This window comes from Colletotrichum abscissum (genome assembly GCF_030869225.1).
Source record: "Colletotrichum abscissum strain IMI 504890 chromosome Unknown Scaffold_43.1, whole genome shotgun sequence".
In the NCBI taxonomy this organism is placed as follows: Eukaryota; Fungi; Ascomycota; class Sordariomycetes; order Glomerellales; family Glomerellaceae; genus Colletotrichum; species Colletotrichum abscissum.
The window spans coordinates 1-66,467 of NW_026850354.1; the positions used below are offsets into that span (position 1 = coordinate 1).

The 66,467-nt window shown below is 38.1% G+C and overlaps 16 protein-coding genes across 16 annotated transcripts; 7 read left to right on the forward strand and 9 right to left on the reverse strand.

Moving 5' to 3' along the window:
• Positions 1–111: 111 nt before the first annotated feature.
• Positions 112–1,767, reverse strand: CABS01_13133 (amidohydrolase; the record flags this gene model as incomplete). Its single annotated transcript, XM_060546479.1, has 1 exon — positions 112–1,767. The coding sequence occupies one exon, from the start codon at positions 1,765–1,767 to the stop codon at positions 112–114; it is 1,656 nt and encodes a 551-aa protein (XP_060395100.1).
• Positions 1,768–2,870: 1,103 nt separating this feature from the next.
• CABS01_13134 (uncharacterized protein) lies at positions 2,871–5,986 on the forward strand (the record flags this gene model as incomplete). Its single annotated transcript, XM_060546480.1, has 6 exons — positions 2,871–3,328; positions 3,380–3,875; positions 3,937–4,571; positions 4,626–5,001; positions 5,055–5,607; positions 5,700–5,986. The coding sequence occupies 6 exons, from the start codon at positions 2,871–2,873 to the stop codon at positions 5,984–5,986; spliced, it is 2,805 nt and encodes a 934-aa protein (XP_060395101.1).
• A 1,142-nt stretch (positions 5,987–7,128) lies between these two features.
• On the reverse strand, positions 7,129–8,643 carry CABS01_13135 (zinc carboxypeptidase; the record flags this gene model as incomplete). The annotated part of the gene is made up of 5 exons (XM_060546481.1): positions 7,129–7,633; positions 7,684–7,774; positions 7,833–7,947; positions 8,005–8,261; positions 8,328–8,643. 5 exons carry the CDS (start codon positions 8,641–8,643, stop codon positions 7,129–7,131), a joined length of 1,284 nt encoding a protein of 427 aa, XP_060395102.1.
• Positions 8,644–10,248: 1,605 nt separating this feature from the next.
• CABS01_13136 (uncharacterized protein) lies at positions 10,249–11,463 on the reverse strand (the record flags this gene model as incomplete). The annotated part of the gene is made up of 1 exon (XM_060546482.1): positions 10,249–11,463. One exon carries the CDS (start codon positions 11,461–11,463, stop codon positions 10,249–10,251), a length of 1,215 nt encoding a protein of 404 aa, XP_060395103.1.
• Positions 11,464–12,586: 1,123 nt separating this feature from the next.
• Positions 12,587–13,317, reverse strand: CABS01_13137 (uncharacterized protein; the record flags this gene model as incomplete). The annotated part of the gene is made up of 2 exons (XM_060546483.1): positions 12,587–12,686; positions 12,809–13,317. The coding sequence occupies 2 exons, from the start codon at positions 13,315–13,317 to the stop codon at positions 12,587–12,589; spliced, it is 609 nt and encodes a 202-aa protein (XP_060395104.1).
• An 896-nt stretch (positions 13,318–14,213) lies between these two features.
• CABS01_13138 (uncharacterized protein) lies at positions 14,214–15,683 on the reverse strand (the record flags this gene model as incomplete). The annotated part of the gene is made up of 1 exon (XM_060546484.1): positions 14,214–15,683. One exon carries the CDS (start codon positions 15,681–15,683, stop codon positions 14,214–14,216), a length of 1,470 nt encoding a protein of 489 aa, XP_060395105.1.
• Positions 15,684–17,524: 1,841 nt separating this feature from the next.
• Positions 17,525–19,181, reverse strand: CABS01_13139 (uncharacterized protein; the record flags this gene model as incomplete). The annotated part of the gene is made up of 4 exons (XM_060546485.1): positions 17,525–18,270; positions 18,330–18,405; positions 18,478–18,640; positions 18,700–19,181. 4 exons carry the CDS (start codon positions 19,179–19,181, stop codon positions 17,525–17,527), a joined length of 1,467 nt encoding a protein of 488 aa, XP_060395106.1.
• Positions 19,182–21,286: 2,105 nt separating this feature from the next.
• On the forward strand, positions 21,287–22,978 carry CABS01_13140 (RIO1 family protein; the record flags this gene model as incomplete). The annotated part of the gene is made up of 2 exons (XM_060546486.1): positions 21,287–22,823; positions 22,884–22,978. 2 exons carry the CDS (start codon positions 21,287–21,289, stop codon positions 22,976–22,978), a joined length of 1,632 nt encoding a protein of 543 aa, XP_060395107.1.
• Positions 22,979–23,783: 805 nt separating this feature from the next.
• Positions 23,784–24,900, forward strand: CABS01_13141 (uncharacterized protein; the record flags this gene model as incomplete). The annotated part of the gene is made up of 2 exons (XM_060546487.1): positions 23,784–23,986; positions 24,081–24,900. The coding sequence occupies 2 exons, from the start codon at positions 23,784–23,786 to the stop codon at positions 24,898–24,900; spliced, it is 1,023 nt and encodes a 340-aa protein (XP_060395108.1).
• A 777-nt stretch (positions 24,901–25,677) lies between these two features.
• Positions 25,678–27,020, forward strand: CABS01_13142 (uncharacterized protein; the record flags this gene model as incomplete). Its single annotated transcript, XM_060546488.1, has 2 exons — positions 25,678–26,285; positions 26,387–27,020. 2 exons carry the CDS (start codon positions 25,678–25,680, stop codon positions 27,018–27,020), a joined length of 1,242 nt encoding a protein of 413 aa, XP_060395109.1.
• An 893-nt stretch (positions 27,021–27,913) lies between these two features.
• CABS01_13143 (uncharacterized protein) lies at positions 27,914–29,112 on the forward strand (the record flags this gene model as incomplete). The annotated part of the gene is made up of 2 exons (XM_060546489.1): positions 27,914–28,592; positions 28,841–29,112. The coding sequence occupies 2 exons, from the start codon at positions 27,914–27,916 to the stop codon at positions 29,110–29,112; spliced, it is 951 nt and encodes a 316-aa protein (XP_060395110.1).
• A 1,569-nt stretch (positions 29,113–30,681) lies between these two features.
• On the forward strand, positions 30,682–32,103 carry CABS01_13144 (uncharacterized protein; the record flags this gene model as incomplete). The annotated part of the gene is made up of 1 exon (XM_060546490.1): positions 30,682–32,103. The coding sequence occupies one exon, from the start codon at positions 30,682–30,684 to the stop codon at positions 32,101–32,103; it is 1,422 nt and encodes a 473-aa protein (XP_060395111.1).
• A 264-nt stretch (positions 32,104–32,367) lies between these two features.
• CABS01_13145 (uncharacterized protein) lies at positions 32,368–33,489 on the reverse strand (the record flags this gene model as incomplete). Its single annotated transcript, XM_060546491.1, has 1 exon — positions 32,368–33,489. The coding sequence occupies one exon, from the start codon at positions 33,487–33,489 to the stop codon at positions 32,368–32,370; it is 1,122 nt and encodes a 373-aa protein (XP_060395112.1).
• A 1,365-nt stretch (positions 33,490–34,854) lies between these two features.
• On the forward strand, positions 34,855–35,946 carry CABS01_13146 (sugar transporter; the record flags this gene model as incomplete). Its single annotated transcript, XM_060546492.1, has 3 exons — positions 34,855–34,903; positions 34,955–35,203; positions 35,261–35,946. The coding sequence occupies 3 exons, from the start codon at positions 34,855–34,857 to the stop codon at positions 35,944–35,946; spliced, it is 984 nt and encodes a 327-aa protein (XP_060395113.1).
• Positions 35,947–36,200: 254 nt separating this feature from the next.
• Positions 36,201–36,881, reverse strand: CABS01_13147 (metalloprotease; the record flags this gene model as incomplete). Its single annotated transcript, XM_060546493.1, has 3 exons — positions 36,201–36,282; positions 36,332–36,494; positions 36,554–36,881. 3 exons carry the CDS (start codon positions 36,879–36,881, stop codon positions 36,201–36,203), a joined length of 573 nt encoding a protein of 190 aa, XP_060395114.1.
• A 1,173-nt stretch (positions 36,882–38,054) lies between these two features.
• On the reverse strand, positions 38,055–38,704 carry CABS01_13148 (cytochrome P450; the record flags this gene model as incomplete). Its single annotated transcript, XM_060546494.1, has 3 exons — positions 38,055–38,240; positions 38,300–38,434; positions 38,558–38,704. The coding sequence occupies 3 exons, from the start codon at positions 38,702–38,704 to the stop codon at positions 38,055–38,057; spliced, it is 468 nt and encodes a 155-aa protein (XP_060395115.1).
• Positions 38,705–66,467: the final 27,763 nt, after the last annotated feature.

The window sequence follows — 66,467 nt, forward strand, 5'->3', positions numbered from 1 at the left end:
CGTATGTACTGAAATGCAGCAGTCAGTAGCAGCGACCGCGGCACAACAAAAAGTCTGATTCTCAACATGAACGGCAGGAGAAGAGCAAGTCCCCATCTCCCAGATAACACCCTACGCATCAGGAGACGGCCACACCTTCCGCCCGTCAAACCAGGTGGCCTTGATCTCGCCCTTGAGCAGACCTTGCGGCGTCCAATCCATCTCCGCCACCACGAAGTCCGCGCGCTTGCCAATCTGCAAAGAACCCGTCTGATCCTCCGCAAACACGCTCTTTGCAGTTCCGAATGCGCCCGCCGTGATGGCCTCGCACACACCCAACTTGAAGTGCTCGTTGACGACCACATCGTATCCCGGCTCCCTGGCGGACCGCCGCGTCGTCGCGACGTAGGCGTTTTGCAGCGGCGCCCAGGGGGCCGTGGGGCTGTCGCTGCCGAGTGCGAGCAGCGCGCCGTGGTCTGCGAACTCGCGGTAGGCAAAGGCGCGCTCGCAGCGGTGGGCGCCAATGAGGCGCGGCCAGGCGCGGAGGATGGCCGGGTCAGCGTGGACGGGCTGGATCGAGGCCGTGAGACCCAGCTCGCCCAGGTGTTTTGCGTCCTCGGGGGATGCCATCTCGATGTGCTCGAGGCGGTGGCGGCGGCCAGGCGTGGCGTGGTTGGCGAGGGCGTTGACTGCGTTCTTGATGGCTGCGTCGCCTATCGCGTGCAGGGCGATTTGCAATCCGGCGGCGTCTGCCCTCGCGACCACGGGACAGAGCCACTCGGCGCTCCAGAAGGGCGGGGGGGAACCCACCTCGGCATAGGGCTCTGACAGGTGGGCGGTACAGGCGTCGATGATGCCGTCGGTGATGATCTTGATGCCTACGATGCGCAGGTCAGGGGAGGTGGCCTTGTTCAGCTCGTTGTGGAGTTCAATGGCCCGATCGACCTGCTTGAAGCGCTCCTCCTCGGATTCGGATGGTTTGATGAGCCAGTAGGCGTGGATGCGCATGGGCAAGTTGGGCTCCTCGGCGCGGAGCGAGCACGCTGCGTCCCATGCCGGCTCGTCCATGGCCATCTCAATCAGCCCTGTGTAGCCTGATGCGTTGTAGGTCTGCACGGCATCCTTCATGGCGTCCATCCGATCTCTCTTGGGGGCCACCTGGGCGAGATGAGGCCACACGATGGTGAGCACGGCGGCCTCGCTGAGGAGACCCGTCGCTTTGCCCTCGGCGTCGCGGTGGATCTTGCCTCCTGACGGGTCCGGCATGTTTTCGATGCCGAGCTCCTTGATGGCGGCTGTGTTGCACCAGGTCGAGTGGAGGTCCTTTGTGTCGATGAAGATTGGTCGGGGGTCAATGTCGTCAAGCATGGTCTTGTCGACGCCGTCGGGAGTCATGGAGTGCATCCACAGCTTGCACATGATGCGCGGGACGTCCGGGTTGGCGACGGCGTATGCCTTGATGGCGGCGCGTATCTCTTCCAGTGACGTGCAATTTTCGAGGCTCACTTTGCGCAGCGACTGGCCGAGGAGGAGGAGATGCACGTGGCCGTCGATGAAGCCCGGCAGGACTGTTCTGCCTTCCAAGTCATGCGTGGTGACCTCTCCCGATGTGTGTTTTGCCTTGAGGTCCTCTGTTGTGCCAATGTTCTCAATAATGCCGTTGGCGACGAACATGCTCTCGGCAAAGGTGGGCTGTGTCTCAAGGCCGGCTTCGGCGTTGTGCAGAAAGATGCGCCCGTTGACGAAGAGCTCCCCTCCGCCTGCTACTTGATTTGCAGTTTGCGCCATGATTGTGATGTTTCTATCCTTGCGTTTGCGCCCAATTCCGTATGCTCAAGATGCTTTACTAAAGAGGAAATCCGTTTGCGCCTATGTGTGTCGTTGCAATGTGTCGTTATTGACTCGGGTGGTGTGAGGGAGGGATATGGTCGGCTTTGCTGGTGAGGGGCAGCCCGCCTCGGCCTGCGTCGCTGCGGATTGCGGACCGCGGGGTTCGCATGGTGGGGTTGCGCTGGGAAGGATCTGATAAGATCTGATATGAGTTCTTCTCCACACCGCCCCTGGTCACTTATCTTATCTCGGTGGACTCGGTCAAGGGACGGTGAAGGATTCGCTTCACCGTGGTGAATGTGTTGATGCCTTCTTCATCCAGCACCGCGAAATAGGAAGGACTCGAGAAGGGAAAGAACCACCGGTAGCAAAACTAGACTGTACAGTGAGCCGATCCAGAGCCAGTCGCGGCAACCTTCCTCATGGTCCATATAAGAATTGAGGCTATTCCCACTTGAGCCCTGGATATCTTGGAAAATCGACCTGACACTTGAGCCCCGACTTCTACCTTACCGAAAGACGGTCTTGCAACTTTTAACATCATCTTTCAGATACCTCTTGGTATTTCTTCGAACGTCGGTCGAACCTTCCATGTCTCTCTCGAAACCTTTGAGATTCCTTGTCTCTTCGGGGTAAGGTACTTGCTGCCCACACTTGCTTAGGTTCCATTGCTCCTTCGTTCACATCCTGCCAGACTTCGAAGGCAATTCCCAGTTACAACAGGTATTTAACCACACCGATACTCTCAGCCTCACTTCCCCCAGACAACTTCAACCCAACCACAACTTAAGTACCTTTCCCCAAATTCCTCCAAATTCAACATTCTCTTCTTCTTCTTACTCTTCATTCAACCATACTACCTTCCAATTTCTTCATCATCGTCAACATCTGGCATCGCACCTTGGGGTCTTAGGCAAGCCAATTCTACATCATCTTTCTGATTTGGCGCCTATCTTCATTTGGACAAGCAACTTTCTTTTTCTTCTTTGCGAGTCTTCAGGAATCACGAGGCGTTACTACAGGCTCGATCTAGCTGAGATATCTTCCTTCCCAGTTGCGCAATGGACCCCAGTCAAACAGTTGTTGGAGTGAAGAAAGAGCAGCATGATGACATCAAACCAGATGCTCCCTTCAAAGAAGAAATCAAAGTGAAGGGCGAGCAGCATGAGGAGGTTACGACAGATGCCCTTCTCAACGCAAGATCAAGATCTACTGAGCAGTGTGCTCTACTGACATTCTCATACATGGAAAAGATGAGAAGAGTTAAAGACCCAGATCTTTGGCAGCTGTTTTACCAAAAGGTTCTTCCGCTTTTGGACGGGCTCCAGCCAGCTTGCGAGACCATTTCTTCCTCTCGCAAGCTTCAACCTGCTCTGAAGAAGGCAGCGGCTCATTGGCTTGACCAAATTTCTGATCTTCGTGATCAGGCGAAGCGGTCCCACCGAACTGTCATTGGTGTCCTTGGCAACACGGGAGATGGCAAAAGCTCAACCATCAATGCTCTACTAGATGAAGAGAGGTATGATCGAACACTCATCTCGCAGGATGGAACCCAGCTGATTATTCTTAGCTTACTTCCCACGAACTGTATGCGCGCGTGCACCGCTGTCGCCACCGAGGTGTCTTACAACAATGATGAAGACGAAGAGAACCCATACCGCGCGGAAGTCGAGTTCATCTCTCGAGAGGAATGGTCCAAGGAAGTCAACATACTGCTCATGGAATTCTTCGCTGAAGAGACTGATGAGAGAAATGATTTGGACCCGGAAAGCGATGCAGCCAAAGCTTTAGCGAAAGTTCAAGCGGTCTATCCTTCATTGAGCCTGGAAGACCTGACTAGCAGCACTTCGGCCCAGCTGGCTACCCATCCAAGCGTGAACCACCTTCTAGGTACCACCATGACGGTGAAAAGCGGTAATGCGCAGGATATCCGCGAGCAACTCGAGCCCTACGTCGACTCGAACGACAAGGATGATGAGACGGCGGCATACTGGCCTTTGGTGAAGGTTGTCAGAATCTTTACCAAAGCCAGAGTGCTCGCTAACGGTGTCACAATCGTAGACTTGGTATGTTATTCTTTTGGTGGAACTCGATTTTATGGAAGGTAGCTGACATCAGGTCTGGTAGCCCGGCCACCAGGATTGGGATGCAGCCAGAGCTGCAGTAGCAAGCGAGTACATCAAGTGCTGTTCGGGAGTCTGGGTAGTGGCTCCAATCAACAGAGCTGTTGATAACAAAACAGCCAAGGACATCATGAGCAACTCTATCAAGCGTCAGCTCAAGCTTGATGGAGCATTCTCGGCTTTGACCATCATTTGCTCAAAGACTGACGACATGACGCTCAGCTCCGGAATAGAAAGCATGAAGTCGAAGTTGGACAAGGATACTAAGGCAGCATGGGGCCGGGTCCAAGCCCTAGGCCGCCGCACCGCGGCTCTGGAAAAGGAGCTCATGGTTGTCCGAGGTCGACGCAAGACATCCCGGGCCTCAACCAGCAGCCTCGACACGGGCCGCACAGCGAAGAGAGCACGAACCGAGCCGTCCGGTAAGCAAGTGGAGAGAGCCATGTTTGATAGTTCCTCTGAACTAGTCAATGATGGTGTCGTTGACTACTATCCGAATGCTGAGAAGCACGAAGAGCTTGCAGAGTTGAAAGAAGAAAAGCGAGAGCTGATGGACGAGGTTCATGCACGTCTGATTCGGAGACGCAACCAGCTTTGCCGAGATGCTGTCAGGAAGCACCTCGCTAAGGGTTTCAAAGAGTAAGTGAGATACCACGCCAGAAAGTCATTGGGACTAATCGATAACCAATTTAGTCTTGATCGGCAAGATTCAGCCAACGCCAACGGACATGGGCAAGCTGATGAGGAGCCCCGAGACTACGACGAAATGTCCGCTTTGACTCCTATCTTTTGCACCAGCAGCCTCGTTTACCAAAAGATGCAAGGTCTTGTGGCCGATAACGATGATGAGACTCCTGGCTTTGACACCGAGCAGGACACAGAAATTCCTCAGCTTCAAGCTCATGCTCAGAAGTTGACCGAAGAGCTTCGAATCGCGAAGTACCAAGAAATACTTAACAGTATATGTCAAATCCTCAACTCCATCGCAATATGGGCGCAGGACACGGCAGAGACTACAGCCACGATTGACGGGGAGCGTCTAAAGTGGATGTTGGCACGCTTCAATGCCGTGAGTACTGCTTCCATCTTGCTTTAATGAAACAAGGAATTGACACTCGGCAGGATTTGAATGGTGAGGTCGAGGATTGCCGAGACAAGTTGCACGTGGCAGCAGAGACTGGTCTGTATGAGGAGATGAAGCGCTTGAGCTCTGCTGCCAGTCGCGCGGCAGTTCCTACGGCAATTGGCTGGGGCAACATGAACTTCTCTACGCTAAAGGCAACTTTTCGCCGCGGCGGCATATGGAAGATGAACAATTTCAACGAAGACTTGTTGCGACCTATCACTGATAACCTGACAGAGACCTGGGCAAACTTCTTTCGGTTCAGTATCCCAGGCGTGCTCGACAACTTCTCTGTCTCCGCGACTCACCGACTAGGCGTGTTTCACGAGGATGTCATGAAGCAACTTGGGATCCAAGACTACGATCACGATGAATCACCCGCAATCGTGCAGCTTAGTAGGCAACTCGATCTTCACAAGTCAAAAGTTGTTAGACTTGCCGCTCAAAGTCGAATGGGAGTCGATGAGGCTCAGAAGGACGCCAACAGAGCGTTGACCACGCCAGTTGCCGAAGCGATGGCTCTTGGCTATGAGGAGTGTTCTCAGATGCGTGGTAAGTATGATTCCGTTGATCTACATGTCTTCCGGAGGTCTCTGGGAGAACCTTTTGGGTACCCATACTAATCACGTTGCAAACCAATATAGGAAAAGGATCAGTGAAGAAGGCCAAAGCCAAAATTGAGGAATATGTCCTCAACCGGAAGGTCAAGATGTTCCGCGACGCAATCGGAAACGTCAAAGACGTTCTTGGTGACGGCTTGAAGATGGTTGGTGAAGACATGGCGGCCGATATCAAAAATATTGGAGTTACTATGGAAGGTGACTATATGCTTGCGCTGGCAGAGAAGCAAGAGTCGGCACGCCTTAGAGAGCAGGCGTCTAAGCGGGAAATGCTCAAGTTCTTGGAGCATGCCGCGGAGCAATTCAGATAGATTGGCAAACGGCATTCCCGGACCTGGGGAGATGTTGGGATCGGGAGACGTCAGCGGGGAACTTCATTGATACATTAGAATTAGGCTTCATATTTATTTCAGATCGCTTCATTCACTTCGATTCAGAGGCCGATGATATTGAAAAGTGATTGCTGGATCGGCCGCCAGAATCTTCTACTAAACACATTTTCCAAGGGCGAAGACGTTGGGATCGCTAATAATATGAAATGGCGACATATAAAGGCAAAGAACAAAGGGACGATGGGAAAGAACCCGGAAACCTTTGCGGTCACGACGATACAAGGCCTGAAATGGGGAAAGCACGAATACTCTTTGAATGCAAAAAGACAACGCAGAAACAACACTTTTTTCATCATAATATTACTCAGCCGTGATATTCAGATTACCCAAGGCGGTGTAGGGCCCTGAGCGTCGCAAGGTTGTCAAAGCCCGGAAGCGGCGATTAGTAGGAGTGAAGACGAGCGAAAGGGTAGAGCATGTTGATGGCATCAAAATTTTGGGTGCCTTAACGGGTTTCCCAAACTACCTGTGCCTTGAATTTGACAAATAAACACAACAGATGGCGATACGGCATGAGGGGCAAAGGACTCTGGCTGGACGAATTACTTGAGTCGAGAGGTAGGCATTTCCTAGTTGTGGGTTAGTGATGTGATCCAGCTTCCGCTTGACCTTAACGCAGCGATTCCGCAAACAATTTTCTCTGGTAGTGTATCTTGTCAACTGCTAGATGGCGCGGTTTCATATGAAAGTACTTTCCTAACGAGTGATGCAGGATTCTGTATCTGTCATGCCATTTTTTCCCTTTATATCCGCTTACGAATTAATTTGGGGGGCAAATTGAAGTTGGAGAGAGGCTAGAGACGGACGTACTAGCGCCTGAGGGCAGAAGATGGGATAGAACCATGGCGAAAATAAAAACAATGTAGCGCCTCCTTACTTCCACCCGTCGTTGCTGTTCATATGGACTGGACTCAAATCTTTGTCATTCTTCTCTTCCCGAAGCTTTGTTAGGTGTCAAAAATGGGTGAGTGCCATTGTGATTTCTCATTCAGCTCCAAAAGAGATTCTAGCCATCACTAATCTTGAATCAAGAGCCTGACTCAACGTCTTGATGTCATCAATTATACATTTGCTAGCAGGTACTTCATGCCGTTCCACTGCTCAATCGCACTGGGAAGGATTTGAGCAGCAGGAAGAACAAACCCACCACCAGCAGATCCAGAGGGTCTCAGCTCAATAGTCCAAGCGACTTCAGCGCCAGCAGCGCCAGTGAGGTAGTCCGGAGCGCTACCAGTGGTGGCATATAGAGTCGAGCAGCTAGGTCCGTAGGTGAAGCGAGTGCCGTAGGCCTGGGCAATGGTGTTGGCAGTGTTTGTTGCGAGAGTCATCTGGCGGGCGTGGTTGGAGGCTCGGGCAGAGCAGTCGTAGCCGTAGGGCAGGAGGATGTACTGGCCGTAGCTGTGCCAGTCGATGAAGAGCTTGATTCCGTTGCCGGCGGCGAGGCGGTCGGTGTAAGCCTTCAGGGCGACCATCTCAGGGGTGTCGCCGGCGGCCTGGCCCTTGTATGTCTCGGAGCAGTAGTTAGTCGAGGCTCCGCCGGGGAGTTGCCAGTTGAAAGGCCAGTTGCTACTGGGCGTCAGTTCTGATTCTCGTAATCAATGAAGTGATGGACGCACCGGTTGATGTCAGTACCGACGCAAGTGCTGCCGGATCTGACTTGACGGTTCTTGCGCCAAAGGCGGTCGTTTGTCTGAGTGTAAGCAAAGCCTTGGTGAAATCAGCTATTTGGTCAAAGGGCGACGGTTCATTGATCGATGCGTCTTACCGTCAGGGTTGACAATGGGCAGAATGTAAAAGTCGTACTTGTCAAGGAGAGCCTTGACAGCGGCATCATTCTTCTGGTAGCCATCGATGAGCTGGTAGGTGAGGTATTCGACAACCTGTCGCATATCAATTAGCAACATGAATCATGTCTACATCAAATTTCGACAACGTACCATGGTGGTGATCCACTCGCGAGCGTGGACGGTGCCGTGCCAGTAGATGGCAGGCTTGGAGCCCTTACCACCGCTACCCCACAGGTGGATACCGAGGAGGGAGCGTCCGCCGTAAGAGTTACCAGCGTTGATCAACTCGGAGTTGGATGGGAAGTTGGATTGCAGATCGCGGATGAACTGCTGGTGGTCGGCAAAAGTGTGGTACGAGTCAAACCACGTCAGGCTGGGGAGAGCCTGAAGAGAGATATCGTCGTTGCCTGTTCAATGTCAGACCAAGTCTTCTTGACCGAATCTTCTTTAAAGTTCGGCATGGAGAGACGTACTCTTGTAGGGAGCAAACGTGCCCTCTTCGGCGATGTCAGCACCAAGGTCCTCGTGAAGGATGGATGTCTCGAGACCAAGCTCCTCAAACTTGGAGACATCGCCAGCGGGGATTGCAACGTCAAGGTGCTCGCTGTTGTCGAGATTGAATGGGATCGCCGCAATGTTGGCAATCTTCTTCTTGATCGACGCGGGGTCGTTATGCGTGGAAATACGGAAGGCCTTGAAGCCATCGTAGGTGATCTTCTTCTCGAGAGGGACCACAGCCGCGGCGGATGCCAGCGGCAGGACGAGGGACAGACCAGCGAGGAACTTCATTGTCAACGGCAGACTCCAAAAACGGCTTGGCGGTGCAGTGAGCTGAAGACTGGAGTGCTAGAGAAAAGCTGGGATAGCGGGAGCGATCACCCGTCTCTATTTATGGAGATCAGATGGTAAAGCAAATTGCTGATGTCACCAGTTGAAGTCTTTCGGTAAGCTATTTCGACGCAGTGTCACCAACGGCCTTTTGCAGAAAGTGGTAGGTGTGATTGCTGCTGTCTTGGTAGTACCCTGATAAGCTCTGGGGTTGCGGTCTAATCCCAGCATCCCCGCGAGACTATGGCCCCGGTCACTCGGCTTACAATTCCATAGTCAATTCTACCAGATTCGGTTGTAGCCATACAGGTTCGAAATATCAGGGCTTTGCCATACGTCGCTAGCCTTCCCGAGGACATGGCCTGACCAGTTCGGGTGCAACAAACCAGTCGTCAAGGGTCCGACCAGCCACTGCCGTGACAATAACTCCACCTCGGAGTAGGGATGAACACTCTGGGGCTTGCATGCCTAGCTCGGGCAGCTGCTATTCCAGTGAGGAGCTATGAGTTGGTCAGGCGTCGGGCTGTCAGTCGAGGACCTTTGCTAGCTTAGTGCAAACCTTGAATAACATCTGAGTTTGACTGTAAATGTTATCTGATCACCTTCCTTACCTGGATATGGAGAGAGATTAGCGAGCCTCACTCAAGGGCAAAGCCTACATAAGTCTTTTCCCCAAGACATCCGGCTGATGATTTGCAGACAAGTCAGAATAGAATGAGGAAGGCGGGTAGTTGACATGCTCGCCTTTGCCAAGCGACTTGGGCACGCAACTCGCACGCAACCCTTCGAAATCCTTCTCACCTGCCCTTAAGGTTTAAGCTTAAAGCTCCCTCAACGGCGACGATTGGTGGCCAGCGTGCTAGTGGAACGAGCCGATCTGCATGGCCCGGGGTAGGCCATGCTAGACCCCCGAATGTCACCCCGCGCGGCGGTTAGGACCCAATTCAGTCCGAATAGTGGCCTGCAGCTTACTGGCGATGGTTCTGATTTACCCAGGGCCATCGGGTTCTAGAACAAACGTCTGTATTTGGGAGGCCGCAGGGACTTTTGAAGCTATTCCTGAGTCCAAAGAAGTCGCCTGGCTTCTTGGGCGTCAACGTTCGGGTTGATGTATATGGCTTTGGTCGACCACTCTATCAAGAGGCAAGTAAAGGTTGGGGCGGAAGCAACTCCGCAGAGAGGGGGGATTTCACAAAAGGCAGCTCGATAAGATGGTGATTAATTGCCAAGGCTCTAAAATGCAGGCCAAGGACAAAAGCGAGTTTTCAGTCCAATTATCCCAGCTGCCAAGAATCGCTGACTTGTGGTCATGATTATCCAGTCTCAGTGTCAAAAGAGTCAAAGTCGATGCGGATATTCCTTCATCGCTCGAGCGCAATCATCGCAGCAGCACAATAGACACCCAGTGATTCCACCTCGCTCCCTTCACGGTACATCAAAAGCTTCCTAGTTCCATTGCCGGTCTAAATTTAGACAGACGGGAAGTGATTTTGTGAGCCTTTGGGTTAATTGAGAGTAATTTCGGTCCAGATTGGCAAGTATGTAAGTAGGTCAAGCCCAAGTTATCTAACTGTCCTCATCGTCGCTCGAATGAATATTTGCCGAGTCTTGAAAATTGACTCCCTGGGCCGTGAAGCGTTCCGTCAGGTACCGCAACTTATCCTGTGGCATCTTCTTTCCATGTCGCAGTCCACACTCCAGCACTCTCAGCTCCGGCAGGATTTCCGATACCCTCTCCGGCAATGCTTCCAAATCTTCATAAAATGGGCCATTCTTCAAATTCGTCAGTGTTAGCTTTTTGAGGCTACAAGGAAGAAGCCCTGCGAGGGCCTGAACTTTCACAGGATCATAAGTCGGTGATCCATGTAAGAAATAGCCTCTACCCCAGAAGCACATCCCGTCAAAATCCAGATCCTCCAGTTTGTCGAGCCCCTGAATCGAGGTAAGAAGACCAGGCAGAGGGATATCAGAGTCCTGGCTCGGCTCATGGCAGTCCCAAGAATTGAAGTGCAGCGTCAGCTCTGTGATCCCCAGGTTAAGACCGCAGAGGGCATCTACCACCTCTTGGGGTCGGCACAGCTGGGACGTGCCCCCCATTCGCATCGGGCGGTAGCTTGATGTGAACCAAAACTTCTTGAGGCCAGGAAAACCGCTCAGGAGTTTCTTGAGCTCGGCAGGACTCAAATCTACTTGGGTTAAGATTAAGACTCTGACGCTGTTGAATTGCATGCCGGATTGAAGTCCGCAAACGGAACTCAGCCAGAGGCTGTCTAAAGCCGGAGCAGCCTCTGCCAAAGAGTTGACCTGATCCGCTGGACCGTTCAACTCGATGTAAGCATCTATCAGATTAGGCAGCAGCGGAACCCTGAAGTGAGTTCTGACCGCCTCTTCAAGTGTTTTAAATGCGTTCGAGCAGCCGTGGACATTGTACTCTAAACTTCGGAGGTTGGGTGTATGAGCAACAAGCATTTCTGTCATGAAACAGCTCAAGTGCTTGCAAACTCCATGATTGATACCAAACTGGATATCTGGCACCGTTTCTAAAGGCCTCAACTGTTCGTAAAGCCGAGTAAGAGCTTTTGGTGGTGTGATTCCGAAGTCGTTGGTTGCCCGAATGATAATACCGAGGTCTTCTTTAGCCATTTGCCCTTTTCCACCGAATAAGCCCTCAATATCTTTGACCTCAAAGGCAATTTTAGAATTCGTGACAACCGTTCTAAGGAGGCCTATCCGGCTATCTGTAGTGTTCTTGTCGAAGATGTTTGAGTAAGGAGGCGTCATAAAGAACAGTCGCTCGAATATGTGTGGGACCGTGATAACCCGAAATCTTCTCGAGGTCAATGATAGTCTCAATATGTGCGAACCTCCATTTTCATTCAATTGAATACAGATTTGGGAAAGAATCTCTGTCGGAAGGTGCTCTAGGCTTGTCGATGTAGCCATTGGGGGCTTGGTGTGCGATTGACGGCCCCTTGCGGCTAGGATCTTGAGCTGAGAAGTTTGAGACTACCTTATTGAGAAAAGCTGCAGAGTCACGAAAGTGATTCAACGTCTTTCCTGAAATTCAAGTGATTTTGAGCCTTAAATGCCAGATTTCATCATGTCCTCCAGAAAACTCGGTAACTTTCCAGGAGTTCTAGTGAGCCTACGGCTGCCTATTCGACCCCGCTGTGACCGTGTGACGCCTACGTACTAAGAGCCACTCAGCCAATAACAAGCTTTCATATCACATGGTCTTTTGGTGAGTCATCCGAACAGATACTGGTCTTTGTTCTTAATAGGTGATTGCAAATTTCAAGGGTCTTGCCCGAGTAAAAGCTGGTGCAGATGACTCTTGGATGCGACTTGGTCACCAGTACGCTTCTTTCATCATTGAACCTGTTTCGATGACAAGAATTGGTTTCTTCGATGTTTCGTAGAGAAGTACTGATACTGAAGACAAATTTATCTTTTAGTCTTCAATTATCAAACGATTCAATGTTTTCCATATCAGCCTAATTCAGAAAGAATCCATTCTTCTTCAGTCATCGTCTCAATGGAAACCGGCAGACCTCCATCATCCAAGTTGACATACACACATCCATTTAGCCTCGAAACATCGAATTTAAAAGTGAGACCAAGTAAAACAAACTGTTTTCTAACCTGCCGCAGTTGGTCCAAGAGACCTTGAGACAACGGACCACCAAAAAGCAGTTTGTTGTGAACTAGTTGCAACTCAGGGCAGCAATCCCCAAGATTGCGCGCAAAAACGGGCAGGGCATCATGGAACGGTCTAGGGCTCTTGTATGTGACGCGCAAACTCCTTACGGCTCTTGGTAGAAGATTGACGAATATTTGTTCCGTCCCATTTCCTTGATCCTTGCCAGCCGATCCCTCAACTGCGTCTTCCCACAAGCACACACTGTCAAGCTGTAAATTCATCAAGGCTGTGAAATGCTTTAGAGAGGTGATGAGCCCCGAATTGGGCTGATTCTGATCCGTAGTCGATGGCTCTCTTCTCCGGCCTGCCCACGTGTTGGAATGGAACTTTAGAGAAAGTCCTTCCAATTGTGGTTCAAAGCTCTCCAAAGCGTCAACCACATCTTGCGGAGCACATCTCTCGTCTCTGAGAGAATAGTAATCGTACTCAAAGTTAGTTAAAGCGGGACACCCTGTCAAGATGCCCCTGAGCTCTGAGCCCGTGAAGTTTGATGAGCTTAGTCGGAGATCCTTGACCTTTTCAAAGTGCCAGCCTTCCATCGGTGCCGTTACGCCCTGTATACGGAGGGTTTGAAGATTGGGAGCCATCTCACTCAGTGGCCGTAGAAAGGTGCCGGGCCCGAATAGCCGCAGGTGGACGTTTTTCAACAAAGGGAACATGGGCTGGCGGTGGAACGAGGACGAGTCTTGAATCGTCATTAACACTTGGAAGGCATTCCGATAGCGGCCTATACTATAGTCGAGTGTGAGGATGTTGGGCGTATGTGCGATGATGAGTTCTGCGAAGAACGCACGCACAGTGACGAGCCGCTGCATATCGTCGTCACTAAGGGCCCAGCCCCGCCTACCCTCGAGAGAAGGATGAGCACCGCCGAGGCGGAGTAGTTCCGGAACCGGGACGTCAAATTTGGAGGCTGTCTGAAGGATGAAATCCATGTCTTCCTCGTTGATGGCAGGCACGGCGCCCCGTGATGATGGACAATGGACACTAGAGACATGCGCGGCGATTGTTGGTTTGGTGACTATGGTGCGCAGTAAGTTCGCTCGGGTATCGCGAGTTGGACGAGGGCTAGATCTTCGAGGTCGACGTCTCCCCGTACTTGTCGTGACGGTGATATGTTTGAATATGATGGGGACTGAAATAGCCCGCAGATATTTTGAAGCCTGAGAGATCGACAAGAGTCCCGCTTGGTCGTCTCCGAGTGATGTACAGATCGCAGTCAACACCTCTGGAGGAAGATTTTCGAGCTTGGTAGCTAGCATACTGCGTAAGCACAGTGTATCTATTCAGGCAAATGTATGTAGCAGAAATTAAATGGCTCAAGACCGTTGAATGAGAACGGTTGTTGTCAGCTAGAAGTTCATGAGAATGAGGAATAAGCTTCCAGCCTGCTGAAGATTGCTGCCTGTCTACCCCACTTCAGTAAGCAGCTAGCCGTGCCTGGACACAGTTAGCTCCCCTGTGCAACTCGAAGATGTGATGCAACGCTGATTCCCTGTCGTCTTCTGAGTGAGTAGGTAAGGTACCTAGCCCTCTCCGACTGGCTATTACACTGGAGGCCTTTGCGTCAAGATATTGGAATTGACATCCTTGATTGGAACCTGCGCTAGCTTCAAAGGTCTCTGAGTCTTGACCTCTCCACGACGGATGGATTCCCTAAGTTCGGACGGAGTCAACAGCTGATTGAATCGAACGAAACAAGAAAGTGGTATTTATTTGAAGATCCGACTACCATTTCGTAAAGTGAAACAAATATGAATTCATTAGAACACTGTTCCCTGACGCCGATTCCGTGTATGTCCGTACTCCTCTTCCCTGCCTCCAAATTCCATTATTCCCAATCCTTTTCTACTTTCCACGCATCGCTGGGCCTCAATCCAGCAGCACCGAAATCGCAACCTCTATGGCCCCATTTCCGACGAAAGGTTTCCCGTCCGGCCTCCGTCATGACGTCTATCCCAATCTGGAATCCAAGGGCATCATATGAATAAGGCTCCCGTGCATCTCCTCCCCTCTGACCCAACTGCCAAGTATTCCTCTCGCGATCCGCATGCTTATGGTTGAACATATCCTGGCTGATTCTGTGCAGCCTTCTGAAAGATGTCAAAGGATCGACAGCCGTCGTTGAATCCTCCTCCACGCCATCAGCCGCATCGTCCACCGGCGCTCCCGTCTCATCCAATTCCGGAACAGCGTCAGGTACCGGCAGGCTCCGCTTGTCGTCTTCCAGGGGGACCTCGCCTAAAACCTTGCTCTGTGGTGGGTTCGGATCCGTGAAGCCAAACCCCTCGGGAACCTCCCCCTCGCGGTACAGGACGCGTAAGTCATCCAGCACTGACGCAACATCCTGGACGATACCCGCCTGCGCCTCTTTGATGCTCCATCCCGCCTCCTCGAGCCGCCAATGCATGTCGCAGTCAGTCATGTAGTACGGGATGAACGTGTCGAAGCCACCGACGTCTTCGTAAGCGCGCGGGTTCACCAGGGCGAGGTGGTCGTATGCGAAGAAGCGTGCGCCCCACTTGTGATCTGATCGCATCGTCTCATTCAGCTCCTTGACGGCCAGCTCGTAGATGGTCTGGTACTCGGGCGTGCCGACCGCACCAGAGACTCCTGGGATTCCTTCCTCGCTGGAGAGGACGAAAGCGTCCATGTGGCTCCAGAAGTAGTACGACCACGGCTTCTCCTTTGCCACTGTGATGAAGAAATTCTGGAGCTGCGCAAAGTTGAGCAGGACCGGCGTGCGCATGACGTGAACGCCGAGCATGTGGAGCTGCGTGTAATTGAGATAGAACGGGTTTTGCAGCGATAACCGGCCCCGAGCATTCGAATCGTGAACGCCGGTATTCTCCACGACATAGATCTGCTCGGCTGGCCACCCAGCGGTGATGTATCCGACAACTGTCTGCAGCAGCATCGGCCAACTCCGCGTGAAGCCGATCATCAGGGGCGGCGCGGTCGTCAAGGAGTATTTGTGGTAGACGTTGGGCTTTTCGGGTCTATTCCACGATGGAACCGGCGGCGGCATGCCCGAAGAGAGGAGCGGGAAAGGATCTTTGACGGGTGGTGGTGTCCATGTCGGTTGCGGCTTGTATTTGGGTTTCGGTGTCGGTGTCGATGTGAGGCTGTTGATCTTTGGTGGTTTCGCATCGGCCACCTTTTCAATGACTGTGTATCCGAACTCGGTTTGGACGAAGAAGAGTAAGAGGCAGATTGCCAACAAGACGTAGATGATGGGGACGTTCCGACTGGATCTTGAACCCGTCATTGAGAGCATCCGAGGTGCTGGCATCGACAACATCGTGAGTCTATGGTTGATGAATTCGATGTGAAGAAAGGGTGAAATCCGAATCGCCGTGGCGAAATCTAACGACCGTTGGGCGTTTGGTGGGAAGCGGTCGCGACGGGTCGAACTTGCAGCTAGTTGCTCTAGTGTCTTGTAAGACACGAAGGGTGACGTGTTCGCGTTGTCCAAGATAAGTGATACGAAATGGACGGATATACGGCAACAAAGGCGTTGCGCCTCATTCGCTGGTTGAAAACAAGAAGCAGAGACGTTCCCGTTTGTGGTTGGTGACGTCGGTCTGAGAGCCGGTCTGTTTGACGTCGTGATACTCTTGTGTAAGGAAGCAATGCTGTTTTCCTCCCCAGCTTCTTACACGTCCGTTCCACAATGCCTTGTTTGCGTTACACGCTGATTCGGGTCTCTCATGAACAAGTTGATAAGGAATTCGCTTGCGTTGAAATCGAATTGAATGCTGCTATCCGCTACATTCGGAGGGTTGAATACATATGGTGATAAACCTGACGTAGAATGCCGTTATGCACAGAGTTGGGACAGTATGGTTGAGGGCGGCGTCTTTGAGAAGTATGGGACGAAGGAAACCAGAAACGAATTAGATAATAACACCTGACATTATCCAACAGAAAATGACAAAAGAGTTCCTTCGTTTGACGAGCGGACGGAAAACGGAAACCAACAGAATCACCCCCTTCGGCAAAGATTGCAAAAGAAACGCTCCGGGCGATAAGCAAACAGACTTTTGAGTGAAGGAGAGCATGTGTTGAACGGGGTTTGGGAGAATGTTTGTAGACGTCACCGCCACACAAACAATCCATACCCACACCAACACTCACCACTTCCAACGCCAACGCTAAGCTCCAACACCAAAACCAGACTGCTAGCGAAGAGCTAACATCAGATGTTTCAAAACACCAGAGCCACGCGTTTCCCTTCCCCCCCAAAGCCCCGGGGTTGGACCTTGGCGGGTGACGCTTTGACGGGCCCGATTGACCGACGACGGGGCACGTCCCCCCCAAGCTACAGGCTACGAGGATGAAAGGGGCTCTCGGCGGGGACCCGAAGTGGGAGGACGTACGGCTCTTGTGGGCGCTACCGTCTAATCTTAGAAAAGCTTGTTTTCGATCGTCACTAGGTTGTTCCTCGTCGCGAGGAGCGGACGGGGTGAATGTCGGGCCACGAACGGTAGTCCTAGGTTTCGCTGGATGACTGGGAAGCTCAGTCGGTCGGAGTGAACTTGTGCACCCTTTTTTCCTTCCCTTTTACTAGAGTTCTACAATGTAACGAGCAGCTTCCTTTTCGAGAAGGCTTCTCGTCCGGTCTATCGCACTCACTGGACTTACGAGAACGAGGCGATTTTGAGGCGGAGGAGAGTTAACTGAGAGTTGTATGAGTTGAGGCATCAGCTCCATGTAGATCATTGCGAACCCTGACTCGGGACAGAGTATCTCTATACAGTGGACCAGTAACAGCGGAATGCAAATGCAAACCCAGTCACAAAGTATATTGGTCGCTCTTTACAAGACTCCCGTGGACCCGTCTAATGATCAGCCGCTGCGGCGCTCGCCACCCCACCTCAACGCTTAAAGTCATGGTTCCAACTTCAGTAGGATATGCCGATGGTGATTGAGGCGGCTTTCTGTTACGGCTGAAAATGTAAACGATCCTATACGTCACTGAAAGAAGAAACGTTACGTTGGGTGTTTATAGAGAGGCAAGACATCTGAATACCTTACTTAGGTCCAACGCTGAGACGGTGTCATCGGTGTTAAGCCATATGAGAAGAGAAGTCGAGGGGTATCAAATCTATTGAGAGTCAAACAGTCGCTAACAGGATTCTACTATTCGTACATGTAGCAAAGCGGCGCCCCAGAAACCGTGTTCATGAGGTCCTTGATCTTTACTGGCGAGTTGAGAGGCGTGAGGTCAATATCATCCTCGACACTGCCCTCAGGGCTTTTTGGGTTATCCTGAAGAGTCATCGTACCAAACACTCCCTGGCGATTCTTCAAATCAAGGTTCTGCCAGATCCAGTACACACGATCGACCTGGGCTTGATGGACCCAGAATGCCGGGTCGCCGGGTGCGATGACACCATCCGCCCCGGGATCGCCACCAATAATGAAATGACCACCGCCGTGGATTCCCAGGGTATTGGGGAAGAAGCGGTCGTCTCCTTGTAATAGCGAAGAGAAGTTCTTAATGTTGGTCTGCTCGAGAATGAGAGTCGTCGTGTTCCTGAATGAGTTGAACCGCTGGGCCACATCCTTGTTCAGGTCTCGCTTCAGACATCTAGGCAGGTCTTGTAGGGGATCTGTGACGTTGAAGGGCTTCGTGGTGCCGTATTGCGCGAGTGCGGCGGGACCAATGTGGACGGTCATGTTCTGGAAGGGGCCTGACTTGATGCAACCTCCTCCGGTCCCGGGTTTGAGTTTGATGGTGTTGTTTGAGAAGGGCTGACGTAGTTGCAGGCCATCGTGGGGGATGAACTCGCCATCACTTCCTAGTGAGAGCTCGGTGCCGTCAAAGAGGGGTGAGGCGGCTGGGTTGTTTACGTCGAGTCCCCATTCCCAGTATGGAAGAGCACCTATTGAAATTAGCTTCGCGAAAGTTGCCATGGCAAAAACCATACACCGAAGTGCGAACCTTTGTATCTACATTGAGTGCGCAGTCTTTGCTCGAAGCTAGCCAAGTAATAACGATGCCATGCAAAGAATGAGGCCTAGAGTAATCGTTAGCATACAAATCACGAGGTAGGTATTATGATGTATGTCGTATCATGGCAAAGACTTACTGTAAGATGTGTGTTGCGGAAGCTAGTGTAGTGAACAGCTACAAAATCGTCATACAGAGACTTTGCCATCGGCACTCTCTTGGGATCCGATATGACCGGCTCGTTCATAATGCATTGCACGGCGGTTATGAAGGACTTTCTTTCCGTGACAGTCAACTTCCGCCTATCAAGAGATTAGTAATCGCCCCTGGGAACCCAAGAGGACGGAGTTCATCTACTCACCATTCTTTCCTCATCAACACGCCTTCTCCCTGGCACAACCTCGTACCATTGGTCGTAATGTTGGATATTGGATGTTTCTGTGGCACATTGATCCTCCGCACATTCTCGAGTGCCCTCTTGTTGAGTTTTGCCAGAGCCGTTCCATTATTAATCTCCTCCTCTGTGAACTTGGGCTTCGCCTTTGGTGGATTCGGCTTCGGCTTAGGCGCCGGCGGTGCGATGGGCACCGGCGCAGGAGGTGCTTTTGGTATTGAAGTTGGAGTTACCGTTGGCTTTGGCTTGGGACCTGGCGGTGCTATCGGAACAGGCGCTGGGGGAGGCTTTGGTCTTGGCCCTTGAGATACGGATGGTCTCGGTATTGGGGCCGGCGGCGGGGCTAACGTGTCTGGTTTCTTCTTGTGATGAGCATTACCGGGCGTAGTGAGTGTGAGAAGCACGACGATTGCTCCAAACAGCCAGGCCCAACGCTTGCAGGAAGTCATCACGCCTGGCGACTAAGCTAGGAGGATACTGACTGATGCTGAGCAATATTCACCGCAAACGAAAGATTATAGAATCAGAAAGACATCCAGCATCAGTCCCTAAGAGGCAGGAGACAGGAAATTGGGGCAGGGAAGATTGACGATATAAGAAGACAAGAGCGCAGATCCTAGCCATCGGCTAGTTTCAAGCAGCAAAGACTAGGCAAAGTATAGGGAACTACCATATTGCGATGAGACAGAGGTTATTTGTGCATGGATGGGTAGGCTGACCCTGTCTTAGCCTGAGAACTATTGCCTATGATCTGGTGAACGGGTGTCATTGGCTGTGCGTAGCGTTGAGAGTCTTGGTTGGCAAACGTTATAATAACCTTTTGCTCCCCGCTCAAGGGCCGTGCCTGAAGATGGTCGCTTCGGCGGCGGCACCACCGCCCTGGTACATCTCGCTTGCCCGTTGACAGCTGCCGGTAGTGCATAGTGACTTTCGGCAAAGGGGAACGGCGTGGGTTCGATCGGCACACTTCTCGGCCGCGCTGGTTCCCGAAGGGAGGAATGGTGAAGGGGCTGAAGGCTAAGCTACGAAGCCAAATATGAGCTTGATGTCTGCGGTGTTCGTCGTAGCTTTGAATTCATGATACCAGCTTGAACTGAGTTCTCAGACAGTTGCAGTAGCTGAAATGAACCTAACAGGTGAAGCGTAGGAGTAGAGCTTGTTTAGTCGCCTGCCTTGGGTAAACCAAGTTGAGGCCAGAGACTGTCCTGGGTTTGCGCGCAACGTATTTCGGCAACGCGAGACAACATGCCCAATACTGGTAGAGCGCCGTTTCCCGCGAGACTTGACATCTTGGCGAGAGTTTGTGCCTAAGCAATTGAAAGGTTCGGGCGGCAAATCTAAATGCCTCTCAGACTGCTTGAGCGAGCTCATGATCTTGCGGAATTCAGCGGAAGAACAAAGTTGTTGTGACTAGAACAATAACCCGTATCAGTCGATGACGGCAGGACGGCAGTGCCATGTGTAAAGTGGGATGATGAAGACCCAAGCGCAAACAGATGCCCAGAGCGTTGAAATGATGGGCGAACCCCGACGAAGTCGCGAGAGATCATGCCCGGCTAAGGCATAGAACACGGGGTGTCTTGGATAGTTCATCAGTTTTAGCTTAACAGAACGTGAAGACAGAGAGTTGGGGAGGGTTCGGTAGAGTTTCTAAGATCATGATGTCTATTCCGAACTAGCCTGGATTGTACCCTGGAACGCCCGTCTCGGTCTCTGTTGTTAAAGCGGACGCCTTCGTGTCCTAGAATGAGACGTAATCGGTGAAGCAAAAATGGGAAATATAACCGTCCAGGACTTTCACAACAGCTTGTCTAGACTAAAACGTCCGGCCGAGACTTAAGGAACCACACCCGAGGCGACATCTCGGAACCCCGTTGGCTTGTTCGTGGACCGAGGCGGTCACATTCGCATGCCGCGGCAGACGCAACCTTGAGACGATCCATGATGAGATGCGTTGTATGCATGTTGCGTGCTGCATAGGTAGTCAGACACCTTGCCGCATCGAGGCGATGTCGGGGTGGAGTTGGAGCGTCCATTTCTCAGCTCGCGGTGTGTTGTCTTGTCACGAGTTGAAGTTGGCGGTCAGCTCCTGAGGTTGTCTCATTACTCCTGGGGAATTAACGGGAGGTGCAGGTACTCCGTACCTCTTTGTACCTGACTTGGAACGCACGTCAATTGGACCCGCTTGTCGGATGCGGCGCGAGCTTCGCCTATTTCTTTAGCGAGCGCATTTCTAGTGCTCACCTTTCCAAATTTCCAGCGGTGATTCACCTTGATTCACTGAGAAACCGCAGTCACTCGCCGTGATGTTGACTCATCATTGGGCACGGACCCCAAATCTCCCCCCCAAATGAGTCCAACGACCCCGCCACGTCCGCCACCGCTGATAAGATAAAAAATTCGAAAATCCCGGGCGACGATGGAGGGGCAGAGGGGTACTCAACATCCACGCTCTAAGCAACCACTGTTTCTACCTTGAAAAGCCTCGAGCCAGCACCAAGCCTCAGACAAGCTACATCACGAGCACCGCCAATCCAAAGGAGAAGTGCTCAACATGACTTCCAACGAGTCTCCCGCTGCTCCCCATGAGCCCCCCTATACATACCGCCCCAACCAGGGCTACGAACAGACCGAAGACATCCCCGCCGAGCTGAGAACCGTGCCCCACGATGCCACAGGCCAGGAAGAAGACGACGACGACTTGGAGGACGTCTTTGGCGAGGATGAAGAGATTGATGACGAGGACTGGACTGCCGACTCTGGCGATCTGACAAAGTCCTACAACCGCCAGCGCATGTTCAACAACAACGACAACGCCGTCCCGCGTTCCAACGTCCAGAGACCGACCGCCAATACCAAGTCGAGCGTCGACGACCAGATCACAGCACTTTCCAAGCATGCTGCCAAGATCAGATTGGATAGCGTCAAGGATACCGATGAGAAGAGCAAGGACAAGGCGGACCGCGCGACAAGTGAGCAGGTTCTGGATCAGCGTACGCGCATGATCCTGCTGCAGATGATCAACCGCGGCATCGTCAGTGAAATCCACGGTGCCATCAGCACTGGAAAAGAGGCCAACGTCTACCACGCCATTCTGCACCCCGAGGGAGATGGTCCTAATGTTCAGCGCGCCATTAAGGTGTACAAGACTTCGATTCTCGTCTTCAAGGATCGCGAAAGATACATCGCTGGCGAGCATCGTTTCCAGAAGGGTTTCGACAAGAGCAGCAACAGAAAGATGGTTAAGCTGTGGGCTGAGAAGGAGTTCCGTAACTTAAGGAGAATACACGCTGCGGGTATCCCGTGCCCAGAACCCATCAGCCTGAAGCTGCACGTTCTGGCCATGGGTTTCCTTGGCGACAAGAAGGGATGGGCGTATCCCCGCCTGAGAGACGCAAATCTGACTGGAGACGACGTCGAAGAGCAGTGGAGGGCACTGTATGTTCAGCTGCTGGGCCTCATGCGCCGGATATACCAGATTTGCAGGCTCGTCCACGCCGATCTGAGCGAGTACAACATCCTGTACAACGCTGGAAAGCTGTATATCATTGATGTATCCCAGAGTGTAGAGCCCGATCACCCGCGGGCGTTGGAGTTCCTGCGCATGGATATCAAGAATGTCGGCGACTTCTTCAGGAGAAAGGGCGTCGATACGCTCAGCGACCGCAGCATCTTTGACTTCATCTCTGCGACAGACGGCCCTGTCGAAGAGCCCGCCCTGGGCGAGGCTATCGAGCAGTTGTACACCAACAGACCTGCGGACGACGAGGAAGCTGCTGCCGAGCAAGAGGTTGACAACGAAGTCTTCCGGAAACAGTACATTCCCCAGACCCTCGAACAGGTCTACGACATTGAGAAGGATGCCGCCAAGATCGGGCAGGGTGATGGTGATCAGCTTGTCTACAAGAACCTTTTGGCCGACACTGTCGTCAAGGACGAAGAGAAGAAAGAAGAGGAGGAGGAGGAAGAGACATCAGAGGACGAGTCAGGCAGCGGAGCTTCTCTGGCCAGTGGCGAGGAGGACGATTCCAAGTTTGACAAGGGCCGGCCTAGGGGGCGCAAGCACGAAGACAAGGAGGAGAAGAAGGCAAGTCTAAATGCGTGATCTTTGAGGAGTAGCGTTACTAACACAACACAGCAACACAAGCAAGCGGTCAAGGAGGCCAAGCGCGAGAAGCGCAAGGAGAAGATTCCCAAGAGCGTCAAGAAGAAGCTCGTCTCTGCGTCGTCAAGAAAGAAGCACTAAACTGCTGACTCGGGGACTTGAGCAAGCGAGCCGCATGGGCTCCAGCGAGGATAGGTCTGGCGGCGGAGGACATATTCATGTGTATGCAATCGGGTGATGAAGACTCGATCGGCCACGGACGGGAGGGATGCCGTGTTTTGGCTCTTGCGCCGTAACCGCTCCTTGCCCGTCATAACTGGCTCTAGAATGCTCTAGAGGTTTCACACGCCTCGAGGGTATCGTGATGATCAAGGAGAGCTCTGACGATTGCTACCATCCTGCGGCGGTGTTAGAACCTGGGCATGGAAGAGTGTGGGCTATTCAGGTCGAGCCCATCCATCTGTGACGACATAGACCGAGCAGATAATCAAAGGCATCTTCGCCATTTCTTCCTTTGGACTTCGTGATGTGACACCCTGCCCTTTCCTCAATATGACTCTTTCCCTCTGCCCAAGGTGGGACGGGTGCCTACCTGCCTCGTATGGTACCAGAGTACTTAGCTGCGAAGGTGAGCGACGTTCGAAGGTGAGGAAGGCACGTATTCCCGCCTTCCTGCACCTTACTCCTGCCTTCCGCAATTTCACGTTGACGGCGGAAGGTATCGAGGCATCCCGTTCTTACCTCTTCTCACGGATCCTTAGGTCTCGCCTCTTTTTCTTCCACAAATTCCTTCAAACCTCCACAGGATCACACTTCGGACACTCTTTCATCGTCAACTCTGAGTCCATCATCACTCGTTTCTTCCACCTTCACTAAGACGTTGCCGATTTCCGACCTCTTTCAAGGCAAAACTATCTCCACTCGTTACTCCCGACGACCGCTCAACATGTTGAAGCCTCTCGTCATCTTGCTGGTGGCTGTCATGGTCGCGGCTCAGGCCAACCATGTCATCTCCGGCTTCGAGTATCTCGGATGCGTCAGTGTCACCTCGGACAAGTTCGACGCTTTTGTCGACTTTGGTAAAGGCTACACCCCTGAGCAGTGCCAATCGGCTTGCACCGGTCGCAACTACGCTGCTACTTTCCCCGAGTAAGTCATCTTCCAGGGCATATGCATGGCCATTCTCTACATTATCATCCCAGCTGAACATTGATACTGATGATGGATTGTTCCGCCGCAATAGTGGTTGTCGTTGTGGGAGCAGCATCCAGAGCTTCCCATTCGTGAACGAGGCTCTCTGTAGCTACCCGTGCAACCGCAACACCGCGCTTGGCCAGTGTGGATTTTTCAACCCACCGACCTGCAGCTATGCCAATGTGTACAAGGCTTGTAAAGAGATGCCGCTCCCCTCTGATCCGTCTCCCGCTGGCCCGGCCTCGACTGGTCCAATTGGCAATGATCCAGGTTCAGATATCACGTACTCCACCATCCGATTCCCTCCCATCACCCGTACCGTGAAACTGGCTACGAGATCTACCGTCATCATCCAGAGCGTCACGCCTGGTAGTGATGGTCTGACAACTTCCTGCACCGTGCTGTCGGGCACTCCCACTACTCTGGCGCCAGCGTCTCCTTCAGCTCCCACAGTTGTCGTTCAGACGGTCATCGTTCATGTCCCGCCGAAGAGCACCCCTGGATTGCAGAGTTACGGCAGTGTCCAGTCGGATCCTCCCGTGGCTACCGCACCACCGGCTGCGCCGATGACTGAGACATACACCAACCCGTCCTCGCCATCTCAGACGACTCCCAGCGACCCCGACGTCACCAGTCTGACCTCGTACGACGACCCTCCCGTTGCCGTACCTCCTCCCGGCAATGTCACTGTTCCCGTTGCTACATCGACCCCCGATGGACCAATGTTCCAGACTCTCATTCTGACGGACGACCCTCCTGCTGCCACCGCGACATCCACGCCAGCCGTCGTGACTCAGAGCCCAGCCCAGCGGCTCACAGTCTCGGGCATTGGCATCGTCGTTGGGGTTCTGATCGCGATGGGTTTCTAGTTACTTACCGCTCATGTATGAGCATATACGAGAAAGAAACAAAGAGAAACAAGGGTGGACGGTGAGAATGTTACTTGCTTGGAAGATTTTTGGAGGCTCTGAGGCCTGATAATCACCGACAGCCATTAGTTCAGGGGCGTGATGCTGGGGAAAGTTGCTAGCATAGTCTCAGGCTCTTGTCAAGACGCGAACATTAAGAGAATCATCTGTCTTATTCCCGAGACTGACTTGCCAGTGATATTTTGACAAACGTGAGGTTGAGTCCTCACAGATGCGCCGCCAATCCGGGTTGCCTTAGTGATTGATTTCTTCTAGAGTTGCCTTCATGGCTGAATCCTCCCAGACGCATCTGCATTCTTGACCTAAGGCCGCTTGCGGTTGCTTCAGTGGCAGGATTCAGGGGTACAGTCTAGGCACTGTAACATGGCCGTTCGTCAACCCGCTGGCTGCTCTTCCCTGCCAAATTTCGTACTGTGTGGAGGACCTTCCTGGAACTGGGACCTGATGAAGAGTACGTACCGAATACCGCCTTATCGCCAAATTCAGGGCAGTCGCACCGATCCGGGACCTTCTCGGAGTCATGCCCGGCGTCCAGATGGTTCATTTAGGCGGTACTTCAAGTCTGCAAGACCATCTGCTGCCTGACCTCACTGGGTTTCCTTACTCCTGCAACATCTCCTGCTCTCTTATATTCAACAAGAACAGCAGATAGTCGGGCAAACTGATCAAGATCTGCGCCGCCATCTGCTCTGCCGTTAGGTACGACGCCCAGCAGCCATGTCGGAACTACCCCTCCAAATACCAACCCTGGGTCGCGACACATTACCGCGGGCCATGCCGCGCGACGCGCCTCTCACCGCTCCGGATGCGGACGCAGTCCCGGCCACGTCGATCAAGGGAGACGACCGAGCCGAAGTAACCCCCGACGCCGAGGCCGTCGCCTCTTACCAGATTTCTCTGCCCATTCGGACACGGCAGCCGTCCAGGGAAGCGAAGAAGCGTGCGGGTGGCTCTGCGGGGCCGTTCTTCGAGGTCCTCTCATCCGACCTCCGCTACCAGATTTACCAGCTGGCTTTTGGCCGCAAGATCCTACACCTGTACTTACTGTATCGCCGCAGCCTCCAGCCAGATGTGAGATGGAGGAAAGGCCATCAACCTGTGCCGGCTTGGTACCCCCATTCACCGAGCGTGTCGCCTATGGATCCGCCTTTTGCCGATGCGAGTATGACGCCGCAGTGGTACTGGTGGAGCTGCGTGTGCGGCCCCGAGGACCGCAAGCTCGAGACCAAACTGTCTGATCAGTGTCCTAGAGGGTTCTACCAGACGTGTGGTCCTAAGGAGACATATCTGGGTATACTCCCGTGGCTGCTGACATGCCGAAGAGCGTGAGTTTGCTCTCCGCACCTGGGCGAGTTCATCGTGACGCATGAGACTAAGCCAACAGCGGTTGTGTCACATCAGATGACCAGTACTGACTGAATTACAGCTACGAAGAGACGATACAGGTCTTGTACGCGAGCAACACATTCAAGTTCGAGCAGAGGCTTGAGGCTATGTATTTTCCGTACGCCATCGCTACGCCGCACCTCACTTGGATCACATCTCTAGAAATACGCATACCGGATCGTGATGAGTCCCTTGTCGACAAATCGTTAGACAAGTCCCCGCGGCCATCACCTGGAGCACCCACGATCACTGAGCTTCGCGCACTGAGCCCCCGAGATCAGTATCTGAACATTATCAAAAGCATCGCGCCAAACTTCCCTGCCCTCCGTCGGTTACATATTTCGTTTGAGGGCTCCGTTCGTAGGGTCCCGGTTCCTCGACCAAATGTGACAACGCTCCTCATCTCCACTCTCGGTGAGGTGGACACAGACGAGCTGGAGTCTCTCATCCTAGGTCCCATTGACACGATGCCAGTGGAGATTGAGAAGCAGGTTCTGTTTTATCAATCACTCTACACAGCACTTCTCACAGCAGAGAGCCAGAAGAGCGAAGGCGAGGTCAAGGAGGTGGAGTACCTGCGGAGCGACGGTCGCCCTGGATGGACCAAGTTCTGGCGGTCGTTAGACTCAGCAGAGGGGAGCAAGACTGGATACTGGGTTTGCAAGCATGGCTGAGAAGCCGAGACCGAAGGTTGACAGCCTAAAAGGCAGGCTTGTCTCGGTTCATGTATAGGCCCCGTCACACGTCACGGTTCGTCTGAGGCTCGCCTCGTTCGGCCAGCGCATCACACTATACCAAGGCATTTCAAGTTCCAAACAGACGTCTGTCAAGTTGGTTCACTTCTCTGATTACGCAGAGCTGTCCTGGAAGCAAGCTTTCTAGTTCTCGAGTGCTGACGCTTTGCGGAGGTATCGGATGTGGGGAAGGCGAGAGCACCGCGGCCGAGCCGTGCGCCGTGCGGAGGCTGTCCTTCATGCTTCTGTGCCTCTGCCCCTCATCCGATACCCATGTTCTCCCCTTCCGCGCCAGCGTTTTGTAAAGTAACCCTCCTTCGTTCTCGGAATTTGTAGGGATGGATCATGCAATCTTCCTGCCGCTTGCTTGCTACTTATTGTAACAGGAGAAGAAACGAAAAAGTCAGCTCTCCAAACGCTATGGCAGCACGACGGTCTCCAACAAAACGTTTCCATTGTCTGTGAGCACATGTCTCCTGTTTCCTCTCGGTGGAGTGACCTGACTGGGGGTAGAGAGCTCTCTGCTGTTATATAATACGAGAGCTGTCGCACGTTTTGATGTCTGCGGCACGAACATATGCACGCTCGGTTGTGGCTTCTTTTCATCTTCAGCTCAGCTCATCTTCGGTCTTTGGGAATCTTGAGATCACCGGCGCTCAAAGACACTCGCAATTCATAGCGAAGTACTAACGGAACGAGACGAAATACCCGCGAGAAACATCGGGTCGAGCTACGGGAACAACCGACAGACGCGGGACTAAAGTAGCGACCGCGGGAGACGAATTTGCCGCCAACGAAACGAAACGGAACGAAACAAAACGTACCGTGCCGCCATGCATTCGCCAATGTCAAGCCTCGACCATTGGTGGTGGCGCTTCCTAGAGAACCACGTCTACCGCATCCCACCACCGCCGAAGCGCAAGCGCACGAAGCCGATGCAAGTTCTCTGCGTCGGTCCGCCGCGCAGCGCTACCGAGTCCCTGCAGCAGGCTCTACTTGCGCTCGGGTACGATCATACCTATCACGGCTGGGATATCGTCTACGACGACCCGCCGATTCCTGCTACGGGATGGGTGAAGCTTGCTCGGAAGAAGTGGTACGGCGGTGGCGGGTCATCCTCGCCGAAACGCAAAGGAGGCAAAGAGATTGATGACACATCATCAGAAGGCGACTGCCAGATCACAGCCGAGGAATTTGACGAGCTGCTGGGCCACTGTGTCGCGGTGACGGACGCAGCGGCGAGTTGCTTTGCGGCGGAGATGATCCGAGCGTACCCCGAGGCCAAAGTTGTGCTCAATGTGCGGCGGGACCTTGACTCGTGGCATAAGAGCGCGGTCAAAACGCTGGTTCACGTGAACGAGAGCTGGAGCTTCTGGGTGTCGAGTCTGTTGGATCGAGAGGCGTTTTGGGCGTGGCACGTGTATGAGAGGTTCTTGTGGGCCTTGTTCTTCCGCGCGCCGGATGGCGATATGGCGAGAGCGATTAGGAGGAACGGCAAGTGGGTTTATCGTGGTAAGTATTTTTCTTTTTCTTGTCCTGACTACTGTTTTAGTGTCGGCTCAATGTTGCTTTTGGGGGGGTCAAGCCTTTTCTATTGCTTCTTTCAAGCACAAGCCTTTTCTGCACGCGCGTCACAAGAGTCTTGCCTGGCCTTGAGTGGATGCTCGTGGTCTGATCTACGAGACCTCCGCCGACAAAACGGACCCACGTCTCGTGGCAGGAAAACCTCGTGGGATGACGGGACTAACGGCACGTATTAGAACACTGCGACATGATCCGAGGCATGGTGCCCGCTGACCGATTGCTCGAGTGGTCCGCTGATGAAGGATGGGAGCCCCTGTGCAAGTTTCTGGGTAAGGAGGTGCCCGATGTGCCGTTCCCGCACGCGAATGCCGCTGGGCCTGGGGGCGGGTGGAAGGCGAGGGAGGAGATGGCGATTAAGAGGTGGGTTGAGGGGGTATTGACGAATTTGATACTGTTAGGGATTTTCTTTGTGGGAGGGTGTGCTGTCTGGATCAAGTATGGGAGGTGAAGACAACATCTTGTGTGAAGATTGGTGTTAGAGTAAGCTGAATCGGAGGGTGTATTATGGTGCGTTCCTATAATGTGGATGATGCGGAACATGTTACGAGACGCTGTAGGCGGTTGCGGAATAGTTACTCTTGAAGTCCTCACGGGCCGGCGACATCCATCGTAGTACGAGAGACCAGGTCGTACCCAGATGCGATGCTATAATGACTTGCCTTGCTACCTTCAAGTTCTCAACCACAAATACTTGTCCCTTGTCTGAATAGGATCACTCACTGGTCAACATCATTGCCGCGATATTGCGTTACTCAGTGTTCGGAACGCTTATTCTGCTGCGGGTTGAGTGCTCGCGACCGCCCTCCCTAAGGTACTCAGTCGTACTATCAGAGCTTGACCAGATGACGATTTTCAATTCGTTCCTGGGCCCAATGAGACGGCCTTTCAGTCAAAACGTTGCTCTATCCGTATAGGTTGCTTTGTCAATCGTGCGATGGCATGGTAACGGAGATGGCTGTGGTATCAGTCATCTGCGTTGAGAACCTAGTCGGAGATAGATTTGGTGATAGTTTTGTTGGGACAGACATTCTCCAGACGACATATTATGCCGTGAAGGTTATTGTGATTCTGTTCTGAGAATAAATTTGGTTCTGGCGAAGAACATCATGTGCATTGTGGCGGCTCCCATTCTGTGCCATACACATACACATTATCTCCATAGCAATCCATTGACCTTGAAGGATATCGTGATGTAAGTAAATGCCAAGTTTACTACAGCTCGCATGGTCCAATTTGTTTCGTTCATTGACGATAGTCTTTATCACTCAGCTGAGGTGGTTGATCTCTCCTAGCTATGTTGTTTGAAGGTGGCCGCGGTTTATTTCTTGCTTGCTCCCATAGTTGATGATAATCTAGGAAGCGATGACGGCAACCTCAACGGTCTGATTGACTGGAAATGTTTGTGATTTGAACGTATCGACGATACCGTAGCCATCTCCGAAACGCCACCATGGAGTTCCTCAAACACCTGCAAACCAACTTCTTCAAGGTATTGACACCATAAGTATCTCCGAAGTGTCAAAATCAAGCTTTTATTAGACCTTTCAGTCCCCGCGGCAGCTAGCCCATCTTCAACTTCATGATCAAGCTATTCGATCTGAAAACTAAATGTCGCCTGTTTTTATCAAATGTAAGAGATTACATTCCCGCAAGCCGCCTTTTAGAAGTTGGAACCTGGAGCTTCACATCCACCTTATAACTTTCAGCAACATACTGGGTACCGCATCAACACATCCAAACAAGAGAAAGAATGAGAGCAGAGCATCTTAGTGATGCTCCCACTCAAGTTGAGACAGCGTCGTCGGCCTCGGCCCCGACGTCAATATTCACTCTTCCAATGGAAATCATCGAGAGGATTGCTCAATGCGTCGACGTTCGAGTAGTAGATGACATATACGCACTATCTCGAACGTGCAAAGGCTTTTATCATTGCTGCATCCCCATCTATCACAAAAGGGTGGTTGACAGACACCCCTATCTACTCCGCTGGGCCACCGTACTCGGCAGGATTGATCTCATGAAGAGATTCCTCAAGGCGGGAGCAAGCCAGAATGCAAAGATTCGCGATATGGAAGTTGCCAGTCGACTACTGTCCTATCCGCCGTTTCTTGTTAGTCCGACGAACATCTTTCGGCGGTTCTTTTACCAAGAATTTGACGAGATTTTCGTGACGCGTTGTCACACAAAAACGGCTGTCAAAATACACCGCCTCCGACGAGCAATGCCCGACGAACTTTGTCTGACGCCGCTCAGTATCGCTGTCCATCAAGCCAACTACGAAGCCTTCACCTTGCTGTGCAACCACAAACCCAATTGGAAAATACTACTCAATCCTGAACTTCTCGACGCAGAAGGAAAGACACGCGGGGTATATTGGCGTCTCTGCGACATGGCTCTTGACCACGACGACGAAGAGATGCTGCTGAGAGTTTTGCCAACAGTGCTAGCAATGGACTTGGGTTATCTCGTTCGATTCTACACGAGACTGACACTGGCAAGCCTCATGAATCATGATTTCTTGAGGGTGGCGGCGTTCTTCCTTCGACATTTATCCTTCAACAACTACTACATAGTCATTGGCAATTATTTTTTCTTTGGCGCCGACGTCAATGTAAGATGGACGTACATGGATGGCAGAACCGCTCTGATGCATGCTTTCTATCTGTCAATCAACAAGAAAAGACGGCCAGACTTCTTTGCGGATTGGGCTGCCTTACTGGCTCTTCACGGGGCCAATGTTGACGACGACCGCGGCTTGGGACACACGCTTCTCATAGAGGCCTGCTACATGGGCATTTTTGATCAGGCGCGTGTCCTCCTCTCGATCGGAGCTTCGCCCACTACGGCATTCATTCGCGCCGGCTGTCCTGTATTGGTTCAACGGCCTCTCTCGCAGGGCGGCGTGTTCCACATGAGGTGCAACGGCAACGGTCTTCAGGTCCAGGACTTCACGCCCCTTGAGATTGCGTGTCTGCCGAGTATGCACGCCTTTTCATATGGGTTGTTACGTTATTCCGCGAGAGGCGACGCCCAAGCAGAGGCGAGATACCAGATCTGGCACGCGTCGCGGTTGGCATTCGTAAAGTCCATAGCACCAACTTTGACTGGGGCTTTTGGTCAAATGATCCTACGGACGGCCTTGTCTATCGCAGCTGAGGGTCGGGAGGCAGACGTTGTCCGCGCCCTGCTGGAGGCTGGTGCAGGCCTTACCGGTGGACGTTGGCTGTCCTTGGGTAGGATCGGACACTTGCCTCCACTTGTTGTTGCTCTGCGTACATCGGAGGTCTTTAGGTACGAGCGAGGTCACGCTGGGAAGACGGCCAGACTGCTACTTGAAAGCGGGGCGGATGTCAGGGATTTGGACGAGTTTCCGGACGCTCTGTGGAAATTTGATCAAATCTTCGGGATTCCTGCCTCTGATTACAAACGGCCGGAATGATAGCCAGATTTCTTGAAGTCTGGACTCCAGGAAAGTTACCTGTAGCTCACCATATTTTATATAGGAGGTGCGGAGGCTTGCCCAGGTAGGCAATTCGCTCATTCACACAACGGTGTTGTGAGGTGTCTGTACGGCAAAGCATGAACTATGTATTAGTACCAGATAGCTACATGGCCAGAAGTTTCAAAGAAGACTTGGCCAAATGATACTATCCAGTTGAGGTCCCGCGCATAGTCCATAAACTACCTTGTAGAACATGGTTCACTATCCAACCTTGGGAATTTGGCCCTGTCTAATGACTTTGAAATGGCTGCCCCCCACCTTTCGAAACTTGAGAATCTCTCTCTCGGCCTGGAGAGGAGTCGGGAGTTCCGGTGTGATGATAAAGCGCCTTAAGCTCTGGAACGGCACCCGCCCATCTCCAGAAATTTCTTCCAGCTCGTCCAAAAGATCCAGCTGATCAATCCTATAAAGCTCCTGACCAACCGGATCGTACGTCCCCTCGAACCTCTTATCGTCCAAGTCCGACAGCTTCACCTCCAACATCGTAATGTTAGGGAAGTGCTCTTTGAGCAGCCCAAAAACAAGCCGCCAAGGCACCTTGTCTCCCTTGTCTGTATTCTCGGAAGAGGCGTGGCGCGCGTCAACCTTGATGTGGCAGATTCTATCACACAGTTCCCTCGGCATAGCCCACTCCTCGGCTGCGTTCCATCGGGGAGTCATCAGTACGGGCCCTGGGCTTCTATGGTTGCCCGTCCAGCGACGCTCAGCCTGCTTGGAATCATCCCAGTCCAAGAGAATGGCGTCTTGAGACGGGTTGAACGGTACAGAGAGCGGATCCGGTTTGCCGAAGAAGGTGGTGGCCAGCGCTCTCGTCTCGCGGCTCACGGCGTAAAGAGGTATTCGAGCCCAGGACCTGTACGAGCGGAAGTGTACTTGCGGGCCCCCTCTCCATTCCTCGTCCATCACTGCGAAACCCTCCATGATGATCGGGGTCTGTGACGAGAGCAAGATCTTGTCTCTGAGCTCTTTTGGAAGGTCCGTGAATAGGAAGAACGTAGACGGTTCGGATATATCAACTTCCTTCTTTGACCTCTCGCCTTCGTCTTCTGGAGAGTCCACGATCATTTGGAAAGGGCGATAGCTTTTGGGCAGGCGTTTTGGGTGATAGGGGTGGCATCTCATATGCCTTCGGGCCTGCAAGATGAGGCTGGGCCATCTATCGCGGTTGGTTGCATCTATAGGTATATCCAAGTCGTTCTTGATCCATGGTTCAATTAAGTCATACGCATGCTCAGGAGTTCCGTTGCTGAGAGATTGTGACCCTTGTGAAGTCGTGTTGGACCAAGGCGGTCGAAAGATTCTCGCAAAGAACGATTTCGCCATGTCTTGCTGGACAAGTAATGATGAGGTTGAGTTGCTAGCGTAGATGTGAATTAAAATTTTGGAAAACGGGCGTTACGGTGCATGAGCTTGCTTTCACGTTTCTACCGGTTAAAAGGACACCATTACCATGCAAAGAAACAGGAGGCATCTGAGTACTTGCCTTCGTATGATGTGTCTCGACACGTATGGTTTCCGAGTCATTCCTAGGCGGTCGTTGAAGTCAAGGGGTAGATTACTAATCGGCCGGCTCCCACTTGAGTTTCAACGGTTATGGGCCATATGACCATACGACAGGGATTCAAAACTTAAGAATATGTAGCATGACCAAGTCATAACGCTTGCCGTCGCAAAAGGGGCGTTGTAGTCATGCCGGTTTTGCGGATATGACATAAAAAGTCCTGAAGACACTTTACGTGAGGTCGTGGCTCGAAAGAATTTGAAAACCCAAATATTTTGGCTAAGTCGATTCTAGGACTTTCCATTTCACGGCATCGGAAACTTATTGAAGCCTTACTTGTACACTTCTTGTCGGAACTGTGAGCGTAGCCGATTTTGATTATCACTCCTCTTGGTCCTCTTGGTGAAGGCTGAAGTGGATCCCAACGTTATCTTTCGGAACGCCTCAAATGATTGCAGCTTGTGGCACTTCTCCACGTGGTACTGTGTCGATAGAGACCATGCCCGTTTCTAGCCATGCAGGTGCTTTTGCAATAGTGATCGATCTGGGCAATTCGTGTCCGAAAGTGGACTGGGGCTTAATGGAAAGAAGACCCATCAATATAGGATGTCTCCCATTCTTCTACAAAACACCAACACAAAACGACCTGGCATTCGGCCTTAGGCTACAAAAACCAATACTTTATCCATTGGACCGACATACATCACATGGCAGAGCTCATCGGCGTCGCAGTGAAGTCCACGCTAAGCATCTCATCCAACCCACTTCACATTTCTATCGCAATTGCCTGGTTTCAACTTAATCTCCTGGAACTCTTGCTTTCCTAAGGTTTTCCTATCATCACTCTAGCCACTTTCGGCGGAAGCCTGGTATTCTTCGCTGTCGATTTATAGGCAAACAGGTGCGAAAAGAACCCGTACGACCGATTTTATATAGCTCTCGTATATAGAGACGGAATCGTGGTTCAAGATCGAAAGCTATATTAGGTATACCTACGCGTCTATGGGTGCAAGGCATATGTAATGATTTTAGAAGCCTAGCTATAATAAAAGAAGAAATAAAGGTTAAACTTTAGAGTATGGGTTGGATTTCTGGTCGGATACTAGTTAATAAATATATATTGTATCTAGAATTTATAGATAGGCCGGATTATTACGATAAGAGATATTATTTTTGATAAAGATGCAATGATACCGGCAGTGCCGCTCATCTTCATGATTTATCTTTGCCTGGAAAGTGAGTAAGCTTTGGCTGCTGAGATACCACGACTAATCAACCGCGCCACAGGTCCACGTTGGTACATGAAGATGAACAGGCCGGCTGATGCATTTGCGTCGCTGCAGAGGTTGCGGTTCACCAAGCTACAGGCTGCTCGCGATCTGCTACTCATGCACATTGCTCTCGAGACAGAGAAGAGCCTATTTGCTCACAGGGGAAGTGCATTGAAGCGCTTCCAGGAGTTGTTCACAATTCCCCGGATACGGAGGGCCAATCTGGCCGCGGCGACGATTATGCTGGCCCAACAAATGTGTGGCAGTAAGTAATTGCATGTTGGGGTTCTTCTGCAAATAACGGAACTTAGCATGACAGCAGTCAATATTATATCGTTCTACTCGTCACCGATCTTCGTCGAATCAGAATTCTCTGAGCAGAGGGCACTGTGGGCATCATGGGGCTTTGGACTGGTGAACTTCACTTTCGCTATCCCCGCCCTGTGGCTCATCGACAGCTACGGTCGTCGAAACCTTCTGCTCACCACGTTCCCGCACATGGCATGGACCTTGCTTGCAGCGGGGTTCTGTTTCCTCAATGGAGGCGACGGAACGGCTCGACTTGCCCTCATCGCGCTCTTCATCTTCTCATCCACGGCCTTCTACAGCATTGGCCTCGGTCCCGTTTGCTTCGTCTACGCGACAGAGGTTTTCCCTTTGTCCCACCGAGAACTTGGTATGGCCTGGAGCGTCGTTATCAACGCTGTCGGGGCTTCCATCTTGGGACTGACTTTTCCCTACATGCTGTCTGCGCTCACTCCGACGGGGGCGTTCGGCTTCTACTGTGGCTTGAACATATTAGCTCTACTTATGATCTTTGCCTTCTTGCCTGAGACCAAGCAGTTGACGTTGGAGGAGTTGGATGTAGTGTTTGCTGTCAGGAGTTGGAAGTTTATCCGGTATCAGTTCACCGTTGTGATTCCGTACTGGTACAGGCGATGGATCTTGTGGCAGCGGGAAGTTGTGTTTGAGTCAATTTCTCACGGATCCTCGTCACAGGATGTGTAAATTACCACGACGCAGAAGCAAGGATAGTTGTTATCATTCACGGAAGCGATACGCTTACAACTTGGATGCAATCAGAATTCTATAAGCCGACAAGCTTCATTTCATATGCATCTCGTGACTTATGGGGGGTATTAGACAATAAGCCCACTACTTCCACTAATCGACTTAATCACAACTCTCTTCGCTTCCTCTCTAGTACCTTGTCTTAAAGCATGGTCCCTCAAAATTATATCCTCTGACAGGTAATCAATGATTTACTGATACTGGGCACGGTATTTATCCCAGAACGAATGCATCCGAACCCCTTGGCCGGAGGTAAAGTGTGTGAAGCAGGCGCTAACTGAGGTTAGTCATATGTCCTTCACGTATCAGAAGATTCGCTCACTCATCGGAGTAATCCATGTAGTTGGTAACAGGATCAGCCCCGGGAAGATCGGGGCACGTATCGCGGCCGATAGGACACCCAAAGGCCTCTTCCGCCTCAAATGGTGTGTCGTCGACGAAGTCACCATCTCCACCGCATTCATCGCCCTGAAACGTGTGGTATACTACACCCAGAATTAGTAAAATCGTCTCTTCAGATGTGGGAGACTGCTAGATAGCTTACGTCCAAGCCAATGGCCGGTTTCGTGGGTCGCCGTGTGGCCGCCGTTATACGGACTGAGGGAGCCTCCAGGAACAGATGCAGCTCGAATGACGACACCATCCATGTAGAACTCGTCTGAGCCGACTACCACGGCGTCTGGCCAGGAAGCGAAACCAAGGAGCGGCGTATCGGGTATGAAGTAGATGTTCAAGTCCGCGTAAGTGCCCTTTCTAAGCGCTTTCTTCATGGTGATGGACACTGGTGACTCGGCAGCCCACGATGCGTTGATCGTCCAGTCGGCACCGACCTGAGTGAACTGCACATCATGGGGCGCAAAGGCTCCATTCATGACGGCCAATTGTCTGTCCAAGGTGCTTTGAGGATGAAACCCGCCGTCGACGGTTTCGTTTGCCGCAACGACGTGCCAGTAGATGTTGATTTTAATTGGAACCGGTTTCGCCAAGCCGTTCGCATTTTCTGTTAGCCGAAAAACGCGGGACACTTCTTCATGTTCCTGGAGGGGGGCCGGGGTGCCGCAGGTACGCTGGCTTGTGACGCCCAAGGCGGTCACGAGGCATGATAGAAGCGAAGCTTTCAGCCGCATCTCGTCGGTGATTGAAACTGAACCTTACAAACGAATGAAAGAGAGCTTCGTTTTACGAGGCAGCGATGAAAGTCAAAAGAAAGCAAAGCTTGAAGATTCTCTGAACTTGAACAGACAAGTCACCAAGTACATATATAAACATGAGCCGTTCACAGAATCGACATGTAAGCAGTGAAACTTCGTATAGACGTATGATGTTGTCATCGAGATAGTCTAATGCAACGGGCTCAGTAGCAGATGCCAACATAAGAACACGAGGCGGAATCGAAGGCTTGAAAAGGCAGGAGGTCTCAATCCTAGGCTCGCATACGAGGCCATTTAGCTGAGAGAAGCAAGAATTATCTCAACTTCTTAGCTGTGAAATGCTTCCTTTTTTCTTTTTATCTTTCCATTCGCGCGCAAGTGCAGGCATCTGAACGTTGGTTGCTACCTTCCTTGTTCTATGGCCTTGGCCTTCCGGTGGGATGGAAACATCTATCGTGGATATGTTTCCACTGTAAGGGTAGGATGGAGACCGGTCCTATTGGACTAAATGGGCAGAATAGACGAACATCTCGCGTTCCGTAAGCTCCGATTCCCGGTTAACGTTACTGCTTAACACTCAATTTGGTCGTTCTAACATAGCCACAATTGTATTGATGTCTATCAATCTTACTGATATTATTCTGGTCTTTGGGGAAGGGGGATAAGTGTTTGCTCCCTGAAGTATCGACAATGGTGCTCCATTGACTCTTTTATTCCACAGCTACCTAAGCTTATAATTAGACTAGAGCAACCAGCACACAGCCGAAAATAACATTGATATACGATCGACTATTTTCGTGCATCGTAACACATGGTCTACCTTATTGAGAACTTTTGGAGAGATATAGATAACAGTAGATGTCTTCTAGAAGACCCTTAGATTCAAGGACTGGATTAAACTCTCTGGACTGGGCTCAGGTGAACCTCCAGAGGACCTTTTTCCCAAAGGATGTAAACCTTCTGTTTCTCCGCCCATCCACGGCTTTCTTCCGCCAGCTCCATGTCAAAGTTCCAAGTCAGATGCGCCAAAATAAGTTGCATTTTGACATAAGCCAAGTTGTTCGGGTCAGCAAAATCTTCCTAAGGCCCATAGAACAAGTAAACTGTGCAAGAGGAGGGGGGTAATCGTACTTTCGTCCCAAACAATTTCGAGCCCCGATGTGAAATGGCTGGAATACATCGCGCTTATCTGTGGCAAACTCTGGATCTCCGAGGAATCTCTCGGGGCGGAAGCTAAAGGGATCCTTGAAGTAGGTTTCGTTATGATGGATCGCCCATTGGTGGATAGCAACGGTGGTCTGCGCGATGTCAGTCATCGGCCGACTCCCGGAGAGTAGTAAACCAACATTTCTAGGGACGAAACGTCCGCAGACAGTGGCGCCTTCTCGGGGGGTAACCCAGGGCAAGCCCATTACCACCAGCAGATATATCCAAAGGGCCTCGTCCAAGCATACAAGCATATAGCTAAGCTTATTTACAAACGTAATATTAATCTTATCCTCGGTCTTGAAAGTTAATCGGACTTTAGATACTAGCTTACTCATTGCGTACTTACTAATTAAGAGGTAGTAAATAACCCCGGATAGTAGCGTTATTATAGTCTCCGACCCTCCGATAACGAGGGTATTACTATTAGTAATAAGCTACTCAAAGGAGAGGTTTTTTAGTCTGCTATTAGTATAAAAACATCTTATCTAAAAACTCATTAAGTCTTAAGAAAGGAATTAAAAGTACTTATTAGCTCGTTTTTCTTTTTTAAAAGACCCTCGATAAGATCTAGCCTCCTATCCTTCTTACCTAATTCGATACGTCTCTAGAGCTTCTCCTTAGTATTATTTAGGTTCTAATATTAGCTCGCCCTAGCCGACTTAGTCGCAAGAAGATTAAATATAATCTTTTTTAAAACTAGGTAATAGTTCGTAGTTTAAATAATAGTACTAAGTCGAACTAAGATAAAAATAGTATAATATTACGACTTAATATATATAACTAAGACTAGGGCCCGCCCCGTAGGCTTATAACGGCTATAGTATATTATATATATAAGAGTATAAAATATAAAATAGCTTTTATAAAATAAAAGAACTATAAATAAATTATATATAAATAAGAAGTAGTAATTATATAGTAAAATAATTATTATAATTACTCTAAATAAGCACTTATTAATATTTACTAAGCGATTACTTAAATAAATAAGAGTAATTATAATAAAGGATATATTTATAAATAGACTTAAATATAATATAAACTTAAGCTAAGCTTAAGGATAAACTTTTATAGCTCTTTAATAATTAACTTAATATTAGATCTTACCATTATTTTTAGCTATTTTTATTAAAAACCCTTTTTAATAAAATTATAATTAATTATTAAAGCCTTATTTATTTTATAATTTATAAATATAGTTTTAAAAAAGCTATTTATAACTATAATACTATTTACTTAGTATTTATAACTTTAATTTTTATTAATATACTTATTATAACTAACTAGCTATAATATTTTAATTATTCTTATTTAATAAGTTTATTTTATAAAAAACTAACTAAGTAATACGAATATATTAATTATTAGTAATAATAATATAGCGTAGCTTATTAAAATAGCTATACTTACTATTTAATAACTATATAATATAATATTTAAATTTAAAAACGAGAATAAATAACTTTATACTTAACTAATAATACCCTAACTTTTTTTAATATTTAGAACTAAGTATTCTAAATTAGAACTTTATAACGGGTCCCTAAATACTCTCTAAGAATTCCTTATTTAAATTAGGGCCTATTTATATTATTATAAAACCTTTTTTATTACTAAAACTAATAAGGTTTATTATATAGTTTTATTTTTTAAAAAGAAATACCCTTATTTAGTTCGAACTTTTTATAAAAGACTATTTTAAAAATAAACGTAATATTTAGGATAAAAATATTAAAAAGATTTTTAATAATTATAATAAGTTTGAAAAAAGATTTAAAAATTTTTTTAGTAACCCTAATAAAGAACGAATTACTAAATAAAAGCTTATAACCCTTATATAAAAAGGATTAGTTAATAAATATATATTTAAATTTAGATAGATTATTTCTAAGCTCGATTAGGGTAATAAAGTATTTATAATAGCTTTTTATTATAATTTAAAAAAAGAAGTTAAGAACGACCTTTTTTAATAAAACCGGCTTAATAAACTCTATAATTATATTAATATAACTATTAAAATTAATAATTAACTTTACGAATAACGCTTTAAATAAAAAGGGTAAAACGCTTAGAATAACCGATCTAAGCTTAATAATAAACGTAAATATAAATTAACGATTATTATAATTAAGTATTATAGTAGACTTATAAATCTTAACGTTACTAAAAAAAAATAACTTTATTAAAAAAAGGACTTTAAGTATTATAATTACGATAAGCTAGGATATATAACTAAATATTATTAATAACTTAAGCGTATTTAATACTAACTTATTTTAAAAAAGCGAGCTAATATTATAAATAAAGAAGTTCTTTATAAATAACTCTTATAAATAACTTATTATAATAATAACTACTTCGTTGATTAAAATAATAAAGAATAAATAGGATAGTACCTTAAATAATTTAAAAATATAGGACGATCTAGATACGATATTACACTATTTATTAAGACCTTAGTAATAATAACTAAAAAAAAAATAATACTTATTTACTAACCCTATACTCTTAAAACAAATAATATTAAGTATATTATTATACTCTTTTAAATTTATAAAAATATAAAAAAGAAAGCTAAAATAGACCCCGTTATAAAAGATATATTTTATTTTTTTAAAAAACGAATTAAATAAAGATATTTAGTTAATATAAAAAAGTAGCTTTTTAAAATTAAAAAAAGAGGACTTAATATTAAAAAAATTATAAGTAGCCTCGTTTATATAATATAACGAAATTATATAAACTAAAAATAATTTACTAAGTCTAAAAAAGGACTCGATTTAAATAAAAACCTAACTAAGTCTATTTATATAATATAAAAAATAAATAATAATATAAAGTTTATTTATAAAGTTAAAGAGTAGCTTAAAAACCTCTTATATAAAAATAAGATCGAAATAATTAAGAAACTAATTCTTAACTTCGGAATTATAAAAAAAAGAAAAATTAATTTTAATTTTAAAAAAAGAATATTAAAATAAGAACTAGCTCTTTTTATTTTATTAAAATAGAATTATCCTATAACTCGGACGAACCTCGTAATATTACTTAATAACGTATTTAAATAGAGATTAATTATAAAATACTACTTAGCGTTAATAATACTAATTTTAAAAAGGATAATAACGAATTATAGTATAAATATATTTATCTATTTAAAAATAACTAAACTATTTAGTTCTATAAAACTAGAGAACGTAAAAAGGTTATAATAACCCCCTATATAAATAAAGATTACTCTTTACTTAACTTCGAAAACCCTTTTTATAAAGAATTATTTTAAGTAAAATACTTAAATAATAAATATTTTTATTACTTTATATATAAATAAAATAATCGTTTCTATTTATAAAAACGTAATAATAAACTTATTAAAAATATTTATATAAAAGACTAACTACTTAATTAAACGTTACTAAGCTTTAATAATAATAATAAAGTAATATTTAGCCTAGACCCTAACTTCTTTATAAAATACTTTAATAGCGAATATATAAATTAAAAAAACTATAAATATAACTAATATTAAATTTATTATATTAAAAAAGCTAAAATATAGAGGGAATATTAAGAGAGATCTAAATAAAAAAACCGTTTAAAAAAATAAATAATAAAAACTAAAAAAGCTAATTATAAAAAAATAATAAAAAGTAAAAATATAAAAAAAGTTCTTATATATAACTAAATAACGTAATAACGTATATTTATAAGTTAATTTTAATATTTATAAACGAGGACTAAATATTATTATTAATAATAATATATAAAAAACTTATATTTTATTAAGAATAGTAAATAAACTTAATTTATTATAAATATAAAAAAATAACTTATATTAATTATAAACGGTAGAAAGAGAACGAGTTAATTATAATTATAGATATATTAATTAAGAGACCGTATACTTCTCGATATATATTAATAATTAATAAGAATAACTATAATATAATATTATAAAGATTAAAAATATCGACGTTATCCTAGGAATTCTATAGTTACGAAAATATAACTTATAAATAAATTAAATTATTAGCTAGGTCCTCTAAGAAAATCTAGTTACTAAATAATTTTTTAAAAAAAAAAGTTTAAATAGATTTTTAAGAACTCCTAAAGAACGAAAATAAATATAATATATAGCTTTTATTAAAATAATAAAAAGCTTTAAGAAGTTTATAACTAGTATTAATAATTAGGGATCGTAATAACTTTAAATTATATTTAAAAAGTACTAAATATATATAAAACTATTTATAAAACTTAAAAAAATAGGATTATAAAAATATAGTAATTAGGATATAAAAATCGAATTTAAAAAAGGAACGTAACTTAGGTTCTTTTTAATATACTTAATAAATTAAGAAAAATAAGAATATTTTAATAAATATATTAATAAAAAACTTAAAAAGGGATATATTTAATTATTAAATTCTTTCATAGAATTACCCCTATTCTTCGTATTAAAAAAAGGAGTAAAAAAATAAAAACTTATTATTAATTATAAAAGACTTAATAAAATTATAAAGAAGAATTACTATTTTTTATTATTTATTACTAAGCTTAGAAATCTATTTTACGGAGCTAATTAGTTTATTATTATAAATTTTAAAAAAGTATTTAACTAAATTCGGATTAAAAAAAAACGAATAGAAAATAGTATTTTAAACTTATAGAGGACTCTTTAAGTACTTTATTATACCCTTTAGACTTATTAATACTCCGGTAACTTTTTAAATAATAATTAACTACGTACTCTAGGAATACGTTAATATTTTTATTATTATTTATATTAATAATATTCTTATTTTCTCTCTTAATTTTAAAATATATAAGAAGTATGTTTATATAGTATTTTAAAAGCTCTAAGATATTAAGCTATATACCGAACCCTTTAAGTACGAGTTCTATATATAAAAAGTAGACTTTTTTAAATATACTATTATATTAAAATAAATTTATATATAAGTATTAAAAGTAGAAGTAATTAGGGAATAGCCTATATTATAAAACGTTAAAAATATATAAGGATTCTTAGGATTTATTAACTTATATATAGTATAAACTTAAGCTAAGCTTAAGGATAAACTTTTATAGCTCTTTAGTAATTAATTTAGTATTAGATCTTACGATCGCTTTTAGCTATTTTTATTAAGAACCTTTTTTAATAAGATTATAATTAATTACTAAAGCTTTATTTATTTTATAATTTATAAATATAGTTTTAAAAAAGCTATTTACGATTATAATACTATTTATTTAGTACTTATAGCCTTAACTTTTATTAATATACTTATTATAACTAGCTAGCCGTAATATATAAATCTATAAGTAATAATCTAACTTCTCAAAGTATCTAAATAGTTCGCTAAATACTAAATTACTAATAATATTAAAAATAGTAAAGTTAAACTAAGCTATTAAGTTAACTAGTCCGTTATTAGTATAGTTCTAATATAATCGCTAAATAAAGAGATTAATATACTTTATAATAAGTAGTTACTACTCCCTTAGACTACGTTTACTAAAGCTATAGGATATTTATCGTCTTAGTACTGCATACTCCTTACTACTAGAGCTAATAATAATTAAAAGTATCGTAAGAATAGGTTAATAAAATATTAAGTATTTTTTAAATTCTGGCGTGCCCTAAGATCGATAGGTTATAGTATCCTTCTAGGCCGCGATATTATTATAAGCGAGCTCGTTCGGGGCTATGCGTACTACGTTACTATATTAATTATAGAGCTCTTAAATATCGAAAGGTAATATGCCTCTATTAAGCTTGTAGCCGAAACCTAATCTTATAGCTCGTAGGAAGAGAGGACTAGGGTATTTACGTTAAGGATAGAAATAGAGGTTATAAAAAACCGACGATAAGATATATAAGATAGTCTTCCCGATAATATTAGATATACGAATTAATAGTGTTAATACGAGATACTTACCCGGCCGATATAGGTAATAATTATCGTTAGAAGATCGAATCGAAAAACTACTACGATTAACGTCGATAATTGTAAATAGATTTAGATACGAGCGTTTTTTATAGTACGTTAAGTAGATTTTAGTAGTATAAAGGGGATTTAAAACGACTATTTGGCCTCTTCTATATATATAATTAGGTAACGGAAAATGTCGAGACTTTAGAAATGCGAGTAAAAGTAGTATTTACGAAAAATCCGAAAGATACGACTTTTTCTAATTATAAAACTCTAATTAATAGTGCTTATCTAAACTCTACTAGCTAGCCTCGGGCGGCTACCGTATGATGTCTTACTAAGAGGAGATACGTATTAGTAGTTACTTTTTAGAGGGTAGTTAGTAAAGTCGGATTAGGTAATAGGCTAGCTATAGTTTATACGGATACTTATCCCTATTAGAATAACGCGGTTAGAAGGTCTTTGTTGCGTCGTAAGGATAAATTATTACGAGTTATAATATATAGTAATAGGTATACGGAGTATAATAAAAGTAGCTTAATTTATTAAAGTAAAAATAGATAGAAAAAAAAGGTTTATATATACGATATTTAAAATAGATATATAATTTAGTATATAATAAGTACTTTGTAAAATACGGTTACTATCCTTATTATATAATATACTCCTTAATTATTATTATTAAAGAGCTATTATATTTAAAATAGAACTTTTAAATACCTTTATAAAGGCCCGATTTAGTTAAATATAAATAAAAAAAATAAGTATAAGGAATATACGTTTTTTAAACTACGCTTATTATAAATATATTTGTTTTATTTAAAATAAATAGAATTTTAATTTAAAATAGTACGTATTTTATTACTTTTAGTATATAAATTATTAAGGGTAAGGCTACTTAGTTACTTTATATATATCTAAATTTTTATAGCGTCGTTTAGTTATTTTTTTTTAAACTTTTTATAGTTATTATAAGTACCCCTATCTATTACGCGCGCGCACTTATGTTATTAGATTATTTATTAATTTTATTTTAAATATAAATATTTAATATATTTAGAAATAATAATAAGTTTTATATAAATTTTATAATACTTTTTATATACGGATTATATAATTTATTAAGAATTTAAATAAGTAATAATATTAACAAGCCCTTTATAATTATTATCCCCCTCTATACCCTCTTATTTACTTATTAAGGCCCGGTTACTAAGCTCTTCTTTTTTAATTAAGAGGATATTAAAATTACTAATTAAAATATTAAGGATTTTATTAAATTCGAGGCTTTTATTAATAATAATAATAAAAATAATAATAAAATAAATAGTAATAATAAAGGTTTTAATAAGCTTTTACTTATTCTCTTTTTAAAGCTTAAAAATAAAAATAAGTTTAGTTTAAATATTAAGCTTTTTAAAAAGAGTATATTATATACTATTATTTTAGGAGTTTATATTTAATATTATTTTAAATTTTAAAAAACGTAAGGCTAGCCTTTTTTAAAAAAGTAATAAAAAGTAAAAGAGAACGCTAAGAAATAAAAGTACCCCCAATAATAAATATAATTCTTTTTATTATTTTATATTTATTTAATATATACTTGGTCCTTAAAAAGCTTAAAAAAGAGGTTTTTAAAAAATAGGATATTTAATATATACCCTATTTTTAAATAGCCCTTTAATATACTAACTATGAAAATAGTAGTTATTATTTTATAAGAAGTAATAGCTAGTATATGCACTATTTTAATAGCTATTTAGTTACGTAATATATTAATATATTAATTATTTTATAACTAATAGCCTAGGCCTTTACTAAGGCTATTATAAATAGTGCTCTTTTTTTTATAAATATATTATTTTTATTATTATTAAAAAGCGTACTTTTAACTATAGTTTTAATAAAATATTACTAAGCTTTATAGTATTATTTACTAAATAAATAATAATGTTAAGATATATAAAGATTATGTTTATTTTTATATAAATAGTTTTCTTTTTAAACGCCCCCGGCCCCCTTTTTTAAGTATACTTATATTATTAATTATACTTATTATAATTATTTATAATTAACTTTTTATTACGCTACTCGCTTTTATATTTTAAGTTATTAACTTAATAATTATTTTACTTTTTATACCCCCCGCTACCCTTACTACTCTTAGTTTTATAAATTTTAAAGTATATAAGGCGTAGTTTTTAATACGTATACTTATTTTTTTTATTAATAATACTATACTCTTAGTAATTACGTACTTTATAAACTTAGAGTTTAAATAGTAAGTATAAGCCTAATCTTTATTTTTATATATATATACCTTATAGAGTAAGGTTATTTTAAAGGTTTAGGCTTTTAAACTAAAAAAAGTTTTTATTTTATTTATTTTAAGCCTCTAGGCCGTACTTTAGGTTTTATTTATTATTTATTTTTAAATATTAAGTTTTTTTAGGCATAGCCTAAATTAATTATTTTTAATTATTTTAGCTATTTATAATAACTTTTTATATATTATAAAGGTTAAGAAATATATAAAAATATTTAAACTTAGTTTATAAAAGGTTTTTAATAAGTCTATTTATTAATATATTTTTTATTAATATATAAATAACTTTGAAGCTACTTTTAATATACTTTTATCTTAATTATATATTTTATATATTAATATAACGAAGTTAAGTAGCTATTCTCCTTTATAATAAGTTAAATTACTTACTAATTATTATAATTAATTAATTATACTTTTTTTAGGTTAAGAGTAATATTTTTAAAAAGGCGTTTTAGAGCTATAGCTTTTTTTATAGTTTTTTTAAAATAAAAAAGCTTAGTTTTAGTAGTTAACGTCGTAATTATTATTTAGTATACTAATTTTTATTAAATTAGGTTATTAAAAAGGAATATTATATATTTTTAAAATAATCGTTATATTATTTTATTATTTATAAAACTAGTATTTTTAGTTAGAAATAATAATTATATACTTAGTATATTATTATAATAAAGTATAAAATATTTTATTATATAGAGATATTAAATATAATAGTTAATCGTTTTAATATAGGTTGCGCTTAGGTTAGTTAAGAACTATAATAATTATAAATAAATAAAAGCGACGTCTAGTTTAATTATTATAACTATATAAAGTATATTTTTAACTTTTTTTAATAGCTTTTTATTTTATTCTTTATTACTTATCTTTTATTTAGTTTAAACTTATTTTAAAAAAGAGGGGTAGCTAAATATAGTAAATTTATAAAGTCGAAGCGTTTAATAACTCGCTCGATATATACGTTATAAATAAAATAAACTTTACGAGCTATATCATTTTATAAAATCTATATTCTAAAAAAGTAATTAATTAGTTTATTTTTTTTAAAATTAATATACTTTTTTATATTATTAACGATCCCCTAAGCTACGTTTTAGTTATTTTAATAGTATAGAATAATAAAGTTATTAATATAAAATATTAGTATTATTTTTTTATTTATAGTTTAGTAAATATAGATCTCTTCGTAGTTATATATTATATTTATATTATAAAGTATAAAAGTAAAAGTTTAGAACTAAAGAATTAATAAGTTTTAGAGGTTATATAAAGTGCGTTAAAGTTTACTTATTTTATTACTAACTGTTTATTTTTAAAAGGCGCGTTAAGAAATATATTAATAGTATTATATTAATTAGCTTTAAGGTTGAATTAGGTAGTTATTATTATTATAAGCCTAAAAGCTTTTATAACGAGTATTAAAATATACGTATTATATAAAGAGTTAAGTAGTTATATATCTCTTTTTATATACATACGTACTTTTATTTTATAAATGTTATTATTAATATTATACTTATAAGTATATATTTATTTTAATAAAAATAAGACTTTTTATTTAAAATTATAGTCGACGTCTTGTTATATATTAATATCCTTTAGCTTTTTTATTTTTATATTTATAATATTTTTAAAAAGCTTTTATAGTTATTATAGGAAATATTTAATATTACTAAACTTTTTTAGTAAGTTTTAAAAGTTAATTTTAATAAGTTATAGTTTTTAAACTTTTTTAGAGCGCTCTAAATAGGTCTTATAAACTAATTTTTTTATTACTTAATAGAGTATTATATATCCTATATTACTTTTTTTTATAGCTTTTTATTAATTAAATATAAAAATAAAAAAAACGTAGTCTTAATAACGGTTATAATAATTACTATTTTTTATATTTAAATATAAGAGTATTATAAAAATACTATTATTAAAGCGTTATAGAGGTCTATGGGCCCGGTTTAAACGTTTAAAATTTAATAAAGCTTTATTTAATATTTAATAAAATAGTTTTTATAAGCTCTATTCTTATATAATAATAGAGGTTTATTATAAAGGTTTTTTATTAATATCGATTTTAGTATTAAGAATTACTTTTTTATAATTAGTATTTTATTTATTACGTATTTTAGCGTTTTATTAAGAGTTATTAAGAATTAAAAGCTTAAGAACTTTTATAATATATATAAATACTTATAAAGAGAACTATAAACTACGTAGAGCTATTTATAACTTAGTTACTATATTCCTTTTTTTACCCCTACCCCCGAGCTTATATAAAGGGGTTATTTTAGGGATTAATAATAATAATAAAACTATATTAGTTTTTTTAGTTTTATTAACTATACTCTAGAGTACGTTTACTAGTTACTTAGTATTTTAAATAGTTATAAATTTAATAATAATACTATTTTTAATTATAGAGTTATTTTAAATATTATTATTTTTAAAGTTTAGATTTATTTTCTTAAGTACTCGAACTAACTTATTATTAATATTAAAGAGTTCTTATATTTTTTAGATTATTAGATTTACTTACTTACTTATAATAGTTTACTCTTTATATATAGGATTATAAAAGACTTTTTTATTAAACTTAATATTTTTTATAATAAATACCTACTTGAGCATAGGTACTTAGACTTTATATAGGTTATACGTTTTTAATATATATTTAATTAAGTATTTTATATACTTATAGGGAAGTATTAAAAACGTATAGAGTATAAAGGACTCTCGTAATACGGTACTTTAAAAGAATTACTAATACTTATAAAAGTAATATAAAATACCTCTTTTAATTAAGTTAATACGGCCTTAATTAATAGAATTATAGCTAAAGAAAGAGGATAGTATTAGCTAGATTAAAAAAGTAAACTTCTTAATTATTTTATATTATTATATTTAAAAATAAATTATTAAAAAGGCTCTAGTTTGATCTTAAAAAGTATATATATAATTAAAATAAAATTTTATATTACTAAGCTTATTATTTCTAATTAGGGCCCTTTTTTTATATTTTATTTTAATTAGCCCTTTTATAAATCCTTATACTTAATTAGTTTTAAAAAAGAACTACTAAGATTAATCGCCCTACCCTATTTTAATTATTCCCTAATTTCTTTTTTCTTAATCTTTTATAAAAAGAAATTATTTTAAATTGGTCTTTATTATTATATATAGTTAATCGTATTAAGCTTTTTACTTACCCTTCTTTTTTATAATTACCTTTTTTATCTCTTTTACTTTTCTTACTTTTTTTATCAACTTTACTTAGTTCTTATCTTATTCTTCTTTAATAGTTTCTTAATTTTAATTTTTACTACCCTAGTTCTTCTTAGCTTTTTTTATTAATAATAATATTTAAAAAGTATAAGCTAGAGTTATATATAGTTTTTAAAATTAAGTTATTATATTAATTAACTTATTATTCCTTTATACTCTTATTAATATTAGTTTTATCCTTATATATACTACGATATTATAAAAAGTTATAATAAAACTTAGCTAGTTCTTAATATTAATATTTACTATTCTCTTATATAGCTTAATTATACTTAAAGAGTATACGTTTAATAACTTTTTATTTTAACTAAACCCTTAGTACTTTAATTAAAGTTTTTATAATAGGGCTATTCCCGCCCCTAATTAAAATATTTAAAAAACTACTTTTTTAACTACTTAAACTAGCTTTATTAAGAGCCGGGCTAAGGTATAATAATAGTTTAAATAATAATATATTTAATAAAAACTACGTAACTTAATAAATCTTAAAAATATTAATTAAGTATATAAGTTAATTATTAATAATAGTATCTAAACGCTAATTAATAACTTTTATTAATTTAATTATTTATAAAGTTTAATTAGGATTATTACTTATTATAAATCCTTAGGTATTTTTTAATATTCTTAAAAATTAAAATAATAAGAGTAACTTTTTAAAAATAATAAGCCCTTATTTAAGGTTTTTAACTTTTTTTTTTTATTTTTTTAAAATATATAAAATTAATAAGAGTATAATAATTATAATTATATAACTTATAAATTCTTAAATCTTAGTTAGTAAATCTAAAGCTAAGTAAATAAGAACTAAATTTTTAAAAAGTTAATACCTTAAGGGTATTAGTTATAACGTAGTTAGAGTTATTTAAGTTAGTATAGGGCCTATTTCTAAAGTCCTAATTATATATTATTTTTTTAAAAAACCTATTTAAAAGAGGTCTTATTATATTAAAAAAGTAATTATTATTATATTAAAACTCGTAACTAATTTACTAAATTTAAGCTATATAAAGCTTATTATTAAATAGTTTAAAGTATTTATAAGTTATTTAATACGTATTATAAATCGAGTTAAGTTATTTTTATTAAACTACGTTATAAAACTATTTAAATACGTATAAACTATATTCTTATTTATTTAGTTATTATATTATAGGGATTATGTAAGTACTTATATTAATTAGTTATTAAATATAAAAAGGTATATTGATTTAATTATAAAAAGCTTTTAGTATTTAAATATCGTTAACGAATATCTTTTTTAAATACTTAAAAGCCTATTTCGGATCGTACTAATAAACTATGTGGTGGTTTTTTTCCGGCTTTACAGGCGCAAAAGATCGACCTTAACGGGATCACGCTTTCAAGGGAAATCACACGATACGGTACACTTTTTAACTATACAATACGCGCAATGTGCCCCGTACTAATAAACTATATTATCTTACTAAGTAATAATTATTTTTATAAAATAGCCCGAATTATTAAAATATAAAAAAAGAAGATTACTAAGTATACTAAAGTCCTAATTTTTTATATAATTTCTTAAGTTTAAAAGTTTAAAATAAAGGTCTTATTTAGTTTAAAAATACTCTCTTATCCCTTTTTAATTATAACTACGTTATATATTAGAGCGAGGTCTCGTATTATAACTTCTATTATAAATCTAATTTTATATTTTTAAATCTAGTTTTTATATATAGTGGTTTTTTTCCGGCTTTATAAGTATAACAGATCGACTTTAATAGGATTACGCTTTTAAAAGAAATTATATAATATAATATACTTTTTAATTATATAATATGCGTAATATATCCTAAGTACGTACTTAATATAATATAGTAATTTCGATATAAAAACTACTATTTAATTCGGAATAAGTAAGCTACTCTCTTTAATTACTTATTAATAATAAGCTAAGTAATATACTTACGTAGCGGCGCTAGTTAAAAAGATTAATAATAGAAGTTAGCTATAATAGTTAGTTATAATAGTCGGCTATAATAGTTAGAAGCGGCCCTTAATTATAAAGGTTCTAAACTTTAATAATAACGTAGAGGTTTTTAAAAAAAGGGCTAAATAGGCTAATATCTATTACTTATATTAGAGCTCGTAAAGATTTTTTTATTTTTATTATTTTTAATATTACTTAAAGCTACTCTCTATTTAAACTAAATAAACTTATTAATATATAAACTACTACCTCGATAAGAACCTATTCTATTCTTAATATATAGTTAGTAATTAATAAATTAAAAATACTTATTAATAAGTCTACCCCTCTTAAGCTAAGTACCTTTAGCTAGCTTAATACTATAACTATTATAACTAATATAAATATACCCGAGGATTAGTAAAGTACTTTTTAATAATATAGAATTTAGTTAAGTAATATTATAAGTACTATAAATAGCCGGGCTAATACGGATATTAAAATTTAGTATATTAATACCGGCTTAATTATAATAATTATAATAAATAGGCTAGAAGTATATAAAATTAAAATAATAAGTTAGTACTTTAAATAGCTCTTATAAAACCCCCTAAGTAATAATAATATTTATATAAAAAAATAAATTATATTAGACTTAGCTATTTATACGGGCTAGTATTAAGAAGTCCTATACGTATTAAAATAAGTAAAGCTCGCTTTATAAATAGCTAGAAGTAGTAAAAAGTTAAGAGTTTTAGTTAGTAATTAGGTATAGAGCGTATTATACTTAGTTTTTTTTAATAGGTAATATATAGTACGGCCCCGGCGGATTACTCCGTCGGGGGGCTAGTTTTTATATAATAAGCGTTTTTAAAAATTATAATAATTAGTTAGGACTTTTATTATTTTATAATAGTTTTAACTTATCTAAATTTTTTAGTTTTTAAACCTTTAAAAGCCTCGGGACGCTAATTAAAAAAAAGAAGTACGTCCCCTATACCGAACTAATTAAAATAATTAAATTTATAAAGGGTTAGGATCGTTCGGGAGAAACTAATTTATTTAAATACTAGGCTTAGGTAATAGTTAATATACGCTTTATATTAATAATTCGTATTAAAATTAACGAATTAAAAGTTCTTAGTATTTATTATAATCCTAGGGTTAGTTTTATTAAAAATAATATATCTATCTAAATTCTACCTTCTTAGTTAATATTTAGTATTGTTTTTAAAGTTTTTTATTATAATTAGACTTTAAATTTATACTACGTTCTTTTTATTATCTAACTTAAAATAAAAAATAAAAAATAAAGAGGCTATTATAAATAGCTAAGTTAGTATTTATATAATAAATTAGGAAGTAAAAGTTAAAAGAGGTTTAATTAGTAATAGTTATAAAAAAGTAATAATTTAGGTTTAAAAATATAAGGGAGGGCTAAAGAATATTTAAGTTAAAAACGGCTACTTAATAATAGTAATAATAATTAAAAAAAGAAAAAAGAAAAATTAAATAACTAAGTAAAAAGCTACTTTTTTATACTAATCGCAAAGTAGCCTTTATTAATTAAAAAAAAAAGCGCTAAATTATAAATAATAAAAAGGCCCCGATCTTATAATTTACTCTTTTCTCTTTTTATATAATAATTATAATTTAGTATTAATTAGCTAAGAGGTTTATAATACTTTCTTTTTTAATACCCCGGGTCTAAGGGGGTATATAAAGGCTCTCCCCTAATTCCTCTATTCTTTTTATTTCTTTTTTTAAATAATAACTTTTTAATCATAATTATCTTTTTTTACTTAGTCTCTTTTCTTTTTTTAATAATATTATTTATTTACTTATTATATCTAATACTTTAACTATTAATAACGCGTATTAAATTACTAAAACTACTTATTATAACGTCTAGTTTTAGTAATATTCCTTTTTTATTTTTGAAAAAGTCTATTTTTAAAAGACTTAGGGCTATAAGTTCTAAAAAGTTAGTAAAAAATAAATTATAATAAGCGCTACTCTATTTAATCTTTTTAATTCTAGTTCTAATTTAATATTCCTCCTCTTTAAATCCTTAAAATTACTAATTAGTTAACTTTTTTTAGATTCGTTAGAGAGCTTTATACTAAATTCTATATTATAAATCCTTAAGTTAATAAATATAATAAAAAATAAATAGCTTAAAAGTTTTAATAATTAATTACGAATTAGAACGTTATTAAGAAGTACGTTAGTAAACTAAGTATTATAAGTGGATTATTTTTATAGAGCTATTAGGTTTTTATTAATTATAATTATATTAATTACTTTAGCCCTTTACTTTAGTAATTAAATAAACGAACCCCTATTATTAATTCTTTACTTATTTAGGCTTATAGCGTTTAGAATACTATACTTTATAACTATTACGCACGGTTTTTTTAAAAATATATAAGTTTTAATATTAAGGAGCTAATTAAAAAAATAGTCTCCTATTTTAAGTACGTTTCTTTTTTAAATTACTTTAATAATTAATATAATAATTATATATATTTTAAAAATAAGAAATACTATTTTAGAAAAAGCTACGATTAATAAGTTATTAAATAGTCCGGGGCCGACCCTAAATAAGGCTATTATTATTATTATACGATAAGTAATAATAGGGTAGTATTTCTAATCCTAGCTAATATTAAAAAAGTTAAGATTTTAATTTATATAGTTTTTAACTAAATCGATATTACTAAGACTAAGGAAAATAAGTATAATTCTATTTTTAAGGACGCCCCTTTAACGTACTTTATTAAAAACTATATATTCGTAATTTATAAAAGTTATTAATATATTAAAATAAAATAAGTAAAATAAGAAGCTATATAAGCTAAGCTAAATACTAAGCGGGCTTAATTAAATAGAGAACTAAGCTTAAATACTTAAAAAGAGGGATAGGGTTTCTTAATATAATTATATAGTTAATAAGTAAAGTCGTTAGGTTTTTAATTATAATAGCTAAAAAATAATTCTTTTCCTCTTATTATCCCCTTATATTTTTATTTTAGATCTAAGTAAAAAAATAACTAAAAAATTAATAAGATTTAATAATATCCTTATAAAATAAATATTTAATAAATAAAAATTCGTAACTTATACTAAGGATTAATAATAATAAGGGGTAATCTACCCCTTTTAAAAGGCTTTTACCTATAATTAGGTTTACTTAATAAGTAATTAAGTATCCTCGTCCTTAAAATCTATTATGTTATCGTTATAATTAAAAAATAAGACTATAGTATTAATTATATTATTTTATAAAAATAAAAAGTTAGTTAAGTTAAAAATAAAGTTATTATAAAGATTAGCCTCGTTAAATAATAAATAGAGGCTTTTTAAAAACTTTAAAAACTTTTTAAATTAATTATTAATATAAATAGCCCCTATAATTAAGTTATTAATAAGCGTTTCTAATTAATATAATAATCTATTTAAAATAGTTAAATAAATATAGAAAAATCCTTATTAATAATAATCGAGTTTTTTAAAAAATTAATATATTAATCTTTTATTAAATATTAAAAATAAGAATTAAATTACTAAGTTATAACTTCGTTAATTAAAAAAAGTATAAAGAGTTAAATTAGTTATAGGTTTAAGCTTAGTATTAAATAACTTTATTAACTATAGCTTCTTAGTTATTTATTAAAAAAGTAAAAGCTCGTAATTAAGCTTAGACTTTTTAATCCGTTATATATATATTTTTTTAATTAAGTACTTTTTAAATTACCGTTTTCTTTTTAATTAGGGTTATTATATAATAATTATAAATAAAATAAAATAGTATATAGCCTAACGATACTCTAATAATTATTTTATTTATAAAAAGGGCCGTAATAAGTATAAGTTTAATATTTTTCTTTCCTTAATCTAACTAAATACGAAGTATATATATAATAAATTAGTAACTCTTTTTAAAAAGCTTATTAATACGAGGGTTATAAGCTAATATAACCTTTTACTAAGTATTATATTATTAATTAAGCTAAGTAATAGCGCCCATATTTTCTAATCCCTTTTTAATAATTAAAATACTATAAATCCTATAATAATAAATAATATTTTCTTAAATAAACTTCATAATATTTTTTAATATAGTATTCGTTATAATCCGTATTTTTAAGTATCCTATAAACTTATAACGCGCCTTAATAACTTTTTATTTATTTATATACTAAATATTTAAATAGATTTAAGAAAAAGGTTCGTAAATCGGAACTATAAATATATAAAAATTATTAAAGCGTTATAATCTAGCTTTTTAATAAGCCTTATAAGTTATAATTAGCTCCCGGGCTTAAGTATATATTCTTAATTAATAATATTATTTTATAAAGTAAAAATAAATAGCCTCTTATTCCCTATTTCCGGACTTATTATATACTTCGCTAATTAAGTTTATTTAATAACGCTTATTATTAATTACTTAAATAGGTTAAGGACGAGTCTTTGTCCCCTATTAAAATAAAAGTTTATTTTATATAATAAATCGTATTGCTATTTATTTAAAATATTTAAACTAATTAAAAAGTATATTAACTAGCCTTTTTAAAATAAAGAAAAAATAAGTAATTTACTTTAAGAAATTTAACTATTATTTATTTAGTATTAGTATATTAACTAAAATATCTATTTTTTATATTTAATTAATAGTAATATTACTATAACTATATACTATAATAAAAAAGTTCTTTATAACTCGTATTTATAAAACTTATATGTTAATAAAATCCTTAATATCCTTATTAAGTTCTACCTTAACTAAGTTAAATTAGCTAGGGTTTTTTTTTAAAAGGCTATTTACTATAATATTCTTCTTTTTATTAATATACTTAATTTTAAAATTAAAAAGTCTAAGTTAAAAAAGCTAGCGTATTATTATTACTAATAATAAGTTATTTACTATATTATTAATCTAAGTAACTAGGACTTAAGTATTAGTTTTTAATAAAAAGTTAATCCTAAATAAATAATTATATAAACGCTTTAAGCTTATTAAAATACCTCGTATTTCGAGCTTATTAAAATTATAATTAAGTTATAACCCGTACTATATCCCGCTCTTATATTAAATAATAATACGCTTATTATTAATAATTTAACTAAGTATACTACCTTATTCTTTAATATTAGTATTTATTATAAAAATAATTCGTCTAGCCTCGGTACTATAATTTAATAAAACTAAAATAGGAGTTATAATAATTACCTTTTTAAACGTTTTTATAGCCTTAATTTATAATACTCTCTATTTAAAAAATTAGTTCTTATTAAGTAAGGAGTATAATAGGGATATTATAAAAACAAATTACTTAATTTAATAATAATAAAAAGTAATAATACTAAAAAACAATCTAATTTTTAAAATATTTAAGTATTTTATTTATTTAAGAATTTTAAAAACTTTAGCTTAATTAAGCCGTTTCTTTTTTATTTTATAGAAATAGCCTATAATAACTATAAATAGCTAGTACTATTATAACTTTACTCCGAAAATAGAATAATTAACTAGCTCGATATTAACTAAAACCTAATTAATATTTTAAAAATACTTATAAATAAATCGCTAAATTCTAAGATAGTTAAGTACTTATTATTATAATAAGATTATAAGTTTTTAATTATAATATTATTAATAAAAGTACTATAGTATTTCGGAATTAAGTTATAAAAAATACGGGTTATAATTTAATAAAACTAAGTTATTAAATTTATCGCTCTTTATAAAAGGGTATAATATTTATATAGCCCGAGTAAAATTAAGAAAGTCGTTAAATCATAGCTCTTTTTATTTAAAAAGATCTAATTATAATTAAAAAAAAATCTAAAAAGAAATTAAACTAATTTATAATAAATTCTTTTAAAAACTTATTAGTATTAAGTAATTACTAAACGTTTTAAAAAGTAATAGTATTAACTTTAATTACTAAGTTAATTAATTAAAAACTACCGTCCTTTTTTATTATTAAGAACCAAAAGTTTTAATATATAATATAGCTTTCTTTAATAATACCCTAAGTAATACGTTTTTAAATTATTTTAAAAGCTTTTAATAATAGAGCTTTTAGAATAGGGATACCTTTTACTTATTAAGTTTTATAAAATATAGTTTTAATTAATTATAATAATACAATTATAAGGTTAAAACGGCCGTATTTAAAAAAGTTCTATACTAATACTTTCTCTTAATTAAATAATATCTATTTAAAAAGATCTTATTTATAAAATAAAAAATAGTTATAATTTTTAAAAATAGCTTAGAATTAATTATTTATTAATTTAGAGCCTAGTTCTATATAAAAAAACTTAGGTATAATAATACTTTTATAAAAGCCCGATTGGTTTTATAGCTTATTTTTAATCTTCTCGAGCTTTTTAAGTTTTTAATAAGGATTATTATTAAGTATTAATTTATTAAAAAGTATATTATTAACTAGCTAAACTTTTTAATCCTTTTTTTTATATATTATATTAACCTTAGTAATATAGAGAATTTTATAAAAAGCTTTCTTAGTTACTTTATATAATTTTAATACCTTTCGTCCTAGCTTTTTAATTTATTATTTAATATATAATTCCTCTTATTAAAAAATAAGTATTTTTATTAAAAAACGCAAATTATCTTAGTTAGTTAATCCGTTTAGCTTATTTCTAACCTTATCCTAAGTAGTTACTATTACTCTCCTAATTTATATAATTTAAAATTAAATCGCATAAAGCGTAACTATAATTATAATTTAATTAGCTTAGTTTTAGTTTAAAACTACTATAATACGCTCGTTTTTTTTAATTTAGATTCCGGGCAGGAGTTATTAAAACTAATAATATTCCTAATTATACTACTAATATTTAGTTTTTTAATTTAAAAACTTTTTTTATATATTACTTAAACTAAGGTAAAATATCTTTTACGTCCTAAAACCTATTTATTTTAATTATTTTTACTAAGATCCTTAGCTTCGTATTCTCAATATAAATTAAAATAGTAATTATTAATCTATTATATTTAAAAAGTAGCTTAATATTTTATATAAATAAAAAACTTAATAATAATAAATTAGAGGTCTTTCGCTTGTCTTTAATAAAAAAATAAATAGTTATTTTAAACTTACTAATCTATATATTTATAAAATAAAAACTATTAAAAGTTATTTAACTAGTTAGATTATACTTAGATATTTATATTTAAAGCTTCGTCGCTAATAAAAAATACTAGCTTCTTTAATATATTATTCTAAAAAGATATTAACTTACGCCCCAGTATTTAAAATCGTAACGATTATTAAACCTTTATTATCTTAATTTATATTAAATATTTAGACTTTTAATTATAAATAAGCGTTTAAAATTATAAAAATTAAAATTTTAAAAATCGGGTTAGTATTTCTAATTCTATTAATTTTAGCTATATAGCTCGGCTTTAAAAAGAGGTTCTTATTATACTTATTAAAAAGATATTTAATATTTTTTATTATTATTTATTCTTTACTAAGTTAACTAAAAACTTTGGAGCTTTTAATAAGATTTTATTAGTATTAAAATACTTTTAATTACGTATTAAAACTATTATTATTATAATATATTTTAATATAATTTTTTATAAAAGGTTTATAAAAAACGAGATCGGAGCTTCAAGCCTCCTTTTTATTAGCTTTTTAATTTCGACCCTAAGGTTAAAGTTATAGGGCTAATTTATAATTATTATTTTTTAAGTTTTATAAAAAGAGGCTCTTAAGTTCCTTAAATACTAATATTAGGGGTATTAATTAGGATTTTAATAAACTAGGGCTTAAAAATAAATTTAAGAATTACGTTGTTTACTACTTTAAAAACCTCGTTATTATTATCGATTTTTATAATTTCTCCTTTTTAATTAAAAAAAACCGTTTTTTTATTTAAATTATAAAAACTAGCTCGGGCTATTAATCCTATACGTCTTTTTAAAATACGGCTTAGTTACTAAAATACGGTTTGTAAATAGCTTTCCCTTATAAATAATATAAACGTTTACTTAGTTATAATAGCCCGGGTTAAGTTATATTATATAAACATATTTAACTATACTTATAAAATTAGCTAAGGGGAAAGTAAATATAGTTTATTAAAGTAGTCTAATTTAATAATCTAAAATCTACTTAGTTAAAAGCTTAGTATTTTCCTTAGTTAATATATTTATTATGTAAAAAAAGAGGGTAATATAATTAGTAATTATATACTTTCTTCCGTTTTTAATTATAATAAAAAGAATATTATTTATAAGCTTATAACCGTTACGCTTTTTATAATACTAAGCTCCCTAAGCTAAAATAATAAAATAAATATCCTTATTAAGAGTATACTAATCGTAATTTTTAATAATTTAATAATATTAACTTTAATAATATTAGTAACGATCCCTAGGTTTTATAATCGGGGACTAATTAAAACGCATAGCACTTATATTAAATATATAAATAGGGCCTTAAAAATAAATACTATTTTAATAAATTTTTAGCTTATTTATTTTATTAACTAAGTTAAAATTAGTAGTATTATTAATAACTACTTAAATAACCTAAACTTCTATTGTTAATTAGTAATATTATTAATAGTTTAGATATTAATACTAAGTATTTTTATATACTTAAGAAATAAGGGGTTATAATAAGGGCTTAAGTTATTTCTAATTATTTATAAAAAATAAGCTATATTCCTTTTTATATATAATTACGTTAAGAAGTCCTATTTTAAACTTTATATACTTCGTTAACTTAATAAAACTATCTAAAATAACCCTAACTTCCTTTACTACTTCTTTTATAATATTAATATAAAACCGCTTATTTACGGCCTTAATTAAGCTTTTATCGGTTATAATATAGAGGTCTTATTATTTAATAAAAATAATTATATTATTAATTTTAATAAATAGTACCTAAGTAGAGTTTAGGTTAAAAAATAAGATAAGTAGTTCTTTAATAACTTTTTTAATCTACTCTTTTTTATTTAAAAAGTAGTTAATATCTTATTTTTTATACTTTTTTAAAAAAGAATCTTTAGTTTAGGCTTAGGGTAGTTTTTCAATTATATTTTTAATTAGAATTTAATAATCTCTTTTTATAATATATATAATAAGTTTACCTCTAAATCGGTCTAGGACCTTACTAATCTCGTACTAATCCTCGAACTTTTTTAAAAAATCTATAATATTATCGCTTTTAAAAACTATAGTCCCTACTTAAACAAGGAATAGTATTTTATAAAAACCTATATTTTTTATTGACTTAATTTAAAAAATTATAGAGCCCTTAGTTTAAAGCGTAGCTATTTAAATTTAAATAATAATAGTATTTAAAAAAGTATTAATTAATATATTTATCTTAATTTAAGACGTAATTAACTTTTTTTAACTAAACTAATAAATAAATCCGTTAAAAAAAGTAGCCTTTTTATTATTAAATAATTTTATAGTTTATAAGTTTTAATAAACTATAAAAGCTAGTTTAATACACAGTCTATTTAAAATAAAAGGGTTAGGTTTATATTATAACCTAATATATATAACTAAAACTAGGGCCCGCCCCGTAAGCTTATAATAGCTATAGTATATTATATATATAAGAGTACGGAATATAAAATAGCTCTTATAAAATAGAAGAACTATAGATAAGTTATATATAAATAAGAAGTAATAATTATATAATAAAGTAATTATTATAATTACTTTAAATAAGCGCTTATTAATATTTACTAAGCAATTATTTAAACGAATAAGAGTAATTATAATAAAAAATATATTTATAAGTAGACTTATATATAGTATAAACTTAAGCCGGGCTTAAAAATAGACTTTTATAGCTTTTTAATAATTAATTTAGTATTAAATCTTACGATCGTTTTTAGCTATTTTTATTAAAAACCCTTTTTAATAGGACTATAATTAATTACTAAAGCCTTATTTATTTTATAACTTATAAATATAGTTTTAAAAAAGCTATTTATAACTATAATACTATTTATTTAGTACTTATAGCTTTAACTTTTACTAATATACTTACTATAATTAGCTAGCTATAATACTTTAATTACTCTTATTTAGTAAGTTTATTTTATAAAAAACTAACTAAGTAATACGAATATATTAATTATTAATAATAATAATACGGCGTAGCTTATTAAAATAGCTATACTTATTATTTAGTAATTATATAATATAATATTTAAACTTAAAAACGAGAATAAGTAACTTTATACTTAGTTAATAATACCCCGACCTCTTTTAATACTTAGAGCTAAGTACCCTAAACTAGAACCCTATAATAGGTCCCCGGATACTATTACGGCTAGCTAGTCGTAATAAGTATATTAATAAAAATTAAGGCTACGAGTACTAAGTAAATAATATTATAGTTATAAATAGCTTCCCTAAAGCTATATTTAGAAATTATAAAATAAATAAGGCTTTAGTAATTAATTATAATCTTATTAAAAGGGTTCTTAATAAAAATAGCTAAAAGTAATTATAAGATCTAATACTAAGTTAATTATTAAAAAAATTATAGAAGTCTATTTTAGAGCCCGGCTTAAATTTATATTATATATAAGTCCGCTTATAAATATATCCTTTATTAATAATTACTTTTATTCGTTAAGTAATTACTTAGTAAATATTAATAAGCGCTTATTTAGAATAATTATAATAATTACCTTATTACGTAATTACTACTTCTTATTTATATATAACTTATTTATAGTTTTTTTATTTTATAAAAGTTATTTTATATTCTTATATTTTTATATATATAATATATTATAGCCGCTATAAGCCTACGGGGCGGGCCCTAGTCTTAGTTATACGTATTAAGTTATAATATTAAGTTTTTATTTTAAAAGTCTTATTTTTATAAACCTATAAGTAAGTCGTTATAGCCTAAGTTAGGGCTCGTTAAGTAATTTTTTTAAAAATACTAAGATATCCGCTAGATTTTTAATATATTATTAATTAAAGCTTATTTTTAAAATTAAGGAGCGAGGATTTAAAATCGTAATACTTTACTTATTTTATCGTTTATTAAAATAAAAATATAAAATATTAAAAAATAAATTAAAGTATTATAAGTATATATATCGTAGTCGTTCTTATAACGTAATTATTAGTATTATATACGATTATAAGTTTTTTTTTTTTTATTAATATTTTTTTTATATTAATTATATTTATAATAAATCGTTTTTTATTTAAAGCTAATAGGTTAGAACGTAAAAAAGAGGTAAAAAAGCTTTTTTTTTAAAAATAAGTAGAAGCTTTACGTTACGTATAAGCTAAAATAAACTAGTTTTTATTAAAGTTAGATCGTTTTTTTTTAAAAAAAAGGATAGTTTTTAAAAAGGGGAAAGCGATTCTTAATCCTCTTAATATTATTAACGAGGATAAATTAGTTATTATATAAGAGGTATAATTTAGTAGTATTTTTAAAGTAATTAATTAGGACGTTATAATAACTAGGAGTTCTAATTTTAATTTTAACTTTAATATTTTAAAAAGAATTCCTAAGAGTTCTAGAGGTTTATAATAAGTTCTTATATATTTTTTTCGTATTTATAATTTTTCTATTTAATAAGGTATTCCTTTTTATTATCCTTTATTTTATAATTAATAATTCGTTCGATTTTATATTTTAATTAGTTTAGTTTAATAATAATATAATCTTTTATATATAAACTTCTTAATATAGGTTCGAGTAATAAAATATAAAAAATAGAATAATATCGTATTATATTTAGTAATCTTAATTCGTAATTAATTAATAAGACTTTTTTAATAATTTTAAAAAGTCTAAGTTTTTTATAATTTAACTTATTATTTAGTTATTTTATTTTAATATTATAATAAAAGAAATAAGTACTATCCCCCTTTTTTAAAAATAATCCTCTAATCCTTAATCTATTTACGTTCTTTTTTATATATTATTATATAAACTCGAGGTTTAATAAGGCTTATTTATAGATTTTTTTAAGTTTATTTATATTTATTATAGCTTTTATAGCTTATAGTCCTTATTATACTTCTTTATATATTATTAACTAGAATTTATAGTTAAGGTAAAACGGGGATTCTTTTATACTTTTACTAATTATATTATTATATACGAACTAGGCTATTAATAGAAATACTACTTAATTATTCTAATCGTAATTTATATAATAATAAAAGTATATTTTAAGGATTTAGTTAATCCTTTTTATTTATTTATTAATTTATAAATAAAATAATATTAATAGTTTATAATTTATACTAAATTACGAAATTAGGGATTTTTAAAACTTCAAAATAAATAGCTTATTTCTATCTAAGATAATTTCTTTTAGTAAACCGTAGTTTAAGAATATAGTCTTAATAAATATATATACTAGGTTTTTTATAATACTTAATTCCTTATAGGGAATAAAGTATACGAACTTAGTAAGCCGATCGACTATAACTAAAATACTATTATATTATACTTTAGTAAATAGTTCTTTAAACTTTAGTAATTTAATAATAAAGTCCTATATAATTAATTATTATACTTCTATTAATAATTATAATAATTATAGCTCGCTATAAGGCTTATATAAGCTATTTTTACTTTTTTTATAAATCGCGCAGTCCTTAATTATTTTTATAATTTTAGTGCGTATAGCGGATTTATTATAATATTAATAAATCCGTTTTTACGTTTTAATAATTCTTTAGTAACTATATATTAGTATATTATAAATTTTTATAATAAGCTTAGGAGTTATTTTTCTAATTAGGCTAGTATTAATCCTTTTAGTTATTATAAAAAGCTTTGTAATTAATATAAAGCTACTATCTTTTTCCTATTTAAAAATAACTTATATTTTTTTAAAAACCGTAACTTCGTAATTAGGTCTTTTATTAAGAGCGTTTACCCTACTATTTTCTAAACCCTTTTAATAAATAATTTAAAAATTAAATTTAAATAGGAATTCGCTCTATTTAATTTATTATTTATTTAGGTTTTTATTTATTATAAAGTTTATAAAGTTCTTATAGTTTATATAGACTATAACTTCGTACTTAGTTCTAAATAACTATAGTCTTTATTTTTAAAATACTTTAATAATAACTATTAGTTCTTTATTATAAATTTACTAATTTAATTTTGTTTTATAAAATGTTTTAGAATAGAAGTAATATAAATAAAGCTTTTTTTATTTATTTTATTATTTTAGAACCGCTCTTATAATAAAGTTTAAAACGTCAGTCTCGATTTTAAAAGGCTTTTAGGGGTCCGGAATTATAATAACTAGTTTAAAAACGACTATATTCTTAACTTTAATAAATACTTTTTTATACTTAGGATCCTAAACGAATAGGGTATTTTTTTATATTAAGTTATTAAGAGGTTTAACTATACTAATATAGTTTTTAAAGAATCGTTAATAAAAATTAACGAATTTTAAAAATCCTTATATATTTTTAACGTTTTATAATATAGGCTAATCCCTAACTATTTTTATTTTTAATACTTATATATAGATTTATTTTAATATAATAATATATTTAAAAAAATCTACTTTTTATATATAAAATTCGTATTTAGAGGGTTCGGTATATAGCTTAGCATCCTAGAGCTTTTAAAATATTATATAAATATACTTTTTATATATTTTAAAGTTAGGGGAGAAAATAAGAATATTATTAATATAAATAATAATAAAAATATTAACGTACTCTCGAAATACGTAATTAACTATTATTTAAAAAGTTATTAAAACGTTAGTAAGTCCGAAAAGTATAACGAGGTACTTAAAAAGTCCTTTACGAGTTTAAAATACCGTTTTTTATTTATTTCCTTTTTTAATTCGAATTTAATTAAATACTTTTTTAAGATTTATAATAATAAACTAATTAGCTCCGTAAAATAAATCTCTAAGTTTAGTAATAAGTAATAAGGGATAGTAATTCTTTTTTATAATTTTATTAAGTTTTTTATAATTAATAACTAATCTTCGTTTTTTTACTCCTTTTTTTAGTATAAAAAATAAGGGTAATCTTATAAAAGAATTCAGCGGTTAAATATATCCTTTTTTAAGTTTTTTATTAATATATATATTAAAATATTCCTATTCTTTTTAATTTATTAAGTATATTAAAAAAAACTTAGGTTATATTCTTTTTTTAAGTTCGATTTTTATATCTTAGCTACTATATTTTAATAATCTTATTTCTTTAGGTTTTATAAATAGTTTTATATATATTTAGTACTCTTTAAGTATAGTTTAAAATTATTATAATCCCCAATTATGTACTAGTTATAAACTTCTTAAGGCTTTTTATTATCTTAATAAAAACTATATATCGTATTTATTCTTATTTTTTAAGAGTTTTTAAAAATCTATTTAAACCCTTTTTTTTTTAAGTCGTTTAGTAACTAGATTTTTCTAAAAAACCTAGCTAATAGTCTAATTTATCCGTAAGTTATACTTTTATAACTATAAGATTCTTAAAATAATATTAATATCTTTAATTTTTATAATATTATATTATAATTATTCTTATTAATTATTAATATATATTGAGAAGTATATAGTCTTTTAATTAATAT